The sequence below is a fragment of the Euphorbia lathyris genome, chromosome 8, assembly GCF_963576675.1.
Source record: "Euphorbia lathyris chromosome 8, ddEupLath1.1, whole genome shotgun sequence".
Classification (NCBI taxonomy): domain Eukaryota; kingdom Viridiplantae; phylum Streptophyta; class Magnoliopsida; order Malpighiales; family Euphorbiaceae; genus Euphorbia; species Euphorbia lathyris.
The window spans coordinates 87241680-87313768 of NC_088917.1; the positions used below are offsets into that span (position 1 = coordinate 87241680).

General features: G+C 35.9%; 2 protein-coding genes, 1 long non-coding RNA gene, 1 other non-coding gene and 1 pseudogene across 5 annotated transcripts; 1 reads left to right on the plus strand and 4 right to left on the minus strand.

Annotated features, from left to right (window-relative positions):
* The first annotated feature begins 8242 nt into the window (after positions 1-8242).
* Positions 8243-9731, plus strand: LOC136204054 (protein KINESIN LIGHT CHAIN-RELATED 2-like; annotated as a pseudogene).
* A 420-nt stretch (positions 9732-10151) lies between these two features.
* On the minus strand, positions 10152-12072 carry LOC136203718 (large ribosomal subunit protein uL13w-like). Its single transcript, XM_065994931.1, has 4 exons — positions 11701-12072; positions 10973-11089; positions 10810-10897; positions 10152-10431 (listed from the first exon to the last, which is right to left on the minus strand). Exons 1-4 carry the CDS (start codon positions 11970-11972, stop codon positions 10288-10290), a joined length of 621 nt encoding a protein of 206 aa, XP_065851003.1. The 5' UTR covers positions 11973-12072; the 3' UTR covers positions 10152-10287.
* A 28217-nt stretch (positions 12073-40289) lies between these two features.
* Positions 40290-40396, minus strand: LOC136204369 (small nucleolar RNA R71). The gene has a single exon (XR_010675212.1). It is a non-coding gene; the product is annotated as a small nucleolar RNA R71 (small nucleolar RNA).
* Positions 40397-50984: 10588 nt separating this feature from the next.
* LOC136203141 (uncharacterized) lies at positions 50985-53583 on the minus strand. 2 transcript variants are annotated; one of them, XR_010674716.1, is made up of 4 exons: positions 53315-53583; positions 53046-53217; positions 52290-52744; positions 50986-51350 (listed from the first exon to the last, which is right to left on the minus strand). It is a non-coding gene; the product is annotated as an uncharacterized lncRNA (long non-coding RNA). The 2 variants fall into 2 exon arrangements; XR_010674715.1 differs by having other exon boundaries at positions 50985-51350; positions 53046-53583.
* Positions 53584-70473: 16890 nt separating this feature from the next.
* Positions 70474-71921, minus strand: LOC136204186 (uncharacterized). Its single transcript, XM_065995384.1, has 2 exons — positions 71095-71921; positions 70474-71019 (listed from the first exon to the last, which is right to left on the minus strand). Exons 1-2 carry the CDS (start codon positions 71368-71370, stop codon positions 70567-70569), a joined length of 729 nt encoding a protein of 242 aa, XP_065851456.1. The 5' UTR covers positions 71371-71921; the 3' UTR covers positions 70474-70566.
* Between the last annotated feature and the right edge of the window lie 168 nt (positions 71922-72089).

Consider the following 72089-nt stretch of genomic DNA (forward strand, 5'->3'; position numbering starts at 1 on the left):
ATTTATATTATCGATTGCTACTATGATTGGTTCGTTTAGGTAAAACTCTAACTTTACCAATTTAGCCGTATGACAATCCAATTCAAAGAATGAACTGCAGTTATCATTCAAAGTATGAATAATCAATTGAGAATAAATCTCTAAAATGCAATGAACAAATAAGCGGTAAGATTTATAAGAAGAATTAAAGCACAACAATCTCACAATAATGAAGAAAACATGTCCTTGAATTAACCCTTAACCGAAATTGGAAGTTTAGCTATAAATAGCCATGGAGAACATGAACAAAATAAAAATAAAAGCTAAACCTAAAAACGGAATGAAAATTGAATGTAAAACCGAAAATGTTCATTAGAGATAGATCCTCTCCTATTTATAGGAGTTCTCCAACCCTAATTAGGAGATAAATCCTAAATAATTATAAAAAATAAATATTCTAACTTCCTTATACTACTTGACTTCTTCCTTCCTGATTTGTAGGCTCAAAACTCCTTAATAGACATCTGAAAACGTGATGGAATTGAACAGATTCGCACTTGATCTATTTGGAAAGATTTCTGCCCGCCCGCTTCTTAGTCTTGGGCAAGACTAACTCTCAGTTTCGACTTCAGGTCTTTAAAATAGTTCCAAATTTTATCTTTAGCCAAAGTAGTTTCAAATAGCCCCAATTCAACTCCTTTCTTCATAATTAGTCCCCGTAGAGGTATAATACACAAAACAAGCAATAAAACCTGTGATAATAATCAAACTAGCTAATAAATAGCATAACAAATGGGTATTTTATTGCTAAAATAGACACTTATCACTGCTGATAAAAGAAGAATGCAGGTACTTGATTTTGGATCGTTAAATTTGGAATTAGTAATATATGTTAATTAGAAGCTTTTAAACTCACGGAACATATCCAATTTTTTTGCAAAAGAGAAAAACTAGTAATCCACATGAAATAATTATTTTTATAGTGGTCTTCCATGTTTTCAATATTAAGTCCGCGTGAAATAATTATCATTTTTCTGTAAAAATATTTCTTGTAAGATTAACAAAAAACCATAAACTCATGCTGAGGAAGTCATTAACGGATTAGCGTTTTGGATTTTTTATTTTTAGCCGTCAACGGTTGTTTTGAGGCGTTGAGTGGCCACCAATGTTAAAAAGTGTAAAGTTCAGTGACCATATCGAGAAGAAATGAAGTTCAGTGACCATAATGAGAAAATAGATAAAGTTCAGTGGCCATAGGTGTAATTTACCCTCCTTGACCGTGTCCCCTTACTACATAATACTTTTAAGTTTTCTGTCAGTTTCTTTAACTATCCCCTACCTGTAAAAAGATGTAGAAAATTGCGGTAGGATCCATACAAAGTCGTTTGCTCATGTTTAATGTTTCAGTTTTTTAACACAATCAAAACTTTAGCTAAAATCAAAACTATAAAAGTCCTAGATCTTATATTAATCTCTGACACACCCCCGCACGCAAATGCCCCTTGGACTTGCAGCGTGTACAACACAAGCCCATCCCACCATGTGTTTTAATTCCACAAATTAATGAAGTTGTTAGGACTCGAACCTTCCACCATTTGGTCCTTGACAAAAACTACTGTAGCTAACACATCACATTCTCATTTTATTTTTTCTTTTTATAAGCTTCAAGCTCTATTTCCTTCCCACCCTTTTGCCTTTTCTTCATTTCCTCTTCTTTCAGTCTTTGCTCTATTTTACGCATGCATTTCTTCACATGAGTTTTCGATGCTCCCACGGATGTGTGTCTATCCTTGCACAACCGATATGTCTAAGGTCCACTGTCCACATTCCTTGGTAATTGCCTAACCGTTTCATTCGCCTTCCCATTCTCCTTCCTGACAATGTTTGTTTCTTTTCTTCCTCTTGCCATCTAAGTAACACGCCAAAAATTATTAGTTTAAACTAACACTTAAATCTTAAAGAATTGCCTCATTAGTAATACTACGGGGCGTTTGGTATTTTATTGGGATAGGGATAAGAATAAATGGTTAGGATAAGGATAAAAATATGATAGTCTAGAATTATTATTCAATGTTTGGTATGCGGGATAGAGATAGGGATAAAATAATACATTTTACTATTTTAACCTTATTATTTAAACTACATAATATTAATTTGAGGGATAAGATGGACTTTTACAACATATTAAAATCGCAGGAACTTATCCTGCCTCCTTATACCACCCCTTTTAGGTATAAGATTTGAGGGATAAGAAGCTTATCCCTCATCTGTCTCCCTCTTCTGTCTCGCAAACAAACACGGGATAACTTATCTCGTGTTTTTTATCCCTATCCCACATGCTATATCCCTCCTAACAAACACCCCGCTAATCTAATTCCTCCTCCTTCCACCTAAGTAACAGGCCAAAAATTATTAATTTACTGAAGAAAATCTAGCAACTAAAAATCAAATCTTAAAGAATTGCGTCATTAATGATAAAGAAATATAATTTCTCCTCATGTCAATTATGTAACAAGCCAAGAATTATTAATTTGCTAAATAAATATAGAAAATAACATTCAAATCTTAAATAATTACCTCATTAATAATAAAGAAAGCTAATCCCTCCTCCCGCCATCCGAGCAACAAGCCAAAAACTATTAATTAACAAGCAAATCTTAAAGAATGGTCTTATTAGTAATAAAGAAATCAAACAAAAATTTAGTTTACTAAGGAATAATTAAATCTTCAAAAATTATCCAACTGATAATAATGAAATCTAACAAAAAAAAAATAGTGTACTAAGGAATTATAGAAACTAACAATCAAATCTTACAGAATTAACCCAATAATAATAAAATCTGATAAAAGCTTAGTTTATTAAAAAAAATCTTCCAATTAATCAAATATTAAAGAACTTCATACCTCCTTCATGATTTGCTGATGCATCGCTTGAAAAATCTGATGAGAGAATACCCCCGAGCTATATTTTCATACACTCGAGGTACTCTACGTCAATTATGGGATAAGTATACCCCGTCGTTATCAAGAAATAAATATGGTTAAGTTTAGGTATCGAATACACGAAATTTATACCCACAAGTATTAAACTACTTGGTTTTATAAAATTATCTAGGCAATGAATATTAACTATCATAAGCTACTCCTAACTATATGCGAGATAGTTTCTAGCGTTCAAGCCCTTATGGGGTGATACAGATTGCGTTAAGTTACAGCACGAAAACGATATTTTAGATTATACACAAGTAACAATTTACTCTTGAAAGGACGATGCTATATAAATTGACCAACTCCATTAAGTATTTAGATCGCGATCCTTTTTAAGGCGATTCTAATCTAATAGATTCGAAAACTAAGATTTCAAAGTCCCGTGGCCTGTTAATCCTACAATTTCTGGTTTGTCAATTCTGGCAAGGCAACACCTATATGAATCCTAATGGATTTCGGAGTTTGTAATCAACCTACACAATAATCAATTATGAGAATCAAAGAAAAGAATAAATATCAACAAGTATATGGAAACTGAAAATCGTAAATTATATATTAGAATTATGAAAAGCGTTAAAGCGGAGTACAACCGAATCTAGCACATAGAAAGAGTACAAACTCGTTAACAAGATACAAAAGGAAGAAGAATCAACCCTTGGAACTAGCTAACCAGACTCAAAGTCTTCACTTTGGATTCAGAGGTGGAACTCTCGAGCTTGGGGAACGAGGATGGAACGTAGCTTCGTCGGGATTATGGAAGAATTTTTCTACAACAAGCTCTCAAGGGGTAAGGTGCTTTATTTGCTTAAAAACTGAATGTCTAATTGAGTGTGAAGCACCCTTATTTATACAAAAACCAAGCTCAGGGTATGATCATAAATTACACTTTTCTTACACTTGTTCACATGAAAATACTGAAATTGGGGTAACACGGCGTGTTGACCAGGTGACATATTGTGTTGACTAGTTTTTAGGTGCTGATCAGATGAATGATGAACTAGATAGCCTTGTGAGGAAATAATCCACATGAGGAGTATATGTCCATGATTCGTTTATTTACATGGGGTGTTGATCAGGTGACACATCGTGTTGACTTTGAGACTATGGAGATAGTTGACTATTAGTCCACCGTATTCGTCCATTTTTTACCCACACGCCATGTTGACTATGTGACACACTGTGTGGGGTGCTGCAATGCCATTTTTCTCCTTTTTTCACATGGCGAGTGGAGAGCTCTTTTTGTTTAGGGTTTAGAGTTTAGGGGTTTAAGTTTTAGGGTTTTGGGGTTTAGGGTTTAGAATTTAGGGTTTAGACAGTTAGAGACCTACTTAAAACTTATGACACAACTACCATATAGTTTTTTCAAGCGGATCGATCCCGTCATATATGTGCTACATGTGCATATAGTCACAACTAACTTAACAAGTGTTATGGCTAGTATTAGTTACTACCATATAGTCATCGAATATACAAGTCTGTAGTCCTAATCATTCTAATGACAGAATACACTTGGGATATGGTTTTACGATTGTCAATCAATGTATTCTCTATTAATATTATAGCACTAGATATGAATGAACTAGATTAATGTCTTTATTAATATGACACAAAAATATTTTACAAGAACCAATGCCTATGAACTAGGGCACACCAACAGTCTCCGACTTGAACTAGTTCCAAGTGGGTATTGCCTTAAACACTATAGATCTAGTACGACCAAATGCCTTGGTAAATAGATCAGTAACATTGTTCTTGGTGTCAACCCTCCGCAATGTAGTGTCACGTGGTAAGGTGATACTTTCTAAGTACGTGTTTGGATCTCTTGTGTGACTTGGGATCCAGTGCTTGTGCTATGGCCCCGTTATCATCACAGAAAACATCAAGTGATCTTAGGAGAGTTTGACCTACTCCTAGATCAGTTATGAACTTCTTGATCCAAACTTGCTTCCTCTACAGCATCGCATACAACAATCTACTCAGCTTCCTTTGTAGAATCGACAATCATTGGCTGCTTCGAGGACATCCAACTCATGGCACCACCATTTAGGAGAAAAACCATAACTAGATTATGATTGGTTATCATCCTCCTTAGTCCCTAAACCCACATCAGCGTAACCTGATATTGCCTTCTCCTCGTGACCACCAAATGCTAAGAAAACCATCCTTTGTACGATTTAAGGTACTTCAGGATAGCCTTGACTGTCTTCCGATGCTCCTCTCCGGGATTTGATTGGTATTGACAAGTCATGCTTAATGCAAATGCAACAACTGGCCCGGTACATAACATGGAGTACATGGCAGATCCTATACCTAATGCATAAGGAATCTTTAACATGTTCTCCATGTCCTGCTTGTTTAAGGACAATATTTCTAACCAAGCTTCAACCCATAGCGGATAGTCAAGAAACCTTCCTTACCCTGGTATGTGCTGAATCTTTTAAGAACATTGTCTATGTATGTTACCTGACTCAAGCCTAGGAGTTGGTTGGATCTATCTCTGTAGATCTTGATCCCTAAGATTGTTTCGGCTTCTCCTAAGCCTGCAATTGTTCTAGCCCAACCTCTCAAGAATTGAGTATCTTAATTTGGGCTTTTAGGCTTTCTATTCTGGTTTTAGCCATTGTTTATGGGCTTTTCATTCTGAACTAGTGACACCCTCATTGAGACTATAACTATTCTTTGGTAGGGACTATAACTATCCTCATTGAGATAATTCTAATCGGAATTTATCAACAGTTAAGATTTCTCATCCCTCTCCATGAATGAATTTAATGAAAATCGAATCTAAAATCTTTTCAACAAACTCGGCTCATGTTACCAACTAAACTACAACTCGTATATAGCAAAAGAAAAGATTATAAAAATAAGAGAATATGTGAAATATCTATTCGATGATATATGCACATATGAGATATCAATTAAATATTATATACTCAATTGATAAACCATATATCGATGGGTGCAATGCCTTTTACAAGGGGACAACTGTCATATGAGGATCACCGTTTGTCCATTCCGACTGGTGTCCGACAAGGTATATAGACTCATCGTAGGATAATTGAACTATGTTGTTGGTGTAGTAACGATCTACCCATTCGTATGAATTAGTCAATTGATGCTCACACGCAACTTTGCATACATGTTTACAAGGAAACTGAGAAAGTTGTCATTTCCTACATGTGAATGTTCTTTCATTTAAGTAGACAACTCTCCCTTTTTTACGATCTCCGATCTGAAATGTCTAGGCGTTTATTCGATAAAACGTACAAGTGACAATTTTATCAACATGACTTATTATCTTCTTTTCAGCCCAATGCGAAAAATGTGATTTTCGTGATCCTGAAAGTAAAAGTTATTATGTTAATATGTATTGCATTCAAGTTGCATAAATTACAATAAATGATTGTGTACCTACCAATTGTTGTCTCTCGTAAAACCGTCGTTGAAGAGTAGCTCTTATGTACTCTTCCAACATTGTGATAGGTAAATGTCTTCCTACCACCATAACTATGTTCCATGATTCTGCTATGTTTTTTGTTATCATGTTATACCGATAAGTATGAAAGTATGCCCGTGACCATTTCTCGACGCCGACTTGCTAAATATTCTACTGCGGGACCATGTAGGTGTCGAAGTGGAGAAAATGACTCGTTAAAATCGAAAACTCTATAAGCTTTAGTAGCCCGCTAATACATCTCATTTATCTTTCTAATTTTCTAGAATTTGGCTTTCACATTCATTCTTAAATATTAATAACAACATCCATGTATCGCATTTAGAAACACTAAATTCACTGCATAATCAATTCCCTTGTGCCTATCCGAAATTATGACAAAATTCTCTACATCCCCAATACATTCTTTAAGCTTGGCCATAAACCAAGTCCATGCCTCATTGCTTTCGTTTGGTCCAACCCCAAAAGCAAGAGGATAAATATGGTCATTACCATCTTTGCCAACTGTAATGTACAATTGGCCGGTCAAATAATGGATTCGAGCTAATATCATTTAAACCAGGATGGATGTGAGGTTGAAATCTATGATCTTTTCTTTGCTTGGCCGATGAGTGTCAACTTCAACGGTGGTGTCACAACTTGATTGAACAACATTATCTATCTTTATAACTCGCGGTAGTTGTGCATTATTGTTCACGAATCAAAATTAACATATAGTGGGATAACATCGCTTGGACTCTTTCGACAATACTCTATAAAGCACTCAACATCACTTGAATCAACAACCGGAACTACAATTTCAGGAACTTTGTTTAGACCTTATGTAGTTTGCATAGTCATACATACGTCAAAATGATGTTGAATCAATACATGCAGAAGTGTAAACTCTCTCTTATAAAATCTTGAAGTTGATTTTTGTTGAAAGTCGATTCACCACCTCGTATGTCATTGCTTTTCTCATGGTTTTCGATTGCCCGTTCCATATGATCACACACAAAATCCCAGGTACAGCTTCATGTTTCTCTCTCTCTCTCTAGCAGGAGGAGGAAGCTTGGCCTTCTTTTCTATCTCTATTTTGAATGTTAATTGGCGTTCAATTTGAGTATATTTTGTAAACTTGTTAGGAATTTATTTAGAGAATTAGATATATGGAAGAATGAGATGGAGAATGAGAATGAGAATGATGGGAATGGAGATGGAGACTACTCATCTTACAAAGAAAGCTACGTATAGTCAGCAATTGAATTCACACAGTGACTCCATTGGTCTAACTATAATTGACACTTCTATTGTACAATTGTATCACAATGTCTGTGAAATGCAGAGTTTCAAGGGCTAGTTTTTTGTCCTATGGCGCTGGATCCAGGATTGATTCCGAATTATGCCACCTTGTGGGATGTATTAAGCAAGTCGAGATAACCAAACAGATAATATAGTGCTCACACAAGAAGGAGATGCTGCTGGTGATGGAGACGATATTTCTGTTCAACAAAAGGATAGAGGCGGAGGAGCTGCAATCTGATTCAAGGGCAACTTCGAAGAAGAGCACCTCTCTCCATCAGAGTAAGGTGTTGTTTAATAAAACTGAAAATTAAGTGCTGAAAAAATAAATAGTAAATTTTAAGTGCTGAATATTATAAGTGTTTGAAAGTATCGAATGATATAATTTTTATAAAAATATTAGTTGATAATGTTTAACTTAAAACATTAAGTTAAATATTTTGACTTATCAAAATAAGTGATTTAATTAACTAATTTAAGTGGTAGAGAAGCAACCGTTATCAAACAATAAGTGCTTAATATTTTAATTTAAGTGATTATATGGGTTATCAAACAAGACTACCTAATGGGGTGAAGAGGAGGCATAGGAAATTTGTCAAGTTTCAGAAGGGAACAGAAACTCTTCTTGATAATCCTAACTTGCTCAAACAAACAAGCGATATGATTACTTCAGGCGAAAATCCACGCAAGGCTCTTGAATTGGCTGTTCGAGCAACAAAACCGTTTGAGCTTTGTGCAAATGGAAAAGCCAATTTGGAAATTGGTCATGTCCTTGCATGTTTTGGCTGCAATATATTGCAGTTTAGGCAAGTACAATGAGGCAATTCCTGTTCTTGAGCGCTCCAGTCATAGAGGACGGCCAAGATCATGCACTAGCTAAATTTGCAGGGTGTATGCAGTTGGGAGATACTTATGCGATGCTTGGCCAAATTGAAAATTCCATTCTGTGTTATACAGCAGGTCTTGAGATCCAAAAGCAAGTTTTAGGGGCAACCGAACCGATCATGCCGCTATGTTGCCGAGGCTCATGTACAAGCATTGCAATTTGATGAGGCACTTGATATCCACAAGGAGAAAGATGGTCCTGCATCCCTTGAAGAAGCAGCAGATAGACGGTTTATGGGACTTGTATGTGAAGCAAAAGGAGATAACGAAACAGCTCTCTCTCGAGCATTATATATGTTCTAGCAAGTATGGCAATGGCAGCAAATGGGCAGGACTTTGATGTTGCTTCAACTGATTGCAGCATTGGAGATGCATACCTGTCATGATGAAGCTATTTTTGCTTATCAGAAAGCACTTACTGTGTGCAAATCAAGGAAAGGGGAGAATCATCCAGCAGTTGCTTCTGCTTTCGTACGTTTGGCTGATCTATATGATAGAATAGGAAAATTCAGGGATTCCAAATCTTACTGTCAAAATGCACTTGGTATCTACAAAAAGTCCAATCATGGGATTCCTGCAGAAGAGATAGCCAGTGGATTTTTTAATATTTCTGCTATCTATCAATCAAGCAGTGAAATTATTGAAACTATATGGAAATTCTCCAGGCCAACAAAGCACAATTGCAGGGATTGAAGCCCAAATGGGAGTCATGTACTATATGACGGGGAAATATGCTGATCCTTCTGCATTATTTGGTATTGCTTTGAACCAAATGGGTCTAGCCTGTTGCAGCAGCAGCAATATGCCATAAATGAGGCTGCAGATTTTTTTGAAGAGGCAAGAAACATTTTAGAAAAAGAATATGGGCCATGTAGGAGTTTACAGCAATCTAGCAGGCAGGCACATATGATATGATGCAATGGGAAGGTACATTTTGAATTTTCATCCTCTAACATTCTTGATTTCTTTAGGTTAATATTGTTATAATTTCATTCACAGGTTGGATGATGCTATTGAAAGTCTGGATTATGTTGTTGGGATGAGGGAGGAGAAGCTGGGAACTGCAAATCCTGATGTCGATGATGCAGGCAAGGTCCGGAATAGGAAGTCAAGAGCACTTACATTTACAGGAGGATGCCACTGAGGCAGCTTCATAATCTACTGATATATGTATATGTACATATACAAACAAAAGCTACATCTGCAACAAGCTGCTCTTTGTTTGTCAGGAAAATTTTAAAGGAACAAAAAAAAAAGAAAAAAAAAGAATGCCCCTTGTTCTGGGAGAGTGGTATGGGGCAAAAAGAAATCATCTTTTTTATTATTTGTATGGTTTAATTTTCAATAAAGAATGTGATGTAATGTTGGAATATCATTTTCTTGTTCTGTTCTGGTACATCCAACTATTTCTACATTGATAAGCTAAGCTACTCAACTCTGAAGCTGATGTCTTAATTTGCTTTCAGCTGAACTTTGAAGTCAATATGGTTGTCTTGCTTTAGATTACGGTTACTAGTAAAATGTGCTGTTAACATACAGCTTATCATGAAGCAGGACAGACATCTAAATTGAAACTCATTACTTCATAAAAAAATTAGGGAACCAAAAGAGAGATTTTGAAAATTCAGAATTTTCAATAATACCAAAATTGTACTACAGAAAACAGAATTTCAGAGCAACAGCAGTCTCAAATTTCCAAATCAATATGTGATAGGAGCAAGAATTTCTAGCTGGGGACCAAGCTTCTCCTCTGCACTCTTCAAAGCTTTAACTCTCAGTTTCGTCAACTGCTTCTTTCTCTCATACACCACCTGAGATCTCTCCTTTCTCTTCTTCTCGAGTTCCTGCACACAAATACCATAAAACCCTTCAGCATACTTTGCATATCCGATTAAGTGAATATGGAAATAAAACCAAATCCCTAACATATCTTGGGATCTAGACCTATTGGGTAGTTAACAATTATATCAGACCACAACAGCGAAAAGAAAGTAAATGTTCAAAGTTGTTGATATCACAAACAATGACAAAAGGCAAACAATCCCAATAGAATAATAAGCATAATCTGATATGATATTAGCACAGTAAACCTTGAGAAGTTAAGATAATTTAGTGCATCGTGATTATTGATATATCAGCAATAAGAGAAAAGATCAGAAAACTGAACACAATCTAAGCAACAACTGAATGTTAAAATGTGCTCAAGGAACAAAATCATATACCTTGATGGTTTCATAGTGGTTCCATCCAACCTCAGATGAAAGTCTACCCAACAAACAGTACTTGTGTCCAGCCTGAAGCCTCAACACCCTAATTTCACAAGAAAGAAATTATATCAATAACCAAAAAATAAAAAACTAAGTATGCTGAATTCAAAAGACCTACTTGAGAGCATCAGGGATAACCATCCTCTTCATCTTGTCATATGGAGGTGGAACACCTTCGTAAACTTTCAATCGAGCAAGTGCAGCCTCTCCACGCTTAGTCTTGTGAGGAATCATCCTTCAAAACAAACACACAGACATTTAGAATACCAACAAGGACTTGTATTCATCTGAACCAGCATATAAATTGCATACTTTAGTTTTTATATGATTGGGCCTTAACTACTAGCTGGAGCTTTTAGTTCAATCGGTTCATTGACATACTATCAGAGTCTCTAGGACCAAACAATCAAAGGGTTCGAGTCCCGACAACATCATTAATTTGTGGAATTAAAAACATGGCGGGATGGGCATGTGTTGTACACGCTGCAAGCCCATGGAGCATTTGAGTGTAATATAATCGAGCTTTTAGGTTTCATGACCGTTTTTGCAATGACTCATCTTCTACTACTAAACGATGCACCAAACTAGGGTTAATCCTCTATATGTTTTCCAGCTGAAACACGCATCTACTTTATTTCCAAACTCAAAGGCACAAATCCAGAACAGTAAGACAAACTTTATCGGCTAAAAACTGAATCTCGAATGGTCGTCTTTGCTCTATTATTCAAACTTGCATAATATTATCTAAATCGAGTAATTGAATCTCCCGTACAATGCAATTTGTAATCGAATATAAATTAAGCAGTACTGAAAAATTAAAGTATAAGAGGGATGAAATAATCAAACCCGCGGATGGTTCTCCAAAGGATCTTGGAAGGGGCGCGGAAGTGGATGGGGCCATGAGAAGGCTTAGTGTTCATGCGCTTACGCAAGAACCTCAAGTACTTCATCTTCTGTCTCACCAATCCACCTGAGGCGCATATCTCCTCGCATCTTACGACCACAACCTTTTGTCCGTTCAATAGCTCCTTAGCTATGATCGATGCAAGCCTACCAAGCATGTGGTGCCTTGCATCCACCACAACTTTCTTAGCACAGATCCCTGAACCAGACACCATTTTCGTCCCTCTCTCTCTCTGTATCTCTCTCCCTCTTTCTCTCTCTCACAAGCTCAGCGACTGCAGTGCTTCTCAAAACGGAAGAAATTAGAAGAGGAGGAGAAAAGGGGTGGCTCTAGCCCAGGGTTTATATGGGTTTTCAGAATTAGATACTACAGGGTTTTGGACTTCAAGCCTGCAACTGTTCTAGCCCAGCCTCTCAAGAATTGAGTACCTTAATTTGGGCTTTTAGGCTTTCTATTCTGGTTTAGGCCATTCTAAAAAAATATTTTAAAAAAGGTTTAGGTGTAAAAATACTCCTAACGTTTTGGGTCAGGAGCAATTTTATCTCTAATATCTAAAATGGTGCAATTTTACCCCTAACATTGGTAGCCAAGAGCAATTTTACTCCTAACGTTGATAATTTGGATTAATTTTACCCCTATTATAAAGCATAAATATTTTTCTTACTTATTTTGCACCCAATTGTATATTAAATCGTTCTAAAAAAAATTCATGTTTTTATAATTTAATAATAGAATTGGAAATTAATATTTATGAATTGGGTTAATTTTTTGAATTTTTTGGTCCAATTTGAACAAAAGACCGTATGTTGTTTATTTTTCTTTTTTTCACATCCCAACATATGTTTTATGTTTGTGATTTGTTACTGATAAAATGACGCATGCATGAAGTATAGATGATAAGATTCATAACCGAGAAGACAATTTAAATGAATTATTTCTCAAATTGACCCAATTTATCAATGTTATGGGTAAAAATTGCTCTTGGCTTCTAAAGTTAGAAGTAAAATTGCACCATTTTCGACGTTAGGATAAAATTGATCCTGACTCAAAACGTTAGTAGGGTGTTTGTTAGAAGGGATATAGAAGGTGGGATAGGGATAAAAAAAACACGAGATAAGTTATCCCGTATTTGTTTAGGAGATAGAAGAGTGAGACATATGAGTGAGACATATGGTTGTACAGTTTGTTATTCTTTAGGTAGTATAGTCATTTCCTCATAAGGAGGAAAGTAATTGATGGATTGATTTTGTGGCTCTGCATTCTTCTCCCTTGGATTGATGACCTAGCATGGTATATTAATTTCTTTGGGATTCTTATGTGTAACACCCCCTCTCAAACTTGGGATGTATGGGTTCAACAATCCAAGTTTGGATTTGAACATCTGGAAGGCTGGAAGATGTTGTGCTTTCGTAAAGAGGTCGGCCAACTGATTTGCAGATCGAATGGGGAGAAGATGTACAGTTTTTTGCTGAAGCTGCTCGCGTACCAAGTGACAATCGATATCGATGTGCTTGGTGCGCTCATGGAAGACTGGGTTGTATGCGATGTGGATGGCTGATTGGTTGTCACAGTAGATGATTGCTGGTGAAGGATGATGGATATGGAAATCACGAAGCAAGTACAGGAGCCACTGAATCTCGCATACGGTGGTGGCTAGGGCTCGATACTCTGCTTCGGAGGAGCTACGAGAGACAGTGGTTTGCTTCTTAGTTCTCCAAGAGATGAGGGAGTTCCCTAAGAAGATGCAGTAGTCGGTGAGGGATTTTTTGGTGGTCTCACAAGATGCCCAATCTGCATCAGCGAACCCTTTGATTTCTGCAGTGTTTCTAGAGGGGAAGAAAAGCCCTTGACCGGGGGAACCTTTGAGATATCGAAGGACCCGATGAGCCCGTTGAAGATCATCAGTTGTCGGAGTATTGAGTTGTTGTGACAATTGTTGAAATATGTAACTAATTTCCGGACGAGTATGTGTGAGGTAAAGCAGTTTGCCCACTAGTTGTCTGTAACCAGGGATGTTGGTGAGGAAGGTTGCATTTTGTGATGGTTTGAAATTCGGTGTTGCAGGCGTGCCTACTGGTTTGGAGTCTAAGAAGTCTTGGTCTTGTAAAAGCTCGAGGCAGTACTTTCGTTGGCAAATATGAATTCCTTGTGGAGCCCTGGCGATCTCGAATCCCAGAAAATATTTGAGAGCACCCATGTCTTTGATTTTGAATAAGCCATGGAGGTAATTCTTAATTTCTGCTACAGCTTGTTTGGAATTGCTGGTAACGAGCATGTCGTCTACATACACAAGCACTGCCAGAAAGATGTCTCATGTGATCTTAATGAAGAGAGAGGGGTCAGATGCTGTTTGTTGAAATCCAAATTTGAGCAAAGCCGCGGTTAACCGGACATTCCACTGTCTCACTGCCTATCGTAGACCATATAGCGATTTGTGTATTTTGCAAACTAGTTTGCCCTGTATTTGAGGGATTGCACAACCCTAAGGTATGTTCATGCAAACTTCCTCGCTTATTTCCCCATGTAAATAAGCGTTATTGATGTCCAGTTGATCCAATATCCACCCATTCGTGCTTGCTAGAGCAATTAATAACCGAATTGTTGTTATTTTTGCAACAGGTGCAAATGTTTCTTTGAAGTCTACACCTGCCTTCTGAGCGAAGCCTTTGGCAACAAGCCTGGCCTTATATCGGTCAACGGTGCCATCAGACTTGCGCTTTATCTTGAATATCCAGTGGCATCCAATCGGAGTCATACCCCGTGGAATTGCAGTGATTGTCCAGGTATCGTTTTGATGCAATGCCTGTAATTCTGTCTGTATGGCATCTCTCCAGTGTTCGTGATGGTAATCTTGCAAATAGGTGGGTGGATGTCTGAGCCTGGTTGATCTTCTTAGAGGTTCTGGTGATGGCTATGGCACGGTATCTGTAGGTTGGTCTAAAAGTTCTGGCGAATTTGCAATTTGTTCTGGTTGTATATGAGTGCTTGGTGAATTTGATGAATTTGGTGTATCAGCATGGGTGTCCTCAGTGTCAATCTCCTCTAATGTATTTGAATCCAGTTGCTCAATTGATCTATGAGTTGGAGATGGGGTTGTAGTAGGAGAAACTGGTTCATAAGGGAAAATGCTCTCATAGAAATAAACATTTCTAGAGATTGATATGTTATGTGTCTCTAGGTTCATCACCTTGTATCCCTTAACCCCAGTTTTGTATCCCAGAAAAATGCACTTTGTAGCCCTTGGAGTGAGTTTATTTTTGTCTCTATCGAGTGTCGAAGTGAAACATAGACTTCCAAAAACCTTTAGGTCCTGCCAGTTTGGGTTAGTTTTGTGAAGGAGAGTGAAAGGTATGGAGTTTTTGGTGGCATTTGTGGGTAACCTGTTTATAAGGTAAACAACATGAGAGACTGCCTCAGGCCAGTAGGTGTTATGCAGTTTTCTCTGGTATATGAGTGCTCTTGTAACGTTTAGGATGTATTGATGCTTTCTTTCGACGATCCCATTTTGCTGCGGGGTTTCAACACAACTAGTTTGATGGATGATGCCATTTTGTGCATAAAAATGTGGCATGTTAAATTCTGGCCCATTGTCTGTTCTTATAGCTTTGATTTTGCTATTGAACTGTGTCTGCACATATGTATTAAATGTCTGTATTGCTTCTCTGGTTTCAGACTTATATTGCATGAGATATAACCAAATAAAACGACTATAATCATCAACCACAGTTAGAAAATAGTGCTTGCCATTAAAAGAATTAGAGATAGGTCCCCAAATATCCATATGGATTAAATCAAAAGGAGATACAGCCCTATTTAAGCTAATAGAATAACTTTTCTTTCTTTGTTTGGATAAATGACATACATCACGAACGGAATGTTGCCTGATAACTGGGGTATTTGGTTGAATTTGATGCAGGATATTGCTTCTAAGGTAGGATGGGTGACCTAGACGTCTGTGCCATAAGGTTATGTTGGTGTTGATGGAAGCTTGTTTTGATAGATGGTCTGTGTATGAGCTATCCAAGTGGTACAGTCCTCCAATCATCCTAGCAGATCCAATCTTCCGGTATGTCTCCAGGTCCTGGATTAGGCAAGTATGGGAGGTAAAGTATAAGCATGAATTTGACTGTGATGTCAGTTTGCTGCTAGATATGAGGTTGTAGCGAAATTTTGGAACGTATAAGGCATTATATAGGACTAGTTTATCACTTAATTTGACTGTTCCTATATGTGTAACAAGGACTACTTGATTATTTGGCAATTGCACTGAAACTGTGTTTGTTGTTTTATAATCATCAAAATGGTTTAAATTGCATATGATGTGGTCAGTGGCACCAATATCAATGATCCAACAATCATTAGCAATATTATCTCTAGAATAAGATGAGACTTTACCAATATATGATGTGTTCACCCTGCGATGACTATTGGCCGAGGCAATCTGCTTCCCTTTTGAGCTTTCCCCTTCTAGCTTTGGTGGAAGAAGCGTCATGAGTTCACTGTATTGTGTCGTGGTTAGTGTGACTGAATCCATGTTGCTCTGGTGATCCTCCCCTGAGTGTGAATCATTTTCTTCATTGTATGTGGCTTGTATGTTCACTTGATTGGCTCTTGTATATCTTTGCCTGTTGTTTTTGTTCCCATATCTTGGTGGGAAACCATGTTTGCGATAGCATATGTCCTCCGAATGACCTTCCTTTCCACAGTATGTGCAAGTTGGAAGTTTCCCAATCTTTTGGTGTTCTGGTTGTTGCTGTGATTGGTGTATGTGTTAGGTTTGGATGAATAATGTTGTGTATTTGGGGCTTTGTGTTGAGTGTTGCTGTATGCAGCAAAAGAGGTTGGTTCAGGGGTGTTTGATACTGAGTTGGCTTGGCGTTCATGTTGGGTGGTGAGGTTGAAAACCTTGTTTAGATTTGGCATTGGTTCCATCAATAGGATCTGGGAGCATACATGAGTGAAGGTAGTATTCAAGCCTCTCAAAAAGGTAATAACATCTGGGAATACATGTGCATTTTGGAAGAGGTCGAAAATGTTGTAGCTCATCCCATAGTATTTTCATTTGGGTATAGTAATCAGAAACGGATAAGTTACCTTGTTTGAATGATTGGATTTCTCTTTGCAATTCTGAAATTCTAATGTTATCTCCCTGGGAAAACCGCTCCTTCAGATCATCCCATACTGATTTTGCATTGTCAATCCAGGCGATGCTATTTCCAATCTGAGGTGAAACAGCATGCTGCATCCAGGACAGAACCATGGTGTTGCAACGTTGCCAGTTTGCAGAATGTGGGCTTCCTGGTTCGGGTTCCTCAAGCGATCCATCAACGAATATGTATTTGTGCTTGGACATCAAAGCTATCTGCATCATTCTAGCCCATTGATGATAGTTTGGCCCTGTTAGAATGGCAGTAATAAGGGTCAGAGAAGGGCTCTCATTTGAGGCAAGAAAGTAAGGGCTGGTGGAGTTTACCGCTGTTTGTGCCATTTTTGAAAGAAATGAAAAACAATGAAGCAAAAGAAAACTGGAAAGGAAAGGCTAGTTGATGATGATGATGAAACAGGGAAGAAAAAGACTGTCTTTTTCTTTATGCGGAATGAATGATACTCTCTGATGCCATGATAAAGTAGAGAACTTGGGAGAAAAATACATTCTATCTCCAGGAATATATATGCAAAGTCTAGTTTTGGTATTGCTTGGGCAAGCAGCAAAGGTAAGACGGCTGTACAAAATAATAGGACAAAATGGTTGTACAGTTTGTTATTCTTTAGGGCAGTATAGTCATTTCCTCATAAGGAGGAAAGTAATTGATGGATTGATTTTGTGGCTCTGCATTCTTCTCCCTTGGATTGATGACCTAGCATGGTATATTAATTTCTTTGGGATTCTTATGTATAACAATTAAAATTTCTTAGAATATCATTAACGCGTTGGATTTTTTATTTTTAGATCGTCAACAGTCGTTTTGAGGTGTTGAGTGGTCACTGGTGTTAAAAAGTGTAAAGTTCAGTGGACATACTATTAAGAATTGAAGTTCAATGGCCATAATGTTAAATCGGTAAAATTCAGTGGCCATGGGTGTAATTTACCCCATATTTTGATGCTATTGGTAATAAAAAAATTCTTCCCAACCCCTAAAATTACTCCTAATCCACAAATTGAGATTTTTCTTTAATTTTGAGAGCGTTTCTTCTCATATTTTCGTTTTTTCAATCTGGTTCGGTAATTCCTTCCTACCATTTGTTTTTTTATTTGTTGTTTCTATTTCAAAGTATTTGATAATCGATTCAGAGGTAGAGGTGTCAAAATGGCTAAAAAGATTGACCCAACCTATTTAATAAATGGGTTGACCTAATCCAACCCATTTAATAAATGGGTTGTAATAACCTATTTGTATAGAGGTCAAAATGACCAAACCCATTTATTAAATGGGTTATATGGGTTGACCCATTTAACCCATTTAACTAAATCTAATAAAAAATTAAACAAAAAAAAACGTAGAAACATAAAAACATGAAAATGTAAAAATTACACGGATCGACTCATTTAACCCAATTAACTAAAATATAATATAATATCTGGTTATTCATCCTGTTATATGATATAGTCTCTTAGTGTAATTAAAATTCAATTTAAATTCAACTAAGTACAAAAAGAACTAGCGTAAAAAACCTAGAAATTTGTTCATTTGAATTTCAATTAACATACACGTAAAAAACTATTAGTCCAAATAATGTAATGTTCTATAAAATCAAACAACAACGTAGTAATCATCCAAATCATCAAGAATTTTTGAAATTCCAGAATTTTTGAAATTTCGGAATTTTCAAAATTTCAGAATTTCCGGAATTTCAGAATATCTAGAATTTCTGAAATTTTTGAAATTTCAGAATTTTTGATATTCCAGATTCTGAAATTTCAGATTTTGGAATTTCAGAATTTTCTAAATTCTAGAATTTTAAATTTTAGAATTTTTGAAATTCCAGAATTTTCATATTCTGGAATTTCAGAATTTTTGAAATTCTAGAATTTCAATTCTTTAGATTCTGAAATTCTAGAATTCTAGAATTTTTCAAAATTCCAAAATTTCTGAAATTTCAGAATATCTAGAATTTCTGAAATTTCAGAATTTTTGATATTCCAGATTCTGCAATTTCAGATTTTGGAATTTCAGAATTTTCGAAATTCTAGAATTTTTAAAATTTTAGAATTTTTGAAATTCCAGAATTTTCATATTCTGGAATTTCAGAATTTTTGAAATTCTAGAATTTCAATTCTTCAGATTCTGAAATTCTAGAATTTTTCAAAATTCCAAAATTTCTAGAATTTTTCAAAATTCCAAAATTTCTGGAATTTCAGAATATCTGGAATTTCAGAATTTCAGAATTTCAAAAATTCAGAAATTCCAGATATTCTGAAATTCCAGAATTTTTGAAATTCTAGAATTTCAGAATTTTCATATTCTAGAATTTCAGAATTTTTGAAATTCTAGAATTTCCAGATTTTGGAATTCTTCAGATTCTAGAATTGCAGAATTCTTCAGATTCTGGAATTCTAGAATTCTTTAGATTATGGAATTCCAGAATTCTTCAGATTCTGAAATTCCAGAATTTTTGAAATTCTATAATTTTTGAAATTCCAGAATTTTTGAAATTTTTGAAATATGAAATTTCAAAAATTCCAGAGCTATGAAATTCTAAAAAATTCTAGAATTTCGGAATTTTAAATTCTAGAAACTTATTGAATTTTAGAATTTTTGATCTATGAAACCATGTGTTTTTTTAAATTAACCCTTAATTTTATAAGTTTTCTTTTGAGAATATATATAATTTAATATTTCGTGGAATTAGAGAATATTATTTTTTGTTTTAGACGTTTTGTATGAGAAATAAAAAAAATATATTTATTAATTATTAAATAAATGAATGTTTTGATGAAATTATTTATTGGGTTGTCGTCACAGCCTCACATCCTCACATTTTATAAATAAATAAATATATTATTTCAAAGGAAACTATATATAATCAATTGAAAAATCTACTAATATTAAAGAATAAGTATGAAAAGAATAATATGAAGAGAATAATTCAAATTTAGTGGAGGAATAATTCAAATTTCATTCAATAATTCAAATCTACTAATATTAAAGAATAAGTATTTGTGGTTGTTTTAAGATGAATAAGAAAGTAATGAGTGATTCAAAAAAAAAAAAAACTAATGGGTTATTGGGTTGACCCTGCCAAAAACCTATTCAACCCTTTTATTATATGGGTTAAATGGCTCAACCTCTTTATGACCCAGTCCATAAAAGGGTCAACCCTAATCTATTTAAATGATGGGTTAAATGGGTCAATAAATGGGTTATGACTCATTTTGACAGCTCTATTCAGAGGCAAGAGTAGCTCTAAAATGCTAAAAATTCGGACTTGCTGCACATGTCTGCAAAAAGGGAGAGCTTTTACTTTTTAAAAGTAGTAGTTTGGCTTGCTAGCCATGGGAGCCCTCAGCCATGTAAAAGCTTCTTTGCAAGGAGGAAGATGGGGCTTCTAAAAAACAACTGAAGAACAAGGCTTAGCCATTCATTAGCAATTTCTCGAAAATAGAAGAGAGGAATAGCGAAGACCATCACTAATAAATAGTGGATTTTTTTAAGAAATTGGTATTGGTTTTTTAAAAAAACGGGTGATATTGCTTTCTTAGGGTCGGGTTATCAAAAACCGACCCCAAAGATAATAATAATATTGGCATCAGTTATTCTATTAAGCCTATATTTACAAATACATATCAAAATGCATAAGTTTGTCACATATAAATTAACTAGTTTGTACCCGTATGATGCACAATGTGTATAATTATCTTGTACAATCAGGATCAACAATACAGGATGCACTGCTAGCTTAAGACTGGAAAAGAATGCAGAAAACAAATTGGACATATTCTGGAAATTTCACCTACTGTCACTCAAAATTAAAAGAAATGATCGTCTCCCAGAATACAATATAGATTAGTCAAGCGAACTCAAATCTTATATAGACTCGTTATCACCGGAGTATCAAAACAAGAACATTATGAATAGGGAAAGAGTTTTTTCAACCCATTCTATAGAACTATGTTGTTTCAACAAAGGCTTCATAGAGCAGCCGTGCACTTTCCTAGTGCTTCTATATTGACTCAAATTCCATGGAGAATCAGGTAACTGATTATTGTAGTTCATTAATCAGGTTACTTCATTTTACCCCAAACGTAAAAGCATAATCAAGCACAAAAAATTGCAAAAATAAGAGGAAAAATCAAGTTTTCAATAAGAAAAACTTATTCTAACTATAAGTGCCAAATGCAAAATAATGTGCAAAAAAAAAAAAAAAAAAGCAATTATTGGAGTATCAACATAAATCAGAAATTGAAATACAATATAAACATCACAAATTGAAATACAATGTTCAAGTTAGAACTGATCACCTTGAAGAACAGACAAGGCACATATTACCCTTTTTTTTAAATAACATATTGTTTAGTCCCTCTATTTTGAAAAACACATTTTAAGGTCTCTATCTTTTGCCAATATTAATCTTGTGGTCATTTTAGATTCTTAACCGAACATATTTTAGTTTTTAGGACAACCACATTACAATACAAGTTGACCATGTTACTCAGGGTTAATATTGGTAAAAACTAGGGACCTTATAATGTGTTTTTCAAAATAGATGGACTAAATAGTGTGTTAGGCAAAAACTGGGGGACAAATAAATTATTTAACCCTGAAAAAAACAATAAGCTCTACATTAGAAATAGTCATTAAACCATAATCATCATCCCATTTTGAATAATCCCTTTAAACAATGGGCAAAACTACAAAAACTTTTCTGTTTACTTACAATATAACACCTCAATAACTGCATTTTGAGAACATTTTGGCAAGCCTGACAATATTTCAGATACTTGTAACGGAAAAGTTGTTTCATTTTCTTTCAAAACGACCACCATCTTTTCCAGCACTCTTGAATTGTTGAGTAGAAATTGAGCAAAGTTTAACATATGCTCATGTGTACAATCTGTCCTCGGAAAGCCAGTGATCTTAATAGTCTTCAGGTGCGATTCCAAACAATTGAAAACCGTTGTATTTGAAATCCAATAATTGTTCTCAATGTTATCATGGGCCTAACAAGGGAAATTGTTATTAGGCCAAAGAAATTAACAAAACATGAAAAATAAACATATATAACATTAAGCTCTATACAACTAAAAATATTAAAAAACTTTTTAATGCATAAAATATTAAACTAAATTTGTTATTTAGAATGTTTCCAGAAATTACCATGGTAAGGTAGTTAGTCCGCATATTGATAACTAATTTCTCAAGCAGAGGTGAAATATCAAGTAGCAGTTCAATTCCAGAATGGTGCTTTTCTAAATGAGCAGATTCCAGAGTCAAACATTTGATATTTAACACAGGAGAAAACTGATCACTCAACTTCATAGCCGACATTGCCTATAAACATAATCGATTTTAAAATTAAAAATTGTCAAGTAATTAACTTATTACGAAGGATGAAATGCTTATTTTCTTTACCTCCATAAAGTAAGTATCGACTATTAGCTCCTTCACATGCTCAAGCTGGTTCAAAATGTCTTCAATCATTCTTTTATATATCTTCATACGAAAGTCGAAAATAATAGTAGCACAAAGTGAAGATGGCAAATTTAGTAATTTAACTGTTTTAACATTCAAACCAACCCGAATGGATAAATCCTCAAGCCATGGACAAGAAATTTCTAAATCAAGCTCATTGTGAACATCTCCTAAAACCAATATTTTCAAGGATTTGGAAGAAATAACCAGTTGTTGAATCCCACGACAGTACAATAACAACAACAACAAAGCCTTAGTCCCGAAATGATTCGGGGTCGGCTAACATGAACCATCATATAAAACCGTGAAAATCAAGTCGTGTCAGCGACACAGATTCGCTCCCTCCACTCCGTCCTATCCACTACCATATTTTCCTCAATTCCCAATAAACTCATATCACTCTCGATCACCCTCCTCCAAGTTTGCTTAGGTCTTCCCCTACCCCTCACCACTACATCCCTTTGCCACTCTTCGGTTCTCCTAACCGGCACGTCAAGCGCTCTACGTCTCACATGGCCAAACCACCTTAGTCGGTTTTCTCTCATTTTATTCTCAATAGATGTGACCCCTACTTTTGTCCTAATTATTTCATTACGCACCCGGTCCTTTCTCGTGTGACCACACATCCATCTCAACATACGCATCTCCGCCACCGACATCTTATGGATGTGGCAGTGTTTCACTGTCCAACACTCCGTACCATATAACAATGCTGGTCTAATTGCCGTCCGGTAGAATTTTCCCTTCAATCTATTAGGCATGCCGGGATCACAAAGGAAACCCGTAGCACTCTTCCACTTCGACCAACCAGCTTTAATCCTATGAGCAACATCTCCATCTACTTCTCCATCCGTTTGGATAATAGATCCTAAATACCGGAAGCAATCCGAGGCCTGAACAACTCTCCCATCCAGGGTGATTGTCCCTGCCTCCCTACTCCTACGGCCGCTAAACTTACACTCCAAATATTCTGTCTTACTTTGACTCAACTTAAAGCCTCTAGATTCTAGAGTTTGCCTCCATAGTTCCAACTTCATCTCCACTCCTTCTTTCGTCTCATCAACTTGAATCCCACGACAGTAGTTTAATTTAAATGATTCAAGTAACAAATTGCTAGATATAACATTTTCAATTGCTTGAGCAAATAACTCTGTATCATTCATACTCACACCCCTGAGAGATAATTCTTCAAGGTTCCCACATGAAATTTCAAGAACAGAAATGTTAGCCAGGGAATAAGATTTTATAACCAATATTTTCAAGGATTTGGAGGCAATAACAATCTTTTCAAAAGCACAGTCAATTAATTCTAAGGATTTGAGTAAGGGAGAGCCAGATAGAATATGTCCCATGGCATGATGAGTCAAGTTACAACGTCCTATATTCAATGCTGTGAGACGTGGCCAATTTACCTTTCCACTAGGCATAAACCAACAATTTTCTGTGCTTAATTTAACAAATGAAGCATTGTCGAAAAGGATTTCTGGCAATATATAACCATAGTCCAAAAGGAAATAAGGCTGATAATTTACCCTTCTATCCGTTGAACTGATACGTAAATCCTCCACATGTTTTCCAATTGGAAAACAGATTTTCAAAGCAAATTGTGGATCCTCCTTATCATCAACATAACCATATTGAATGTGGAATTTCTCTATCTTTAAGCAGTCGTGCAAATCTAAGGTCTTGTCTATGAATTCAAGGTAGTTATCATAAGACGTACATTTTGAATCGATGAAGATGAGAACCGGAACTTGAGTCCACTGAGTCTTCCACCTTTTTGACAAAACACTAGTCCTGATAGCTTCTTCAGTTGAAGGTAAAAAGGAGAGAATATCGTGAATGATGGGATCTGGCAAATCACTAATTCGGTCTTCTTTCTCTTCCAACTTCTTGACCCTTTTCGTTTCCATTTCTTCTTTCCAAGACTCCTGTGAAAGATTACTAATAATATGATGGAATTGGTCTATATCTCAAATGTAAGGAATGGGAAACAAGAATGGTGATAATTATATGCGAGTTAAAATAGTCATAGAACGATTGATTTAATCTATACATCAAAATTCAATGCCTAAAGACACCTCCCTTCATGAATAGTCCTTTCTGTTCGTGAACAGTGGTGTTCATTCCTGAACAGTCTTATGGGTTCATGAACGAACGTGTTCATTAATGAACAGATATGTCCATTCGAGTTCTATTTAAAGAAAATGGAAATGTCAAATTTCATAAGATTTTGACCTAAGATGAAAAAGGAAGTTTGTTAAGGAAAACCAGCAAAAGAGTGATGGAGGTTGCAATTTTAAATAGTTTTGTTAGGAACTTCATGGTGTCTCATTAGTCCTTTAAATTTGCTTAAAGTGTAAAAATTGCATCCATAAATCTATAAAAACGCTATAAATATGTAAAAAATAGAAAGTTAATTTATTTTAAAGATTTAAAATCACAAATTAGGTTTTATTTTTCAAGTTTTGATTTTTTTTTACGGGATTAGACTAATTAAATGTTATTTATATTTTTATAATGACTTTGTAGTTTAAATAGTTTGAAATTAAATGTTTTTTTATGAATTAATTACTTATTAGTTATTGTAAATGGTATTTATGCTTTTCTAATGACTTTGTAGTTTAAATAGTTTGAAGTAGTAAATGTTTTTTTATGAATTAATGACTTATTATAAGGATCTGTTCTTTATCACTTAATTTCAGTAACAATCAGTTCAGTTCAGTTCAGCATTCAGTTTCAACAGTTTCAGCATTCAGTAATTTATCATTATTTATTATACTATAATAATTATTATTATTTATACTTTATCATTATCTATAAATTAGATAAAAGTGAAGAAATGATAGTTTATTAAAATATATATCGTTTAATAAAAAAAATTAAAACTAAAGTATGCATCTATATTTAAAAATTAGGAATTGCATCCATATTATGAATTGTTTCTAAAATTTACCGAATTTATCAATGTTAGGGATAAAATTGCACCATTTTAGACGTTAGGGGTAAAATTACTCCAGACCCAAAACGTTATTTTTGCACTTTAACCCTTAATTAGAATAAAAAGTTAAGAGTTTATATTCATATAAAAATTTGTATTTAATTTCATAGGCTTTAAATTATATGTAAATTTGTGTTTGTATGTACTTTGTATTTTTAATTTAAATTAGACTCGTTTTTATTTAATTTCATAGGCTTTTATCAAGCCAAGATTTTATCAACCCGATCTTTTATTTGATATTCAATTTATTTTTATCTTTAATAATATATTTATTTATTATTGATATTATTAAATTTATTAGAACCATTCGGTAGCATTCAGTTAAGTTAAGTAGCATTCAGTTAAATTCAGTTCAGTTCAGTTCAGTTCAGTTCAGTATTCAGTAGCATTCAGTTCAGTTCAATTCAGTTCAGTTCAATTCACAGTTCAGTTTTTTTCAGCGATAAAGAACAGAGCCTAAGTGTTATTTATGGTCTTATAATGACTTACGAGTGTAATTTGTGATTATATATATCCCCGCCAAACCCGTGTCTAATCTTTTTCAAAAATGTTGGTTGTCATACCCATATACATACACGTACCCGTATCAGTGCTTCATAGATTTGTTGCTAATTTGTAGCTTTGTCAACAGACTTAAATTTGATTTGAGTCCATATGTAGTTTCTATTTTACTGTTATCACGAACTCAAATTTGATTTCAGAGCTATTGTATTTTGATGTTATGTATATTAAATTAATAAGGGGACTAATAAGGGGACTAATAAATTATTTAACCTATATATTATATAGGTTAAATAATTTATTAGTCCCCTTATTTTTTACCTAACACACTATTTAGTCCCCCTATTTTGAAAAACACATTATAAAGTCTCTAAATTTTGCTAATATTAACCCTTTGGTCATTTTGTCTAGTTTTTTTAGACTTGTAATCGTTATATTTTAGCATAAACAGATAGATATAAAATAACAGAGTAACATGGTCAACTTGTATTGTACTGTGGTTGTCCTAAAAGTTAAGATATGTTCAGTTAAAAATCTAAAAAATAGATAAAAGGATCACAAGGTTAATATTGGCAAAATAGAGACCTTAAAATATGTTTTTCAAAATAGGGGACTAAACAGTGTGTTAGATAAAAATTAGGGGACTAATAAATTATTTACCCTAATATCAACTCATGAATTTTAGAAACTTTTATAACTAAAACCCTAACATTTTCAAATAAGAACAATTTAAGCTTTACATATCATTTCTTCCTGAACTTGTCCAAAAAACTTATAACAAAACATGAGAAATATTTGAATTTTTTGTTCAGTTCACACATAATTAATTAAAGATTCATTTATTTGGCTTTCATGGCTTGAGTGTTAGCCATGCAAGCCAACTAAGATTAATGGAACAAATTATATCTATAATTCAAAGCTATTATGGAAATTATGAACAAATTAACGTATATAATTAATTAAAGATTCATTTATTATTATAAATATGGCCGCCAAAATAATATTTATGGACATGTGCAAATAATCATAGTAATTATAGTAAATTATATTTATGTTCTCTAAACATTGGTTTTACTTTCATTATGCTCTTTAACTTTAAAATCGATTTAATTGGTTTATCTTTTTCATAACGATGATTTAGAATAAACGAAACAATTCAATATAGCTTTTATCTCATGGTCGTTTGGGTGCCAATAGTTATAAAAAAAACTTTATTTTCTATTTGTTTTAATCGCTAATGTAATAAACTATTATTTTTATTCGTTGTTACCCCTAATCTAATAACTTTATCATTCCTCACTTTTATTTTTATTCATTTTAATCTCCAACATAATAATATTATTTTTGTTCACTTTGATCATTAATTAATAAGTTAGCTTTCCTTTTTATTCATTTTAACTTTTAATTTAATACTTTTAATTTTATTCATTTTAGTCCCCAATTTGGAACTTTCATTTTATTCATTTTAGTCCATATTTTCGAACTTTATATTTTATTCACTTTAGTCCTTAATGTGATGTTTTCCTCTTTCTTTCAATTTCCTTTCCAAATAAACTTTTCAATTTATTTGTTATAATCCTTTGTCCAAATTTAAACTAGTTCTTTTTTATACACTTATATTCGAATGTGATATTAATAATATTACAAATTACTATTATTGATTTAATTGATTTATTTTTTTTCATAGCAATGATTTGGAATAAACGAAACAATTCAAGATAACTTTCATCTCATGGTCGTTTGGGTACCAATAGTTATAAGAAAAAAAAACTTTATTTTCTATTCGTTTTAATCTCTAATGTAATAAACTTTATTTTTATTCGTTGGAACCCCTAATCTAATAACTTTATCCTTCTTCACTTTTAATCCAAATCTAATAATTTACTTTTCTAATTCATTTTAATCTCTAGCATAATAATATTATTTTTATTCACTTTGATCCTTAATTAATAAGTTAGGTTTCCTTTTTATTCATTTTAACTTTTAATTTAATATTTTTAATTTTATTCATTTTAATCCCTAATTTGGAACTTTCATTTTAGTCCCTATTTTTTCACTTTATATATTTTTTTATTTTAGTCCTTAATGTGATGTTTTCCTCTTTCTTTCAATTTCTTATCCAAATAAACTTGCAATTTATTCAATATAGTTCTTTGTCCAAATTTAAACTAGTTCTTTTTTATACACTTATATTCGAATGTGATATTAATAATATTACAAATTAATATTATTGATTTAATTGATTTTTTTTTCATAGCAATGATTTGGAATAAACGAAACAATTCAAGATAACTTTCATCTCATGGTCGTTTGGGTACCAATAGTTATAAGAAAAAAACTTTATTTTCTATTCGTTTCAATCTCTAATGCCACCAGAATTAGGTTCAGCAGTTTGATGAATATCCTTGATTAATGACTGCACCGAGTTGATGAGTTGTCTACCAGACTCGGTGGCATGCAGATAGCTGAGTGATCCTTCATCATGCTGCCTAGTTTCCTAAGTATGACCAGTTGGTGGAGGAGTCAGAGTGATGACATGGTCAGTGACTGGAAGGGTGTTTTCGAGCTGCACTTGGTTTTCTGGAAGAGATGATTGATCGGCAGTAGTGATGGTCGGTGAAGTAGTAATCCTAATGCTGTCAGTGCTGACAGGGGCAGGAATGTTCTGAGTCAGCACATTGCTTGGAGCAACAACATTAACGAGAACTTGCTCGGTTTGACTTGTAGAGTTGGCGGAAGCACTCAAGTCGGCTTGTTCCTTTTGTGAAGAAACAGAGGCTTGCTTTTCAAGAGAAGCTTGTTGAGAAAAAGGGGTTTGCTTACTGAAAAACTTTAACTTAAGTGAGGAAGGATCTTTGGTCGGCTTTTGAACAGGGAGGTCAATGACAGTTTTCTGACTTGCCTTTACTAATCTTCTTCTGCGAGGAGTAGGATCAGCTTGGATAGATTCTCTTGAGTGAGAAGGAGAAGTCTCTTCTTGATCAGCATTGGGCTGGTTAGTTTGTTCTTGTACTTCATCTGCAGCCAACTCAGTATTAGTTGGGTCAGCAGCTTCCTCTTCACTCGCTGTCTCCTCAGCGTCATCCTGATCGATTTTTTCTTCTTCTTCTTCTTCTTCTGCTTCCTCATCATCCTGATCTTCGTTATCTAATTCTTCTTCCACCTGAGTGATGAAGTGATCATCCAATTCCACATCATCTTCTTGATGCTCAGCTTCAGTTCCTTGACATTGTGTGAAGTGAGAATCACCAGGAACAATGATGTCAGTAGGGATAGAATCAATTGGGGTCAGCTCTGAAGACTTATTCTTCTTCAGAGGTTGCTCAGCAGCATCGACTCTTTCTTCTGTATCAGGCTCATCTTGCCTGCTTCTCTTCTCGGCTGACTTAGGTCTCTCCTGACCTTTTTGAGAAGCTGACTTTAGCTTCTTGGCCTGAGGCTCAATATTCTTTGAAGGAGTCCCAACAGCTTTCCTTTTGCGGGCAGCTGGAGCCTTTGTTCTTTTGCCCTTCTTTGGGACAGTCTCCTCAGCAGGCTGATCACCATATTTGGCTTTCTTAACCGGTTAGTTATACTTCAGGGCACGCAGCGTAGCAGCTGTTATCTCAGAGCCTTGGGCCTGAGTTTCCTCGAATAGGTCAATCTGATGGTCTATGAGGATTCTGGTTATGAGTGAGCCCAGCCTTAAAGTTCCAATGCTCCTTTGGAAGCCGGCAATTAAGAAAACTGGCATATTGATGGGCTTGAAGGTCATCATATGCCATATGAAGCATTGCTCGAAATTTGTCGCTGAGCTGGTGCAATTAATCTTGGGGTAGATGTAATTGGTCAGCAGGTAGTGTGCCATCTTTTGGTGCTGGCCCATTGATGAACTTGAGATTTCTCCAGAATGGACATGGGGTTTGCAGAAGGTGGCTTCGTACCCAGTTCCTTCATGATCACCAGTTCTCCTCAGCTTTGTTCCATCATTCTTCAATTTCAGCAAATTGGCAAGGTAGGTAGGGTTGATAAAGATTGTTTTCTCCTTTACCACGGTTACTAGGTAGTCCTGGTTAGCGTCAGCAACCCGTAGATTGTGGTAGAATTCCCTTACTAGGTCAGGATAAGTTGGATCTCTGATAGAGAACAGCTCCATCCATCCATTCTTCGATATCCATTCACAGAATGGTTGCTCGGTTGTTACGAAAGCCTCGGAGAACCATCTTGAGAAGTCTATCTTCCACTCTCTAACGTCTTCGAAGACTTTAGTGTAGGTTCTGACTTTGGTCGGCTTTCCTTTAGAGGAGGTAGCTTGGCCAGCTTTGCCTTTGCTCGGTGTAGTGGCCTTAGTCGTTTCAGGCAGAGTACTATGCTTAGAAGGTTCATCAGAACTGGTCTTAGGGTGACCGGCACCGGAGATGTTCACTGAAATCTTAGTCATAGTTTCAGAGAAGGGTTTGGAAGTCTTGAGAGTTTTTTTTAAGAGAGAGAATGCTTATGCCTAAGAATTCGGTAAGTGTAAAGTGATAAAAATGGGGATTTGCCCATTATTTATAGCGGTGAAAAGTGGATCTTATCGAATCCATGTGTCAGTTTTGCCTTAGGATTGTCAACCGACAATGATCCTGGCTTTTATGACACATTCGGCGCATAAGTCATCCTAGGTGGCTATTCGCGTGCTCTAGCATTAAATGCAACGGATCTTATACTCAGCGTTTAGAATACTAAGCGTTTTATATTCTGAGTGGTCAGTTTTATACAAACGGATGATTTCTCAGTTTGAGATAACTACTCGGTGCCAATGTTTGCTCAGTATGTGATATTCATTCATTTAGCATTAATCACTCAGCATACATCTATTCACTCAATAAATAATAGATCATTCAGCATGTTAATTCACTCAGCATGAATCTATATTAAGAGCTGGAATTTACTGAAGAGGATTAAACATACCAATGGCTTCTCTCAGTATACTGAACTGTTCACGAGCCAGTGGCTTTGTGAAGATATCCACAAGCTGCTCATCCGTTGGGACATAGGTCAGCTTTATCTCACCCTTGAGTACATGGTCTCTAATGAAGTGATGTCTTATGCTGACATGCTTCATCCTGCTGTGTTGAATTGGGTTCTTTGATAGATCAATTGCACTCTTGTTGTCGCATTTGACCTCAATTGTCTTTGTTTGAACACCATAGTCTTCAAGCTGTTGTTTAATCCATAGGACTTGAGCAACACAGTGTCCAGCAGCAATGTACTCAGCTTCAGTGGTAGATAAGGCTACTGACGCCTGCTTCTTGCTGAACCAGGATACAAGACAGCTTCCTAAGAAGTGACATCCTCCAGAGGTGATTTTTCGTTCAAGCTTGTCTCGTCCATAGTCATCGTCAGTGTATCCAATGAGTGTGAAACAATGAGTGTTGGGATACCATAAACCTGCGTTCACTGAGCTTTGCAAATATCTAAGGATTCTTTTTACAGCTATGTAATGAGATTCCTTAGGGTTAGATTGATATCTAGCATAGTAGCATACTGAGAACTGAATGTCCGGTCTACTTCCTGTTAAGTAAAGTAGAGAGCCTATCATACCTCGATACAATTTGCTGTCTACCGACTTACAATTCTCGTCAGCGCAGAGGACAGTGTCAGTGCCCATAGGAGTAGATATTGGCTTGCAATTTTCAAGATCATATTTCTTCAATATCTCCTTGGCATATTTGGCTTGACTGATGAAGATGCCATTTTTCCCTTGCTTGATTTGAAGTCCAAGGAAGAAGTTGAGTTCTCCCATCATTGACATTTCAAACTCAGTATGCATTTGCTTGCTAAATTCCTTGCACATTGACTCATTAGTAGCACCGAAAATAATATCATCCACATATATTTGAGCCAGCAGGGTATCTTTACCCTTTCTCTTAATGAATAAGGTTGTATCAGCTTTGCCTCTGACATAGTTTCTAGTCAGTAGGAAACTGGTCAGCCTCTCATACCAAGCATGTGGTGCTTGCTTGAGGCCGTACAGAGCCTTTTTGAGTTTATAAACGTGGTTTGGGAATTTAGGATCCTCAAACCCTGGAGGTTGATTAACATAAACTTCCTCGTTTATAACTCCATTAAGAAATGCACTCTTAACATCCATTTAAAACAGTTTAAAGTTCATATAACTTGCATAAGCGCACAAAATTATAATAGCCTATAGGCTTGCCACTGGGGCAAAGGTCTCACTGTAGTCAATACCTTCTTGCTGACTGTAGCCCTGAGCTACAAGCCTTGCTTTGTTCCTGACTACATTTCCTTGCTCATCCAGCTTGTTGCGGAAGACCCATCTTGTTTCAATGGTCTTCTGACTCCTTGGGTGTGGCATTAACTCCCATACATCGTTTCTTCTGAATTGGTCAAGTTCCTCTTGCATTGCGCTCATCCAGAATTCATCTTCCTCAGCATCAACGAAGTTCTTAGGTTCCTGAACTGAGACGAAGGCTACGTTGCTGAGGTATCTCCTGAGTTGGTTTCTTGTCATCAGGGTATTCTCAGCGGCATCAAGAATAGCACTCTCTGAGTTTCCTCTTGGTATCCTTATCTCCTTTGGTAGATTGATGTCTTGTGCTGTCTGTGTTTCAACGATCTCTGCAGGTGTAGACTGGTCAGTGAAAACAATTTGAGGTTCAATTTACCTTTGGTCAGCCCTTGAGGGAATGACTCAGCGGCTGTATCTTGATCAGCGGGTACTGAGTGTGGATCATCCTCGGTCAGCGGCAGATATCTTCCTGCAGGGTTAGTTTCGTCGAACTCAATATGTACTGACTCTTCTAAAACTTGAGTTCGTTTATTGAAAACTCTGTATGCTTTGCTGTTTGTTGAGTAGCCTAAAAAGATAGCTTCATCAGCTTTTGAGTCAAACTTAGCTAGGCTATCTTTGGTGTTTAAAATAAAACATTTACAGCCAAAGGCACGAAAGTATCCAATGTTGGGCTTTCGTCCTTTCCAAAGTTCGTAGGGGGTTTTCTTTAGTATAGGTCTAACAAGAGCCATATTAAGAATATAGCACGCTATGTTAACAACTTCTCCCTAAAAGTACTTTGGAAGCCTATGCTCACTCAGCATTGTCCTGGCTATTTCAACCAAGGTTCTGTTCTTCCTTTCAACAACCCCATTTTGTTGAGGCGTCCTAGGAGCAGAAAAATTATGGTCAATGCCGATGGCTTCACAGAATTCAACAAACTGTTGGTTTTTGAATTCTCCACCATTATCACTTCGGATGTGAGCCAATTTTAGGTCTTTATCATTTTCAAGTTTTCTAACCAAATTTGAAAATGTCTCAAAGGTCTCATCCTTGCTACTCAGCAAGATGACCCAAGTGTACCGAGAGAAGTCATCTACAATGACCAAGGAAAATCTTCTTCCACCCAGACTCAGCGGCTGGACTGGACCGAAGAGATCCAAGTGTAGTAACTCTAACGGACGCTTAGTTGAGACAATATTTTTACTATGAAAAGATTGTTTGGTTTGTTTTCCAGCTTGGCAAGCGTGGCATAGTTGATCTTTTTCAAATTTAAGTTCTGGCAGTCCCTCAACCAATTGCTTTCTTGCTAATTTGGCCAGGAGGTCCATGCTTACATGACCAAGTCTCTTGTGCCATAAGTTCATCATATTTGTAGGTGGTTAAGTCTTGAGCCAATGAGTTCATCATATTTGTAGGTGCTTACCCCTCGAAATTCTTCATTGAGATCTCATGGGTCAGCAGTGAGCCAATGAGTTCATCATATTTGTAGGTGGTTAAGTCTTGAGCTTCCTCAACAGCAGTCTTCTTTGCTTGCCAGTTTTTAGGAAGACTCCTAAGAATCTTCTTGACTTGTTCTTCCTCAGTGAAGATCTTCCCAAGTCTCTTGAGCTCGTTGATGATGTTTGTAAACCTTGCATTCATGTCAGAGATTCCCTCATCATCATTCATCTCGAACAGCTCGTAAAGTCTCATCTGCTGGTTCACCTTGGACTCCTTTACTTTGTTGGTTCCTTCGTAGGTGACCTCTAGCTTCTTCCAGATCTCTTGCGTTGACTCACAACCTGATATCTTATTATATTCTGCAGCATCAAGCGCACAATGAAGCATGTTTATAGCCGAAGCGTGATTTTGTAGCTTCTTGAGATCATCCTCTGTCCATTTGGCCTCAGCTTTGACAACTGTTTGGCCAGCCACAACCTCAACAGGAACAAATGGGCCTTGGACTATTGAAAGCCATGCACTCATATTTGTTGCCTGAATAAAGTTTTTCATCCTATTCTTCCAGAAGGTGTAGTTAGACCCGAAGAATAGGGGAGGCTGAGTAATGGACAACCCCTCAGGTAAGATCTGAGTTGTCTGGTTTCCTGGGAGAAACCGAGTGCTGTTTTCAGCCATAGTGGGGATCAGCTCAAGGTAGTTAAACCTTTCTCAGTGAGCTTTTAAGCTCTGATACCACTTGTTGGTCCCTTATAACGTAACAAGTTAGTTCCAAGGGGGGGGGGGGGGTAGGAACTATTTAAAATTTTATTACGTTAAGGCTGACTTCTTTTTCATTGAAAAAGGATAACATAGTGCGCTGAGTAAATTAAGACACTAGCTTAGTCAACTGGTGACTAAGTCAGCTTCTTTCTTTGAGTCAGGAGATAGCACTTGAGTCTATTCCTAAACTCAGATACTCAATGTACACAACTCAGCGTGACCTCTTTACTTGGTTAGTTTTGTTTAAGCAAGCAATATATATATTAAGGAGTTTAAGGTTAGAAAGATGTTACTCAGCAGATTTATCCAGGTTCGGCCTCTGAGCCTACGTCCTGTCCTCGGAACACGTTCCGAGCTTTCAAATTCTCTACTGAGCTCTTTAACGGTAGAGCATCAAAACTTTTACAACTTAGAAGCTGAGTATAACAAGAGTACCTTCCTCTATACCTCTACTCACTCCTAATCTCTCGCTGAGTACTATAACCGAGTACTCAGCCTCTCCTTTCTAATATCTAGAAATGATAAAGATTTGTCCTAAACAACAATTGCTAAGACACCTTAGATGATTGAATAATCACTCTAGACTTTTACACGAAAGATATAGAATTTGGTGTAAGTATTTGCTTTGCTTTTTCTCGCAGAACTTTGAGTAGAATTTTGGTCAGCATAATGGCTTGATAAAGTTCTGTGTTGAAATGAAGCAACTGAAGGGCTCTATTTATAGAGACGTCTGAGGCATCAGTCATTTCGAATTTCTAAATAACCGTTGGAGGGAAACGGCTTCCTGTCGTTGTCACTCAGTCTTGCTCAGAGCTCTCGGCCAATCAGATTTGAGTAGCTTCTGTCCTCGGTCAGCTTTTAGTCAGTTCGGAAAAATGTCTCTCCATTTATGGTAAGGTCAACTAGACATCGTCCTGTGTCTTCTAAACTTTACCCAAAGTGGAAACACTTTGTCTGGAAGTTGTTCTTGCTCAGCTGCTGTCTTGTACTCTTTGTCGATTCAACTCAGCAGCTTCATTCCGAAGTTGTTCAACGAAGGTCTTCTAGATCCTTCTCTCGCTGAGCTGTGTTTTGTTCATAACGACATCGTTTTGCACACGCGGGCCGAGTGGTCTTGATCTGTTTGACTTGGGCTTTGACTTTCGTATTGGGCTTTAAGTCATTTAGTTTTTATGTCTTATAAACAATTTAACTCAACATTGAACAAACACATTAGTGTAATAAATCAAAGCATTTAAACTTAGTGTGTTTAGAATATATTTAAATTTACTTAAATAATTTTGTCAAATCAAAATCATGTGGAAAGGTGTTTCAACAAAGATGATCGCCCTAGCATCCACCAAAGAAGCATAGTGAACTGCCACATTCTCGGAAGGCACCTCCACTTGGGGGTCGTCGAGGCCAGCATCTGGAAAGTCTCGCGAAAGAGCCGCCAGGATGCGCTCACCGAAAGAGCCGTCGGAGTCCACAAGCTCCCTCCAGGCGTTCCCAATCCTTCTCCCGCCTCTCTTGCTCCGCCTTCAGCTCCTCAGACAACCGGGCAGCTTCCGTAGTCTTCTCTTCTAGCTTCTTCTCCAGGTTAGCAAGTTTCTCCTTTAAACCATCTGCCAAAGCACTTGCTGCCTGGGCATTGGATCTGGCGAGAGAGGCCTCATCCTCTAGCTCTTTGAGGCGAGCTTCATTCACTGCATTCATGGAAAGGTCCGCCTCCACAGCGTTGCAGTGATCAATAGTCTGAGATAGATAAAAGAAAGAGTAAGTTAGAAAAGAAAATCACAAAAATGTGTCAAATTCAGAAATAGCATTTACCGCTAGAGCCCGACGCTTGATCATCTTAAGATGAGATAAGGTCTTGTATTTGGCCCTTGTCTCCAGAACAACAGGGAGTTTGCCAATGGCTTCTTCAATGTCGTGCATTATGTGCTCCGAAGCTAGGACCAATCCCAGACCATAAGTGGATAGCCAATAGCCCCCAAGAACATCAGGCTTCGAGGACTGAAAGTTGGAAGTATATAGAAAGAAAAGGTGTACCTGAGAAAAGGAAGAAGATAATAGGGAGACTTTGGGAGTCTTAGCCGGAACCATCTGCTGATCCGGCTCACCAGCTTGTGAAGCCTGCACATCAGGACTGGCCACCCGGGCGTTTTTCGAAGAAGGAGGGGATTGAGCTCCGGAGGTTGCAGGACGCTTCCTGTCCTTCTTGCTGAGCGCAGCGTTCGCCTTCTCCTGGGCAATCAGAGCTGCTTGAAGCTTATGCCTCTCTGTAATAGCATCCTTGGCGTTAATCCTCCCCCTGCAAGAAGGGGTGAAGAACAAAAACAAGTCAATAAGGTGAATCAAAAAGGAAGATACCTTCAAAAGCATAGAAATTATTGTAGCGAATCTCTCCGTCCCGCATTGTTGCCAAGGGTTCGCCAGATTTCATAATAGTCAAAGCCTGGTCATACGTCCAAAAATCATGCTTGAGGGACCGAAGGATCCGCAGGGTACTCTTCTCCTCCTTGGTAAGGTAAAAATTTTGATTCGCCCTTTCTTTTGGATTATAGTTCCATGCGGCAGGAAATCCAAGAGGTACGACCTCCACTATCTTCACAAAGAAAAATCTTTGCTCCCAACGGTGGACGTTTGCCATCTTGCTATGAAAAAGGGAGTGCCCTTTTAATTTGGAAAAAGTAAGGTGACTTTCCACCCCGCGCTTGGATATGGTGTGAAGAGTTCGGAAAAGGCGAGGGCTCAGAATTAATCCTAGATTCGCCGCCAAGTAAGTATCTAAAATTAAATCTAACCAACCATTTGGATGTAGTTGACAAATAGGGATGAGGAAAAATTCGAGAATGTCCCCAATCATTTTCGGGACTGGATAACTAAAGCCCCTCTCGATATGGCTTTGGTAAACTGTGAAATAACCCCTAGGAGGGGATGCAGGTCTTTGATAGGGCGTGGGAACCATACAAGAAGCTGCTTGGAGCCAAGGATATAGGGACTGAAGGGTTATCAAAAGGGAAAAGCTAAAACTGTAAGAAGTCACTTCCATTTTAGGAGCCTTTGCCCTTTTCTTTTTAGGAGCAGAAGAACTCGCTTCCTTTCCAGAAGTGGGATTCTGGGTTTTCATGGATGCGGTAGGAATACGAAACGAAGAAGGAGCTAGGGAATAGTTCTAATTCAAACTTGAAGTTCTCTCGAAAGAGGAGGTAGAGGAGGAAAGAAGCATTAAAGCAAACAGAAATTCAAAAGAAGAATGGAGAAACTATAGTAAAAGGATGAACTTACATGAAAGATCAGAGAGGAGAGGAAAAGCTTCTGAGGATGGCTGAAGAAAACCGTAGAAAGTAATGGTAAGTGTCGAGGACAGCCACGTGTAAGAACGTCATTGGCTTAGATAAAGGCGCCTGTCAGGAACAATAAATGCTTATAGCATGCGAGGAAGCTTAGAAGTCCTAAAGAACTTAAAGGACCATTTAGGGGGGGCTTCTGATAACATCCGCCATGAAATGTGAAGGACTAAGTGGGAGATATTCCCTAGCAAAAAGGGCTTAAAGAGAGAAAAGACCCTCCTTTAAGATATATATGGCGAACAGATAAGGATACGACGTCGTCTTAAGCATTCCTTCCGGTGATCCGCCACATAGCACATAACAGGAATACGATGTCGTGCCAGGGCTACTTACAAGGATCCGCCCAAGAGGGGGTCAAAGGGGATTCACCTCATACGGCAATACCCTTTGTTAAGCCCAAAATATACCTAAAATATCATATATAAATACGTTAAATTTACATTAAAATCATGCTAATTATATTCATTTGGAATACTTTTACGTCTTTATTTACTTCTTTGATGCAAGGTACCTAAATATTTGGTAAAATCCAAATAGGAGCAAAACGGAGCTAAAACGGAGCTAAAATGGAGGAAAAACCTTAAAAACGTACCGAGAATGCATATCAGCCAGAAGAACGCTCGAGGAGGATGAAAAACAGTCGAACACCAGGGAGGAAAACTCTCTGTCGCGACTGAGATTCTCAAAATCTCAGTCGCGACTTACGGAGGCCAGACCGGGGGAAAACAACGTATTCAAGCTCGCCCCTATACCCCCTGTCGCGACTGAGATTTTCAGAATCTCAGTCGCGACAGCAAGTCTCCCTGCACACTAAACACATGTTTAATTCAGAAAAACGCGTCTGTTCGTTCGGATAAAAGCAACCCTTCACCAGCAGACACGACCCGTCATTTACAACCCTTCACCAACTATAAATAAGTGATCCATTTCAGAAATCAAGGTTGGTTAAGTTGGAAAAGTTAGAGAAATTAGAGAAGAAAGTTGTTATGTTGAGTTTCTGATTCAGGAAAGAATCAGAAAGTTAGATTTCATTCCTGTAAGCAATCGTGTTGTACACGAATTGTATTTAGATTAGTTATAAACACAGTATTAGTTTAGTTTTCATTCTGATAGTGGACGGGACCAGTCTCTATTCCAAAGATCCAGCGAGAAGAATTGACGGCTGAAGCGCATATGGTTTGACGAGCCTACCAAGTTTGAGAGAAAGATTGACGACCCGGATCTCAAAGTCTTCGTTACAATGCTATCCAAGTTTCTACTTCTCTGTTAACTTGTGAAAATTCACATTTCAATTAATGATATACTTATTTATTCAATATATTCTTACTGTTGTTATTTTGATATTGTTCTGACAAAATGATTTTTAAAATGATATATTGGTGTTTTTATTAAAACGTTCTATTCCATCTTATTCTTATAAGAACTTTGTTGAACACTTAACAAATTTAGTTTTTATGGATGACATGATCGCTGATCGCGGCTTATCAGAAGTAAAACACTAGTTTGATTAAGGTAGGAATCGTCTCTACGCTAGAGGGATTTCTATGGTTCGAAGCCATTTAATTGAGTAAATTATTATATTGTTACATGTCCATAATCTCACAAAGTTAAAGTTGTTTACTTTGCTTTATGAAAATAAGATCTATTTCATTCCGATTACGGAAGTATCTGTTTTGTAATCAAAATTCCAAACGGAATTGTTCTCTAAACTCGATATAATCTTTCTATCTAATCCTAATTTACCAAAACCTATTCCATCAACTAAACGTATTTCTTTTATTAAACCTAAACACGTGATTAAACCGAATTAAATAAAGTTTTAGTTAAAAAGCGTTCCCTGTGGGTTCGATATCTTTTATTACTACAAGCGTATACCGTGCACTTGCGGAAATCGCTCAACAAGTTTTTGGCGCCGTTGCCGGGGAATGCCAAAATTTTTGACAAAATTTTAAATTTTTCGTGTTTTATTTCGAATCTAGGTTTAAACATATTTATTCTAACTTTTATAATTTAAAAGTTTTCCTATACTAATTTATTTATTTATCAAATTCTGTTTTGTAGGTAGTTTCGGTTCGTGCAAGATTTCAGGTTCATGCGCAGTTCTCGAAGTTCAGGCATTGCACCAGACCCTATAGACCTAAAAATTGAGAAAACCATTAGGAAGAACAAGAAAAATAAGAAAAACAAAAATAAGACCCCAGTAAAAACACATACCGAGCCAGGAAAAATGGCAGACCCACCAACACTTATGGAATACGCTAGGCCAGGTGTGGCCGGTGTAACCAATAGTATCGTTAGACCCAGAATCACCACAAATCAATTTGAAATTAAGCCAGCTTTGCTTAATATGTTGCAAAATAATGTAACATTTTACGGGTTACCTAACGAAAATCCTAACACCCATTTAACAAATTTCCTAGAAATTTGTGACACATTTAAAATTCCAGATGTGACTGCAGAAGCAATCAAACTTCGCCTCTTTCCTTTCACTTTGAAGGATAGAGCCAAAGAATGGTTAACTTCTATGCCAGCCGCAACGTTTGCCACTTAGGAATAATTAGCCCAAGCGTTTTTATCTAAATATTTTTCTTTAGCAAAAACTGCAAGAGTCATAAAGGAGTTAACATCTTTTTCTCAAAATGATAATGAGACCCTTTATGAAACTTGGGAATGTTTTAAAAAACTTCAACGTTTATGCCCACACCACCAATTACCCGCTGAAATTTTAATGCAAACATTTTACAATGGACTGAATCCTACAACTAGGGGTTCATTAGATGCTATGTCGGGAGGGCTATTTATGAAGAAAACATCAGCCCAAGTGAGAGAACTTTTGGAGGAAATGGCAATCAACAGCAGTATGTGGCCCGCGGAACGTGGACATATGCCGGTGGCAAAACCATCATCCTCAACCTCATCGTCAGTTAAAGGTATAGTTGAACTTGATCCAGTCGCGATGCTACAAGCCCAATTTTCTGCTTTATCGCATAAAATTGACAAATTTATGGCACCGCGCGATACCAATGGTAATCCAATCCAAACGGATGTGGATTACGAAAATATGAGTGAGATTGAATAGGTAAATTTTGTCCAAGGGCAAAACCAAACTAATAATCCTTACTCTAATACTTATAATTCTGGATGGAGGAATCATCCTAACTTTAATTGGAAAGATAACAGTAACAATAATATTAGTGCTAATCAAAATCGTACCACTAATTATCAAAATCAGTCAAGAGATACGATTAGCACTTTATCTTCTAAAATCGACAAGTTTATAGATGCTATCAGTGGAAAAATAAGTAATCACGACGATGGTTTTAAACGGATCGAAAATAAATTCGATCAGCTTATTAAAAACCACTCATCTAGCATCCATAATTTGGAGGTTCAAATTGGTCAACTTGCTAAATCAATTCCATCCCGAAAAGAGGGAAGTCTTCCCAGCCATACGGAAGAAAACCCGAAAGAGCAGGTGAAGGCTATTACTCTTCGTTCAGGAAAAAATTATCAAGGGCCTGAAATGCCCAAAGATGCAACATTACAAGGAACTGATTTACCGAAGTCCAAAGAAGATATCTTAAACACAAATATTTCACCATTTAACACAGGTACTAAAACTTTTGTACCCAAACCACCTTTTCCACACAAAGTCCGAAATAAGGACTATTATAAACAACTTCTAACGTTTTTAGATAAACTTAAAAATTTGCATATTAATTTGACGTTTATGGATGCAATAACACAAATTCCTAACTATGGTAAGTTTTTAAAGGATTTGATTTCAAAGAAAATCAGTTGGGAAGGAATTTCATCCATTTCGTTAACTGAAGACTGTAGTTCAATAGTATCAAGTAATTTGCCCACTAAACTCAAGGATCCCGGATGTTTTACTATTCCGTGTAAGTTGGGAGATATTGAATTCCCAAGTTGTCTTTGTGATTTAGGAGCAAGTATAAACTTAATGTCATTGTCTATTTTTAACAAGTTAGGTTTAGAAGAAGATATCAAACGTACCAATATGGTTTTGCAATTAGCGGATCAAACCACTAAAAGGCCGTATGGTAATTGAAGATGTTTTAGTCAAAGTCGATAAATTTATTTTTCCTACCGATTTTGTTATCTTAGACTTTGCATATGATGTAAATTGCCCTTTAATTTTTGGCAGACCGTTTATGAACACGGGACGCGCTCTAGTAGATGTGTCGGAAGGGAAGGTAGTTTTAAGGATAGGAGAAGATAAGGTCGAGTTTAACATGAACAAAGCGATGAAATACCCTATGGAGGAATTCGCTTGTATGAAACTTGATTTAGTCGAGGAATGTGTCAATGATGTAATTCAAAGTGAAGAAATAATTGAACCTATAGTAGACGAGGAATTAGATGATAAGGACCCAGAGCCTTTGATTAGAGAAGATGGACCAGTTCCGCCTTCGATTGTAACACCCCCTAAATTAGAACTTAAAGAGTTACCCAGTCATTTGAGGTACGCTTTCTTAGGCGAAGGCGATTCTCTACCTATAATTATTTCTAACAAATTAACAAACGATCAAGAAGAAAAATTGAAAGAAGTTGTTAGAAATAGGATAGTAAGTATGGGATGGCAAATTTCAGATTTAAAAGGAATTAATCCTAGTATAGTAATGCATAGAATTCATTTAGAAGAAGATAAGCCACCTAAAGCGGATAGGCAAAGACGCTTAAATCCGAACATGAAGGAAGTAGTCAAAAATGAGATTACTAAACTTTTAGATAATGGAATCATTTATCCGATCTCGGATAGTGAATGGGTTAGTCCAATCCATTGTGTACCTAAAAAGGGAGGCATAACTGTTGTAAGAAATGATGAAGGTGAACTTATACCTACACGAACCACCACCGGTTGGAGGGTTTGTATAGACTATAGGAACCTAAACAAAGCAACCAGGAAAGATCATTTTCCTCTACCTTTCATTGATCAAATGATCGAAAGGATAGCCGGTCATGCATTTTACTGTTTTCTAGACGGTTATTCCGGATTCTTTCAAATTTACATTTGCCCGGATGACCAAGATAAAACAACCTTCACATGTCCTTACGGAACATTTGCATATAGGAGAATGCCTTTTGGTCTATGTAATGCACCAGCAAATTTTCAACGATGTATGACAACAATATTTAATGACTTCATTGAAGACATAATGGAAGTTTTCATGGATGATTTTTCAGTTTATGGAAATTCTTTCAATGCATGTTTACAGAACTTAGATAAAGTATTGTCTAGATGTGAGGAAACGAATTTAGTTTTAAATTGGGAAAAAATGTCATTTCATGGTAATTGCTTATGAAGGATTCAACTTTTGATTTTAATAAAGATTGTTTACAAGCTTTCAATACTTTGAAAACGGCTTTAGTCAGTACGCCTATAATATCAAAACCCGATTGGAATCTACCTTTCGAAATTATGTGTGATGCAAGTGACTTAGCTGTAGGATGTGTATTAGGTCAAAGGAAGGATAAGAAACTTCATGTTATATATTATGTGAGTCACACATTGTCCGGTGCACAACTAAATTACACCACAACTGAAAAAGAAATGTTAGCAGTAGTTTTTGCATGTGATAAGTTCCGATCTTATTTGTTAGGATCTAAAGTTATTATTTATACTGATCATGCAGCTTTACGATATTTATTTGCTAAGAAAGATGCAAAAACACGTCTTATTAGATGGGTTTTACTATTGCAAGAATTTGACATTGAGATTAAAGACAAAAAGGGAGTTGAAAACCTGGTCGCCGATCATCTATCAAGACTTGAGGATGAAAACGGTCCCATCGGTGAAACATCAGGCATTCGAGATGATTTCCCCGATGAACATCTCATGCAATTACAAAGTGTCATAGCTCCATGGTATGCGGATATAGCCAATTACTTAGCTGCACATGTTGTGCCAGATGGATTGACTTACCATCAAAAGAAGAAATTCTTTTCAGAAGTTAAAAAATATTTTTGGGAAGATCCATTCTCGTTCAAAACATGCGGCGATGGAATATTTAGGAGATGCGTTAGTGAGTTTGAACATGAATCTATAATGATAGAATGTCATGCTAGCGCTTACGGAGGTCATAATAGCGTAAGCAAAACAGCAGCTAGAATACTTGAATGCGGATTCTTTTGGCCTAATCTGTTTAAAGATGTCCGTTCATTTATTCTCCACTGTGATAAATGTCAAAGAACGGGGAATATAGGAAGGAGAGATGAGATGCCTCTTAAGAACATATTGGAAGTTGAAATCTTCGACGTATGGGGAATTGATTTCATGGGTCCTTTTCCTCTTTCTTTTGGCAAAAATTATATATTAGTAGCCGTAGATTATGTTTCAAAGTGGGTTGAAGCAATTGCAACCCCGACAAATGATTCTAAAGTAGTTGTTAAGTTTTTAAATTCAATATTCTGTCGATTTGGAGTTCCTAGAGTTATGGTAAGCGACGGTGGTACTCACTTCGTAAATAGAGCTTTTGAGTCACTTATGAAAAAATATAGAGTACACCATCGTATCTCTACACCGTACCATCCTCAAACGAATGGTCAAGCAGAAATTTCAAATAGAGAACTCAAATGGATACTTGAGAAAATAGTTTCATCTTCTAGAAGAGACTGGGCACATAAACTTGACGATGCACTATGGGCATACCGTACTGCATTTAAAACACCTATCGGGATGACACCTTATAGATTAGTCTATGGTAAAGCTTGTCATTTGCCGGTTGAATTAGAACATAAAGCATATTGGGCTATAAAAACCCTTAATTATGATTTGCAGAGCGCAGGGAAAAAGCGTTTGTTTGACTTAAATGAGTTGGATGAATTACGCTATTTGTCCTACGAAAATGCGAGCATTTATAAGGAGAAAATTAAAAAGTGGCATGATGCCAAAATCAAAATTAAAAACTTTAATGTTGGGGATAAGGTCTTACTTTTTAATTCTAGATTAAAATTATTTCCAGGTAAGCTAAAATCTAGATGGGCTGGACCATTTTTGGTTGTTCAAACATTTGATTACGGAACATTGGAGCTAGAAAAGTCTAATGGCGACCGATTTAAGGTCAATGGTAATCATTGCAAAATTTATTTCGACGGAGCTCCTATTCAAGCAATTGAATCCGTGGATAAATTTTATAAAATTTAATTTCTTTGATTTTTATGTTTTTAATTTATAGCTTTTCTTATTTTCATTCTTTTTCTTTTTAATTTATTGTTTTCTTTTTAATTTATTTACTTTAATTTTTTTTTTATCATTAAGTACAAATGAGTTTTATTCACATTAAAATTTTAATTTAGTTATGTTTTGAAAATTTTCATTAAGTGTTAAGTGTTATTTAGAAATTATATATGCAGAAATCTCAGTTGAGATTTTCTATGTTCCAGGATTTGGAAATCTCAGTTGAGATTCCGAAAATCTCAGTTGAGAAATTTTCTGTCTTTTTACATTTGAAATAACTGTAAGTGATTACAGTCTTCTTTCTTTAAAATTTTCTGTCAGTTGAATTGAAGAGGTATCATTCTGACACCTATTTCTTTCTAACAGACATAACCTTTCACTTATAGTTCTTATATATTCCTGTAGGATCAGACTTCTTCCATTTTACTTCATCTTTCTAAATTTCTTTCTCAAATTCTCAAATTCTCAAATCCTACAGACTTCATTTTTCTTTTCTATCACAAACATGACTAAGTCTTTGAAGAACATTTAAAAACAAAATCCTTCTCGAAAGGAGAAAGTTGATATCTCCGATAGATATGGAGCATGGTTTCCCATTTATAACCATGACGAGGGGAAACGCTTTATGCAATTCAGATATGCTCAGTTCTTTGGCATGATGTATCTGGACGAGTTTCTGAACGAGGAACTCGGGATAAGCGAAGCAATTGATCGCTATCTGACTAATTTGGGTTGGTCCAAATTTGTTCATATGAAATTTCCTATTATTGGAAATTGGGTTCTGGAATTTTTCTCCACAGTTAGATTCGTCAACAAGAGACGTGTTCGTCTCAGTTTTCGTTGTGAGGGGAAGGTATTTACTTTTGGCTATCCAGAACTTCACAATTGGTTTGGATTTCCACCCCGAGACACAACTCAACACCATCCTGGAAGGGATATGACTTCTAGAGACATATGGAGGATGCTAACAGGATTTAGGCGATTCAATCCACGTCTTGCCTTCAACAAATCCATTAATTCTAATTCCATGTTGTATCTGCATAAGTTCCTCTGTCACAGCCTTTTTGGTCGAGTCAGTAGCAATGTTGTGAAAGATACTGATCTTTATGTGTTGGGCGACATTTTCCAAGACAACTCAGTTAACTCCTCAAAGATTTTAATGGAGGGGTTAGTTGTTGCTTCCCGTTCGAAGAAACGGAAGATTGGGTTCGCCAACATCATATGTGGAATAATTTTAGGAGCCAAGGGAACCATTTCTGTTCCTTGGACTGATACAGAACCATACCCGATTTTAGACTACGAGTTCTTGGAGAACGAGGGACTTGTTAAACGAGTTTTCCGTTCTGGTCCAACATTCCTTTCTGCACCAGAGAGGCAAGTCTTCGTTCGAACGAAGATTAAAAGGGCCAATGCACGTCGTCTGTCATCTAGTTAGGGATATATATATTTTATGTGTTTCTGTTTGTTGTTTTTAATATATATATGAGTGATTGTTTGTAAATTATGTTTTTATAATGTTTTTATATAGATGTATATTATGGTATTGTTTACAAAAGATAAATAAAAGTGCATTAATTCTTTAGTTTATTTTTTTTTCTTAAGGAACAACCTTTGGGTTTCCTTTAATTTAATGTTTTAGTTTTGTTTATCTCAGTTTCAGGGATTAATGTTCACATTTTGGTACTTAATTTTAAGAGGAATTGGTTTAGAAGTATTAAAATCATAAAAAAACAGTCCCCATTTTACCCAGATTTTTCAGAATCTCAGTTGAGATTTCGAATTCTCAGTTGAGACAGCAGAAGGAAAATTTTTAGGCAAAATTTCGCCCCTTCCCTTCTCTCTGTCGCGACTGAGATTTTGAAAATCTCAGTCGCGACTTGCGACTTCCAGTCACGGGATTGGGCGAAATTTTCACCATCTTTTCCTATTCCTACTCTATTTACTACCTATTCAACTATCCTAATCAATACCTATTACTTACACCTATATATATCACCTATTTTTCCACCAATCAATCATCTTTTCTCTTCCCAATAACAAGATTCACTCATCTTCCCCATAAATTTTTACCCTATTCATCTTCTTCTTCCCCAATTTACCACCATTATCTTTCATATTTTCACCTATTTCATATTTTCATCTATTTTCACCCAAATTTCACAAACCAAAACAATATGCCTAGACAAAAGACCGTTGCAAACAAAGCCAAGGCCACCGAGATCAATAGATTACGGGTTCAATATGACGCACCGTTCGATATCACGTCGGAAGCCGAAGGACGCAAATATCGCCGGTTTTCTAATGTCCTCGTAGAGTTCGTGGATATGCCTTTTCTTGACACCGATACGGTAAATACACTTTCTTTTACCGAGCGTATTGATGAATTTCTTACCGTTCTTGGTTGGAAACGATTTGCTAGTATGCGTTTTCCTAGTCTTAAAACGCATATTATTGAATTTTTGGTTACTCTAACCTATGACAAGAAGAAAAGAGTTATCTATTTTCGGAGTGATGGAGTCCGTTATGATGTTAATTATGCGGCCATGAACCGTTGGTTTGGTTTTCCTACTCGAAATTTTTATTCAAAGCCAAAGCCTTTTGATTCACACACGGTTTGGAATTCTTTAACCGGTTTAGATGTTTTTAGTCCTAAGAATACATCTAGTAAGCTAATTAAGGATGATTGTGTATTCTTCTTTCATAAGTTTTTATCATTCTCCTTATTTGGTCGGGTTGAAAGTTCAAAAGTGCAAGTTCGTGATTTGGTTGTGTTTGATGCTATTTTTAAGGGTTTGACAATTGATAGTATTAAAATGATATTTACTAATTTAGTTCGAGCTTCCAAGTCCCGCAATAAGCAAGTGCCTATGGGTAATTTGATTACCGGCATTGTTTTGGGCGCTCGAGGTGAATTAGCGGATTATCAAAATATGTCTCATATTGGTTTACCATCATTGGATCTCACGGCACTTCAAAGGGCCAATTTATTGAAGAAGTTGGGACCACCCGCTTTTATATCTTATGCGGATCGCACAAGACGTGTTTTTGCTACCATAGGTAGTGAAGCCTCGGGTTCTCAAGGTTTAGGTGCCCAAGATGATAATGAGGAGGATGAAGAGGAATTTGATGATGAAGAAGAGGAGGAGGAGAATGTTGATGTTAATGCCACCGAGCAAGCAAATATGGAACCAAATGACGAAGACAAAGTTGGATGGCAACGTGTTTTGACACAAATAAACGAGCATAACCGTCACATGAATTTACGGTTAGATGAAGTCGTTGCCAATCATGCCGAAATGAGTTCAAGGATCACTACATTAAGTCGTGAGCACAAGTCTACTCGTCGCCGGATGCTCTCTTTCTTTCGACGCCAAGGAGTTGAGACTACGCCTTCTCCACCACCATCACCTTGATAGGTTTTATCGTTTCTCTCTTTAACTCATTTTCGTTATTATTATTATGTTTTATTCGGTTTGGTACAATATTTTTAATTATGTTTGGTACAATTCTCTTTATTATTAATGTCTGAATGTTATGGTACTATATTTTTCATTTCTAATTCGTATGCTTTATTTCGTACTATTTTTCGTGTTTTATCGCTTTTTGCACCAATGAGGACATGGTCCAAATTAAGTGTGGGAGGATGTATTTCATATCCATTTTATTTTTAAGTACGAATGAATGCAACGAATGAGAATGAATGCTATTTATTTTTAAATGCATGTTGTTATTCAATTTTAGGTAAAGTATAATATGCAACAATTTTTCAAAAACAAATGCAACATTTTTTGCAACACTTTTTCACAACTAATAGCAATTTTTCATAAAGGATAAATTTTTGTTAAAGAAAATATTTCATATGTTTTCAAACACTTTAACTTTCAAAATAATGTTAAGCATATTTTAAGGTTATCATTATTGATAGAAATAAATATTTCTATACGGGCTATATTTTTACAAATATTTTTACAAATCTCCGATGCGATTTTATCAAAAACGTCTCGAGTAAATGTATATAAGTAAAATTTCTTTAGTTTCAAATCTCTACTTTATATCATGAATTCATGATAAATATAAATCTTATTTTCAATTTTCAATTAGGTTTATAGGCATAAATCAAACTAACAACTTTAGCTTTTTAGCTCGATATTATTTTTCGTCTTACATTAAAAACCAATTGAAGTTTTTAAGGAAACTTTAGCCATAATACATGTTGAATTTCAAGTCAATATAGGATGAATGTGCTATTTTTCTTTCCCAATTTTATTTTCATATTAAATCAAGTAGTCGTATTCTTAACTTTTGGCCACGATTGAGACCAACCTTATCACAATCGAGATATGAAAGGGAAGAAAATTAAGTATCGTTTACTTTTGGCCACGATTGCGACCACCCTTATCACGGTCGAGGTATGAAAGGAACGTTAAAAAAATTAAAGCAAAATTAAACGTGTTTAAAGTTTTAAGTAACGATTCCACCCATGGCATGGTCGGTACCTCTTAAACGAACACGAAAGTAAATAAAATGCGTATAAAGTTACGATCGAGACCACCCTTATCTTGGGCGTAACTAAGCAAATATATTAAACCTAAGTCCTTAAATCCATATTTGTAATAGTTTAGGTTTGGGAAAGGAAATTTTGTGCTTAGAAATGCCTTGAGACGAAAGATTCGGAAACATGCGTGCTTACACCGTCCCGAATACTTCAATATAAAAATTGAAATACAAGACGGATGATATATCTCTTTTATTAGCTAGTTTGATACTTTGCGTATAAATTTACCATGAAAAGTTTATCTTTCGGTTTAACTAATTCAAAGAGGAATATATGGGTATATATTCTATTTATAAAGAGATTGATTAAAGAATAAATTCAGTGAAATTTTGCTCGGGACTAGCAAAAGCTTAAGTGTGGGAGTTTGTTAAGCCCAAAATATACCTAAAATATCATATATAAATACGTTAAATTTACATTAAAATCATGCTAATTATATTCATTTGGAATACTTTTACGTCTTTATTTACTTCTTTGATGCAAGGTACCTAAATATTTGGTAAAATCCAAATAGGAGCGAAAACGGAGCTAAAATGGAGGAAAAACCTTAAAAACGTACCGAGAATGCATATCAGCCAGAAGAACGCTCGAGGAGGACGAAAAACAGTCGAACGCCAGGGAGGAAAACTCTCTGTCGCGACTGAGATTCTCAAAATCTCAGTCGCGACTTACGGAGGCCAGACCGGGGGAAAACAACGTATTCAAGCTCGCCCCTATACCCCCTGTCGCGACTGAGATTTTCAGAATCTCAGTCGCGACAACAAGTCTCCCTGCACACAAAACACATGTTTAATTCAGAAAAACGCGTCTGTTCGTTCGGATAAAAGCAACCCTTCACCAGCAGACACGACCCGTCATTTACAACCCTTCACCAACTATAAATAAGTGATCCATTTCAGAAATCAAGGTTGGTTAAGTTGGAAAAGTTAGAGAAATTAGAGAAGAAAGTTGTTATGTTGAGTTTCTGATTCAGGAAAGAATCAGAAAGTTAGATTTCATTCCTGTAAGCAATCGTGTTGTACACGAATTGTATTTAGATTAGTTATAAACACAGTATTAGTTTATCAGAAGTAAAACACTAGTTTGATTAAGGTAAGAATCGTCTCTACGCTAGAGGGATTTCTATGGTTCGAAGCCATTTAATTGAGTAAATTATTATATTGTTACATGTCCATAATCTCACAAAGTTAAAGTTGTTTACTTTGCTTTATGAAAATAAGATCTATTTCATTCCGATTATGGAAGTATCTGTTTTGTAATCAAAATTCCAAACGGAATTGTTCTCTAAACTCGATATAATCTTTCTATCTAATCCTAATTTACCAAAACCTATTCCATCAACTAAACGTATTTCTTTTATTAAACCTAAACACGTGATTAAACCGAATTAAATAAAGTTTTAGTTAAAAAGCGTTCCCTGTGGGTTCGATATCTTTTATTACTACAAGCGTGTATACCGTGCACTTGCGGAAATCGCTCAACACCCTTCTAGAAGAAACAGAGGATTAGACGGCGTAACTCGTTATCATTTAACGAGCATTGATGATAGCTGAACATAATTGATACAGTTTCTTTAGACCATAAGCTTATAACAAATTTATTAAACAAATAATGATCAAATTCTATAAAAAAATTAAACGTACAAAAGATGGACCTATATAAGAATACCACAATGGAAAATGAAGTTTTTCTTATATTAAAGGACCTAAACTTATTCCGCTTTTCTTCTATGGGTTGTATGAAGACTAATTATAAAGGGAAAGTCAAGTAGAAGACCGAAACATTGTCAAATGCCATTGGATGTTGTTGCAAAAGACATAGGAAATGACACATACTTCTCTTGCATGCTTTATAAGCTCTGTTTGCTTCTTTGGTTCATATTCTAATTTCCCACAATAAAAGCAGCGAAACTGAGAAAAGAACATATAAAGATTAGAAAAAATAATAATAAAAAGTTAAGGTAAAGAGGTGAAGGTATAGTGAAATGAAAGAATGAGTGAAAGATAAACCAAAGAGGTTATGTAGATTTCATTTGGTAATAAATAGGCATGTTCTTTTATTCCACATCTGAATTCCATTAGTAATAACCTAAAATGCAGCAAACCATTGAGTTAAGTTGATTTTTTTACCAAATATTAAATAAATGCACATCTGCCACTCAGGAAAATCTATAGGGAATGAACATTTACTAAATGGCAAACGTGGTAGGATATTTGCATGACCTCTAGGTAAACAATAGAGAGTTAGCTGTCTTTTCATACATTATTTTCTTTCACATTCTTTCTTTGCTAATTCTGTTGCCCTTATTAGCGAGTCTTCTATATTAATAGAGAGTTAACGGTCTTTCCTATATTATTTTCATTAAAATTTAGCAGCAAAGAAAAAGTAATCAATCAACAACTCTAATTTAACATCAAAGAAAAAATATATATCCATTTTCAAACTCTCTATTTCCATTCATTTAACAACTCTAATGGAAAAATAAATGAAATTGACATATTATAGCGAGAATATATTAGATTGGAAAATGGAGCCTCAAAACAAAAGAATGTACATAGATCATAAAGAATTTAATTGAAAACTGCTCATCAACACTAAACTCGTTATGAATTTATTGTTGTTCTTCCCACATGTTCTCGTAGAAGAGTATATGAAAAGATTATAAACCAAAAAAACAATAAAAAGGAATAGGAATACAATGAGAAATACACCTCCATGTAAACACAATGTGTACCTCAATCAACAATGAAGATAACAAAAAGAAAAAATTGGAAATAAAACCAAATCTTTTATTAAGAATCTAGAAAAAGTATTTAAAATGAAATGAAATAGAGATCGAGTCTTAGTACCTTCATTTAATAAATCCCAATAAAGATAAAGGTTGTGGAAGATTAGAGAGAACAGCTTTATATCACATTCCTGCATTTATGGCAAACGATGTAGAGGTAAGTGTAACATATGGTAAATAATGTAAACATAGTTTAAGTTCAAGGAAATTGGAACCCCTATAAGAAAATTTCTGCAATCGAGAAAATTTAAACATTAGGCACATAAAAAGTTACTTGTAACTTGTTAATTGTCGATAGTTGCAAGTGTAGATATAAGAGGGAAAAAACAACCGGTGAAGAAACAACATTAAGTTTGGATAGAAATGACGCCTCAGCAGCCATGGTGTCAAAAAGAACCTCTTGTAATTACAGGAACTGCTCAGAAATGCCTTTATTTTGGAGCAAACTTACCATTGAAGCAAACTTACCATTAAGAAATTACAACTCCATAAAGGTAATGTTTACAAACCTTGAACCTGTAAATTAGATCAGATATTGAAAGGTTGAGCCATTTGCCAAGAGATACAACGGAAAAATGAAAAGTGAAATAGAGAGCAACTTTTGAAGAGATTATAGATAGAATACATATCTGAAATTCATATGAATGAGTATAACTCCAATTATATGCATTGAAATCAAGTAGAATATCGAGTATTTTAAGTAATCAAACAATTAAGAAAAATACAAAGGCCAACAATCCCAAGTACATAAATGTAAAAGGAAATTTAATTGAAAGGGAAACTCGAACCAAAAATTAAAAGAAAAAGGAAAGTTTACCCTTATTGGATAAGATCAAGGTTATGAAACCTATGAATGTAAATAGCAACTTCATGGAGAGTTACAGAGAGAGGCAAAACAGCCGTGGAGAAGCTGTGGTGGTGGTGGTTAGAAGACTTAGTAAGAGTCTTGGATGGCCAGCTTCTCTGGTTGGCCCAATTCTTCCATGGACCTGAGGAATTCCAATCATTTTCTTTGAATTTTGCACAGATTCAAGTAAATTTTATAAGAGATTTGAATTTCGCAATTGAACATTTAAAATCAATTACATGCAAGTGCGTTTTACAATCCAGAGGGAATTTGTCTTTGGCGTTGATTCTCAGGGCTTTGGAGTCTCTAGAGATTACAACTCCAAAAACAGATATGGAACCAGTGAGAGAATCTAGAAATGAAAATCACAAACCGATTGATTCTCAGGGCTTTGGAGTCTCTAGAGATTGAACCCAGAAATGAAAATCACAAACCGATTATTAACTATTAATTTAAAACAATTAAATAAAAAAGGAATTATTGTGAAGTCCTAATTGATGAAGGACTATTTTTATAATTTGTATTATTGAGGGATTGGTTTTTATAATTTATTATTAAAAAATAAATAAATAAATAAAAAGTCAAATATATTAAATGGGTAGGCACAGAATCGGTGTCAACCCATTCAATGTTGAGCATTAAATCTGCCAACATTATTGTTGGCAGATGAAGCTTCTCATGTATAACCATTTGCATAGAATGGGAAAAAGGAAAAATGTGAGAAGTTGAGAGTACGGAGAGATTAGGGAGCAAGACAAAATGAATTAAGAAAGTTTTGTGAGAATTAAGTCTCCGATTATGAGATCTTAATTTGGAGAGGGTAGACTAATTATTTTGGGGAGAGATAAAAATAGTAAAGTGCTACTATTTTTGTTTTATCTCATTGTAACTCTAGAAAGTTTCTAGAGAGCACCCTCTTGTAAACCTCATAAATTCAATAAAATTGTTTTATCGCTTCCGCTAAATTATCGCAATCCAGAAAAATTTCCAACAGTGGTATCAGAGCCATGGTTCAATATTGGCGCTTACGCTGATATTAGTATCACGCACCAAAGAATTGGGCGTGAGGAAATGGAGAAAATGAGCAAGCAGTTGATAGAGTTTTCCTTGCTCAAGGTTAAAAAAAATGAAATTCTTCAATATGGTCATTGCAAAAAGTATGGTCATGATGAGAAAAACTGTGATGATGGGAAAGTACATCATAAATATATTAAAATAATGAAAGTTTTAAATTAATAGTTAAGGGGAAGAATTGTTGTGAAGTCCTAATTGATGAATGACTATTTTTATAATTTGTATTATTGAGGGATTGGTTTTTGTAATTTATAATTAAAAAAATAAAAAGTCAAATATATTGAATGGGTAGGCACAGAATCGGTGTCAACCCATTCAATGTTGAACATTAAATCTGCCAACATTATTGTTGGCAGATGAAGCTTCTCATGTATAAATATATTGGTGGGTTGCCATTTGCACAGAATGGAAAAAAGGAAAAATGTGAGAAGTTGAGAGTATGGAGAGATTAGGGAGCAAGACAAAATGAATTAAGAAAGTTTTGTGAGAATTAAGTCTCCCGTTAGAAGATCTTAATTTGGAGAGGGTAGACTAATTATTTTAGGGAGAGATAAAAATAGTAAAGATAATTATTTTATCTCATTGTAACTCTAAAAAGTTTCTAGAGAGCACCCTCTTGTAAACCTCATAAATTCAATAAAATTGTTTTATCAATTCCGCGCAATCCAGAAAAATTCACAACAAAAAGAACGCTAAATGAGAGAAACTGAAGCTTTAGAAAAATGAACGTGAAACGTGAAATGAGAGAAGGTGAAGCTTTAGAAAAATGACACGTCAACAATGAAGGTCTTAAAATACGACACATCAGTAATATTTTTTACAGATTTAGACAATTTTAATAAATTACGGAATTACCCTTTTTATTTTAACTCTACATCATCAATAATTTTTAGAATTAAAAAAAAATCAATTGAGGACGGTACAGTTCATCCCTCTTTAGAATTTTGTTTTCCATCAAAATTCAATTCAAATAAAAGACTATATGTTAAACTAAGTATCTGAAATATTGTTAGGCTTGCTAAGATGTTATCAAAATGCAGTTATTGAGGTGTTATGTTGTAAGTAAACAGAAAAGTTTTTGTAGTTTTGCTCATTGTCTAAATGCATTATTTAAAATGGGAATGATGATTTTGGTTTAATGACTATCTCTAATGTAAGTTTTTGGTCTGGATTTAGAGCTCTACTGTTTTTATCAATTTATGTTTCTTATCTGTTCTTCAAGGTGATCAGCAAGTCGATTTTTTTAGGAAAACAGATTTCAGACCAAAACATAATTGGAGTCCATTTCTTTGAAAAACAGACCCTAATGATAATAGAATTGGCAATGGTTGTTTAAAAAAACCCGGTGATAATAGTGCTTTCTTAGGGTCGGGTTATCAAAAACCGACACCAAAGATAATATATCACATCAAACATTTCAAACATTAATTACGTTTAAAATATTTATTTTATTACTAAGGGAAATACAAATAGCATGTCAAAATGCATAAGCTTGTCACATATAAATTAAATACTTTTATAGTTAAAGATAATAATCAGAGGTTAAAAAAAAGGGAGGATGACATACAAATAAAGCCCTAGTTTTTCAAATGGGGGAGGCAGCCGACTTATGTGCTTAAGTATATTTATTTGTATGTTCTTTGCACTTGATCGTTAAATTAGTATTGATGTGGTTCATTGATTGATGTATTAAGTTTGTGAATATGAACTGATTGATGACGTTTGTGCCCTTTTTTATTTTCAATGATAATATTGATGATAGTTGAAACTATGTGACTGTTGTGATTTGCTTAATGAATGTGGTCAGCGTGATATATATTAATGCGATATTAAATGTTATGAAATAATTATTACTGAGGAAAGCGAATGTTGGATGTGTTTGGTAAAGAAAGAAATTGAGAATGAGTAATAGCTTGTCTTAACGAAGTTATATTCAATGGTTCATTCGTGTACGTATTGATGATATATATGGTTGAGTTGAGATATGAATTGCTAGGCACTTGTCCATGAGGCTAGTGTCGGAGTATCTCGGGATGCAGGAGATACTCTGTGCTGTTTTTGCTACGCACCGGGATGGTGCGGGGATACATGGCCGAGAGCGGTATCCTGTGCTGTTGATTATGATGAGATTGAGATTGTGATATTTTGAATTGACCGGTGAACCATTGGGTATATCTTTTCTTGACAAGCAGGGCCCTTAGACAGATGTTAATAAATAAATAATAAAAGTTGTGTTTTGATGTTTGGATTGCCTATTAATTATTGAATGCATCTAGACTGAATTGTATGCGCGTGTCGTTGTGCTATGTATATAATTAACTATCTTACTGAGTCTCTCAAACTCACCATACTCCCTATCAGTTTTCTTTTCAGGTTAAAGGTATTGATTGACTAGCGGTTCAACTGTGAGGATGGTCAATATGTTAAACTACTTTGCAGTCTATAGTAAAAATATAGACTCATTAAGTTTTAAGGTGTAAAGTTTTGATAAATTAATAAATTGGTGTATTTAAAACATCTACTATATAGACTCATTATCACCGGAGTATGAAAACAAGAACGTTATGAACAGAGAAAGAGTTTTTTCAACCCATTCTATAGAAATAGAACTCGTAAAGATATGTCTTTTGATGAACGAACACAACTGTACACGCACAGACACGATTGTTCACGTACGAACACGACATGGTCTAACGGCAGACATAGTTCAACTAACATCTAGCTGGCCCGTTCCAATTGAGAGATTAACTATGTTGTTTCAACAAAGGCTTCATAGAGCAGCGATAACCTCTCAACACCGTCCACTCTCCTAGTGCTTCTATATTGACATGACTTTGACTCAAATTCCATGGAGAATCAGGTAACTGATTATTGTAGTTCATGAATCAGGTAACTTCATTTTGCCCCAAACGTAAAAGCATAATCAAGCATAAAAAATTGCAAAAACTTTTCTATTTATTATTTTGCTTGCAAAAATAAGAGGAAAAATCAAGTTTTCAATAAGAAAAACACATATTACCCTTTTTTCCAATAACATATTGTTTAGTCCCTCTATTTTGAAAAACACATTTTAAGGTCTCTATCTTTTGCCAATATTAATCTTGTGGTCATTTTAGATTCTTAACCGAACATATTTTAGTTTTTAGGACAACCACAGTACAATACAAGTTGACCATGTTACTCTGTTATTTTATATATATCTATTTATGCTAAAATATTACGATTACAAGTCTAAATTATTTAACCTTGAAAAAAACAGTAAGCTCTACATTAGAAATAGTCATTAAACCATAATCATCATCCCATTTTGAATAATCCCTTTAAACAATGAGCAAAACTACAAAAACTTTTCTGTTTACTTACAATATAACACCTCAATAACTGCATTTTGAGAACATTTTGGCAAGCGTGACAATATTTCAGATACTTGTAACGGGAAAGTTGTTTCATTTTCTTTCAAAACGACCACCATCTTTTCCAGCACTCTTGAATTGTTGAGTAGAAATTGAGCAAAGTTTAGCATATGCTCATGTGTACAATCTGTCCTCGGAAAGCGAGTGATCTTAATAGTCTTCAGGTGCGATTCCAAACAATTGAAAACCGTTGTATTTGAAATCCAATAATTGTTCTCAATGTTATCATGGGCCTAACAAGGGAAATTGTTATTAGGCCAAAGAAATTAACAAAACATGAAAAATAAACATATATATCATTAAGCTCTATACAACTAAAAGTGTTAAAAACTTTTTAATGCATAAAATATTAAACTAAATTTGTTATTTAGAATGTTTCTAGAAATTACCATGGTAATGTAGTTAGTCCGCATATTGATAACTAATTTCTCAATCAGAGGGGAAATACCAAGTAGCAGTGCAATTCCAGAATGGTGCTTTTCTAAATGAGCAGATTCCAGAGTCAAACATTTGATATTTAACACAGGAGAAAACTGATCACTCAACTTCATAGCCGACATTGCCTATAAACATAATCGATTTTAAAATTAAAAAATGTAAAGTAATTAACTTATTACGAAGGATGAAATGCTTATTTTCTTTACCTCCATAAAGTAAGTATCGACTATTAGCTCCTTCACATGCTCAAGCTGGTTCAAAATGTCTTCAATCATTCTTTTATATATCTTCATACCAAAGTCGAAAATAATAGTAGCACAAAGTGAAGATGGCAAATTTAGTAATTTAACTGTTTTAACATTCAAACCAACCCGAATGGATAAATCCTCAAGCCGTGGACAAGAAATTTCTAAATCAAGCTCATTGTAAACATCTCCTAAAACCAATATTTTCAAGGATTTGGAAGAAATAACCAGTTGTTGAATCCCACGACAGTAGTTTAATTTAAATGATTCAAGTAACAAATTGCTAGATATAACATTTTCAATTGCTTGAGCAAATAACTCTGTATCATTCATACTCACACTGCTGAGAGATAATTCTTCAAGGTTCCCACATGAAATTTCAAGAACAGAAATGTTAGCCAAGGAATGAGATTGTATAACCAATATTTTCAAGGATTTGGAGGCAATAACAATCTTTTCAAAAGCACAGTCCATTAATTCTAAGGATTTGAGTAAAGGAGAGCCAGATAGAATATGTCCCATGGCATGATGAGTCAAGTTACAACGTCCTATATTCAATGTTGTGAGACGCGGCCAATTTACCTTTCCACTAGGCATAAACCAACAATTTTCGGTGCTTAATTTAACCAATGAAGCATTGTCGAAAAAGATTTCTGGCAATATATAACCATAGTCCAAAAGGAAATAAGGCTGACAAATTACCCTGCTATCCGTTGAACTGATACGTAAATCCTCCACATGTTTTCCAATTGCAAAACAGATTTTCGAAGCAAATTGTGGATCCTCCTTATCATCAACATAACCATATTGAATGTGGAATTTCTCTATCTTTAAGCAGTCGTGCAAATCTAAGGTCTTGTCTATGAATTCAAGGTAGTTATCATAAGACGTACATTTTGAATCGATGAAGATGAGAACCGGAACTTGAGTCCACTGAGTCTTCCAGCTTTTTGACAAAACACTAGTCCTGATAGCTTCTTCAGTTGAAGGTAAAAAGGAGAGAATATCGTGAATGATGGGATCTGGCAAATCACTAATTCGGTCTTCTTTCTCTTCCAACTTCTTGACCCTTTTCGTTTCCATTTCTTCTTTCCAAGACTCCTGTGAAAGATTACTAATAATATGATGGAATTGGTCTATATCTCAAATGTAAGGAATGGGAAACAAGAATGGTGATAATTATATGCGAGTTAAAATAGTCATAGAACGATTGATTTAATCTATACATCAAAATTCAATGCCTAAAGACACCTCCCTTCATGAATAGTCCTTTCTGTTCGTGAACAGTGGTGTTCATTCCTGAACAGTCTTATGGGTTCGTGAAAGAACGTGTTCATTAATGAACAGATATGTCCATTCGAGTTCTATTTAAAGAAAATGGAAATGTCAAATTTCATAAGATTTTGACCTAAGATGAAAAAGGAAGTTTGTTAAGGAAAACCAGCAAAAGAGTGATGGAGGTTGCAATTTTAAATAGTTTTGTTAGGAACTTCATGGTGTCTGATTAGTCCTTTAAATTTGCTTAAAGTGTAAAAATTGCATCCGTAAATCTATAAAAACGCCATAAATATGTAAAAAATAGAAAGTTAATTTATTTTAAAGATTTAAAATCACAAATTAGGTTTTATTTTTCAAGTTTTGATTTTTTTTACGGGATTAGACTAATTAAATGTTATTTATATTTTTATAATGACTTTGTAGTTTAAATAGTTTGAAATTAAATGTTTTTTATGAATTAATTACTTATTAGTTATTGTAAATGGTATTTATGCTTTTCTAATGACTTTGTAGTTTAAATAGTTTGAAGTAGTAAATGTTTTTTTATGAATTAATGACTTATTATAAGGATCTGTTCTTTATCACTTAATTTCAGTAACAATCAGTTCAATTCAGTTCAGTTCAGTTCAGCATTCAGTTTCAACAGTTTCAACAGTTTCAGCATTCAGTAATTTACCATTATTTATTATACTATAATAATTATTATTATTTATACTTTATCATTATCTATAAATTAGATAAAAGTGAAGAAATGATAGTTTATTAAAATATATATCGTTTAATAAAAAAATTAAAACTAAAGTATGCATCCATATTTAAAAATTAGGAATTGCATCCATATTATGAATTGTTTCTAAAATTTACCGAATATATCAATGTTAGGGATAAAATTGCACCATTTTAGACGTTAGGGGTAAAATTACTCCTGACCCAAAACGTTATTTTTGCACTTTAACCCTTAATTAGAATAAAAAGTTAAGAGTTTATATTCATATGAAAATTTGTATTTAATTTCATAGGCTTTAAATTATATGTAAATTTGTGTTTGTATGTAATTTGTATTTTTAATTTAAATTAGACTCGTTTTTATTTAATTTCATAGGCTTTTATCGAGCCAAGATTTTATCAACCCGAGCTTTTATTTGATATTCAATTTATTTTTATCTTTAATAATATATTTATTTATTATTGATATTATTAAATTATTAGAACCATTCGGTAGCATTCAGTTAAGTTAAGTTAAGTAGCATTCAGTTAAATTCAGTTCAGTTCAGTATTCAGTAGCATTCAGTTCAGTTCAATTCAGTTCAGTTCAGTTCAATTCGCAGTTCAGTTTTTTTCAGTGATAAAGAACAGAGCCTAAGTGTTATTTATGGTCTTATAATGACTTACGAGTGTAATTTGTGATTATATATATCCCCGCCAAACCCGTGTCTAATCTTTTTCAAAAATGTTGGTTGTCATACCCATATACATACACGTACCCGTATCAGTGCTTCATAGATTTGTTGCTAATTTGTAGCTTTGTCAACAGACTTAAATTTGATTTGAGTCCATATGTAGTTTCTATTTTACTCTTATCACGAACTCAAATTTGATTTCATAGCTATTGTATTTTGATGTTATGTATATTAATTTATTAGTCCCCTTACTTTTTACCTAACACACTATTTAGTCCCCCTATTTTGAAAAACACATTATAAAGTCCCTAAATTTTGCTAATATTAACCCTTTGGTCCTTTTGTCTAGTTTTTTTAGAGTTGTAATCGTTATATTTTAGCATAAACAGATAGATATAAAATAACAGAGTAACATGGTCAACTTGTATTGTACTGTGGTTGTCCTAAAAGCTAAGATATGTTCAGTTAAAAATCTAAAAAATAGATAAAAGGACCACAAGGTTAATATTGGCAAAATAGGGACCTTAAAATATGTTTTTCAAAATAGGGGACTAAACAGTGTGTTAGGTAAAAATTAGGGGACTAATAAATTATTTACCCTAATATCAACTCATGAATTTTAGAAACTTTTATAACTAAAACCCTAACATTTTCAAATAAGAACAATTTAAGCTTTACATATCATTTCTTTCTGAACTTGTCCAAAAAACTTATAACAAAACATGAGAAATATTTGAATGTTTTTGTTCAGTTCACACATAATTAATTAAAGATTCATTTATTTGGCTTTCATGGCTTGAGTGTTAGCCATGCAAGCCAACTAAAATTAATGGAACAAATTATATCTATAATTCAAAGCTATATTATGGAAAATATGAACAAATTAACATATATAATTAATTAAAGATTCATTTATTATTATAAATATGGCCGCCAAAATAATATTTATGGACATGTGCAATAGTAATTATAGTAAATAATATTTATGTTCTCTAAACATTGGTTTTACTTTCATTATGCTCTTTAACTTTAAAATCGATTTAATTGGTTTATCTTTTTCATTATGCTCTTTAACTTTAAAATCGATTTAATTGGTTTATCGTTTTAATCGCTAATGTAATAAACTTTTATTTTTATTCGTTGTTACCCCTAATCTAATAACTTTATCATTCCTCACTTTTATTTCAAATCTAATAATTTACTTTCCTAATTCATTTTAATCTCCAACATAATAATATTATTTTTGTTCACTTTGATCATTAATTAATAAGTTAGCTTTCCTTTTTATTTATTTTAATTTTTAATTTAATACTTTTAATTTTATTCATTTTAGTCCCCAATTTGGAACTTTCATTTTATTCATTTTAGTCCATATTTTTGAACTTTATATTTTATTCACTTTAGTCCTTAATGTGATGTTTTCCTCTTTCTTTCAATTTCCTTTCCAAATAAACTTTTCAATTTATTCGTTATAATCCTTTGTCCAAATTTAAACTAGTTCTTTTTTATACACTTATATTCGAATGTGATATTAATAATATTACAAATTACTATTATTGATTTAATTGATTTATTTTTTTTCATAGCAATGATTTGGAATAAACGAAACAATTCAAGCTAACTTTCATCTCATGGTCGTTTGGGTACCAATAGTTATAAGAAAAAAAAACTTTATTTTCTATTCGTTTTAATCTCTAATGTAATAAACTTTATTTTTATTCGTTGGAACCCCTAATCTAATAACTTTATCCTTCTTCACTTTTAATCCAAATCTAATAATTTACTTTTCTAATTCATTTTAATCTCTAACATAATAATATTATTTTTATTCACTTTGATCCTTAATTAATAAGTTAGGTTTCCTTTTTATTCATTTTAACTTTTAATTTAATATTTTCAATTTTATTCATTTTAATCCCTAATTTGGAACTTTCATTTTAGTCCCTATTTTTTCACTTTATATATATTTTTTTATTTTAGTCCTTAATGTGATGTTTTCCTATTTCTTTCAATTTCTTATCCAAATAAACTTGCAATTTATTCAATATAGTTCTTTGTCCAAATTTAAACTAGTTCTTTTTTATACACTTATATTCGAATGTGATATTAATAATATTACAAATTAATATTATTGATTTAATTGATTTTTTTTTCATAGCAATGATTTGGAATAAACGAAACAATTCAAGATAACTTTCATCTCATGGTCGTTTGGGTACCAATAGTTATAAGAAAAAAACTTTATTTTCTATTCGTTTCAATCTCTAATGCCACCAGCAGTAGGTTCAGCAGTTTGATGAATATCCTTGATTAATGACTGCACCAAGTTGATGAGTTGTCTACCAGACTCGGTGGCATGCAGATAGCTGAGTGATCCTTCATCATGTTGTCTAGTTTCCTCAGTATGACCAGTTGGTGGAGGAGTCAGAGTGATGATATGGTCAGTGACTGGAAGGGTGTTTTCGAGCTGCACTTGGTTTTCTGGAAGAGATGATTGATCGGCAGTAGTGATGGTCGGTGAAGTAGTAATCCTAATGCTGTCAATGCTGACAGGGGCAGGAATGTTCTGAGTCAGCACACTGCTTGGAGCAACAACATTAACGAGAACTTGATCGGTTTGACTTGTAGAGTTGGCGGAAGCACTCAAGTCGGCTTGTTCCTTTTGTGAAGAAACAGAGGCTTGCTTTTCAAGAGAAGCTTGTTGAGAAAAAGGGGTTTGCTTACTGAAAAACTTTAACTTAAGTGAGGAAGGATCTTTGGTCGGCTTTTGAACAGGGAGGTCAATGACAGTTTTCTGACTTGCCTTTACTAATCTTCTTCTGCGAGGAGGAGTAGGATCAGCTTGGATAGATTCTCTTGAGTGAGAAGGAGAAGTCTCTTCTTGATCAGCATTGGGCTGGTTAGTTTGTTCTTGTACTTCATCTGCAGCCAACTCAGTATTAGTTGGGTCAGTAGCTTCCTCTTCACTCGCTGTCTCCTCAGCGTCATCTTGATCGCTTTCTTCTTCTTCTTCTTCTTCTGCTTCCTCATCATCCTGATCTTCGTTATCTAATTCTTCTTCCACCTGAGTGATGAAGTGATCATCCAATTCCACATCATCTTCTTGATGCTCAGCTTCAGTTCCTTGACATTGTGTGAAGTGAGAATCACCAGGAACAATGATGTCAGTGGGGATAGCATCAATTGGGGTCAGCTCTGAAGACTTATTCTTCTTCAGAGGTTGCTCAGCAGCATCCACTCTTTCTTCTGTATTAGGCTCATCTTGCCTGCTTCTCTTCTCGACTGACTTAGGTCTCTCCTGACCTTTTTGAGAAGTTGACTTTAGCTTCTTGGCCTGAGGCTCAACATTCTTTGAAGGAGTCCCAACAGCTTTCCTTTTGCGGGCAGCTGGAGCCTTTGTTCTTTAGCCCTTCTTTAGGACAGTCTCCTCAGCAGGCTGATCACCACCTTTGGCTTTCTTAACCGGTTGGTTATACTTCAGGGCACGCAGCGCAGCAGCTGTTATCTCAGAGCCTTGGGCCTGAGTTTCCTCGAATAGGTCAATCTGATGGTCTATGAGGATTCTGGTTATGAGTGAGCCCAGCCTTAAAGTTCCAGTGCTCCTTTGGAAGCCGCCAATTAAGAAAACTGGCATATTGATGGGCTTGAAGGTCAGTATATGCCATATGAAGCATTGCTCGAAATTTGTCGCTGAGCTGGTGCAATTAATCTTGGGGTAGATGTAATTGGTCAGCAGGTAGTGTGCCATCTTTTGGTGCTGGCCCATTGGTGAACTTGAGATTTCTCCAGAATGGCCAGGGGGTTTGCAGAAGGTGGCTTCGTACCCAGTTCCTTCATGATCACCAGTTCTCCTCAGCTTTGTTCCCTCATTCTTCAATTTCAGCAAATTGGCAAGGTAGGTAGGGTTGATAAAGATTGTTTTCTCCTTTACCACGGTTACTAGGTAGTCCTGGTTATCGTCAGCAACCCGTAGATTGTGGTAGAATTCCCTTACTAGGTCAGGGTAAGTTGGATCTCTGATAGAGAACAGCTCCATCCATCCATTCTTCGATATCCATTCACAGAATGGTTGCTCGGTTGTTACGAAAGCCTCAGAGAACCATCTTGAGAAGTCTATCTTCCACTCTCTAACGTCTTCGAAGACTTTAGTGTAGGTTCTGACTTTGGTCGGCTTTCCTTTAGAGGAGGTAGCTTGGCCAACTTTGCCTTTGCTCGGTGTAGTGGCCTTAGTCGTTTTAGGCAGAGTAGTATGCTTAGAAGGTTCATCAGAACTGGTCCTAGGTTGATCGGCACCGGAGATGTTCACTGAAATCTTAGTCATAGTTTCAGAGAAGGGTTTGGAAGTCTTGAGAGTTTTTTTTAAGAGAGAGAATGCTTATGCCTGAGAATTCAGTAAGTGTAAAGTGATAAAAATGGGGATTTGCCCATTATTTATAGCGGTGAAAAGTGGATCTTATCGAATCCATGTGTCAGTTTTGCCTTGGGATTGTCAACCGATAATGATCCTGGCTTTTATGACACATTCGGCGCGTACGTCATCCTAGGTGGCTATTCGCGTGCTCTAGCATTAAATGCAACGGATCTTATACTCAGCGTTTAGAATACTAAGCGTTTTATATTCTGAGTGGTCAGTTTTATACAAACGGATGATTTCTCAGTTTGAGATAACTACTCGGTGCCAATGTTTGCTCAGTATGTGATATTCATTCATTTAGCATTAATCACTCAGCATACATCTATTCACTCAACAAATAATAGATCATTCAGCATGTTAATTCACTCAGCATGAATCTATATTAAGAGTTGGAATTTACTGAAGAGGATTAAACATAACAATGGCTTCTCTCAGTATGCTGAACTGTTCACGAGCCAGTGGCTTTGTGAAGATATCCGCAAGCTGCTCATCCGTTGGGACATAGGTCAGCTTTATCTCACCCTTGAGTACATGGTCTCTAATGAAGTGATGTCTTATGCTGACATGCTTCATCCTGCTGTGTTGAATTGGGTTCTTTGATAGATCAATTGCACTCTTATTGTCGCATTTGACCTCAATTGTCTTTGTTTGAACACCATAGTCTTCAAGCTGTTGTTTAATCCATAGGACTTGAGCAACACAGTGTCCAGCAGCAATGTACTCAGCTTCAGTGGTAGATAAGGCTACTGACACCTGCTTCTTGCTGAACCAGGATACAAGACAGCTTCCTAAGAAGTGACATCCTCTAGAGGTGCTTTTTTGTTCAAGCTTGTCTCGTCCATAGTCATCGTCAGTGTATCCAACGAGTGTGAAACAACGAGTGTTGGGATACCATAAACTTGCGTTCACTGAGCTTTGCAAATATCTAAGGATTCTTTTTACAGCTATGTAATGAGATTCCTTAGGGTTAGATTGATATCTAGCACAGTAGCATACTGAGAACTGAATGTCCGGTCTACTTGCTGTTAAGTAAAGTAGAGAGCCTATCATACCTCGATACAATTTGCTGTCTACCGACTTACCATTCTCGTCAGCGCAGAGGACAGTGTCAGTGCCCATAGGAGTAGATATTGGCTTGCAATTTTCAAGATCATATTTCTTCAATATCTCCTTGGCATATTTGGCTTGACTGATGAAGATGCCATTTTTCACTTGCTTGATTTGAAGTCCAAGGAAGAAGTTGAGTTCTCCCATCATTGACATTTCAAACTCAGTCTGCATTTGCTTGCTAAATTCCTTGCACATTGACTCATTAGTAGCACCGAAAATAATATCATCCACATATATTTGAGCAAGCAGGGTATCTTTACCTTTTCTCTTAATGAATAAGGTTGTATCAGCTTTGCCTCTGACATAGTTTCTAGTCAGCAGGAAACTGGTCAGCCTCTCATACCAAGCACGTGGTGCTTGCTTGAGGCCGTACAGAGCCTTTTTTAGTTTATAAACGTGGTTTGGGAATTTAGGATCCTCAAACCCTGGAGGTTGATTAACATAAACTTCCTCGTTTTTAACTCCATTATGAAATGCACTCTTAACATCCATTTGAAATAGTTTAAAGTTCATATAACTTGCATAAGCGCACAAAATTATAATAGCCTATAGCCTTGCCACTGGGGCAAAGGTGTCACCGTAGTCAATACCTTCTTGCTGACTGTAGCCCTGAGCTATAAGCCTTGCTTTGTTCCTGACTACATTTCCTTGCTCATCCAGCTTGTTGCGGAAGACCCATCTTGTTCCAATGGTCTTCTGACTCCTTGGGTGTGGCACTAACTCCCATACATCGTTTCTTCTGAATTGGTCAAGTTCCTCTTGCATTGCGCTCATCTAGAATTCATCTTCCTCAGCATCAGCGAAGTTCTTAGGTTCCTGAACTGACACGAAGGCTACGTTGCTGAGGTATCTCCTGAGTTGGTTTCTTGTCATCAGGGTATTCTCAGCGGCATCAAGAATAGCACTCTCTGAGTTTCCTCTTGGTATCCTTATCTCCTTTGGTAGATTGATGTCTTGTGCTGTCTGTGTTTCAACGATCTCTGCAGGTGTAGACTGGTCAGTGAAAACAATTTGAGGTTCACTTTTACCTTTGGTCAGCCCTTGAGGGAATGACTCAGCGGCTGTATCTTGATCAGCGGGTACTAAGTGTGGATCATCCTCGGTCAGCGGCAGATATCTTCCTGCAGGGTTAGTTTCATCGAACTCAACATGTACTGACTCTTCTAAAACTTGAGTTCGTTTATTGAAAACTCTATATGCTTTGCTGTTTGTTGAGTAGCCTAAAAAGATAGCTTCATCAGCTTTTGAGTCAAACTTAGCTAGGCTAGCTTTGGTGTTTAAAATAAAACATTTATAGCCAAAGGCACGAAAGTATCCAATGTTGGGCTTTCGTCCTTTCCAAAGTTCGTAGGGGGTTTTCTTTAGTATAGGTCTAACAAGAGCCCTATTAAGAATATAGCATGCTGTGTTAACAGCTTCTCCCCAAAAGTACTTTGGAAGCCTATGCTCACTCAGCATTGTCCTGGCTATTTCAACCAAGGTTCTATTCTTCCTTTCAACAACCCCATTTTGTTGAGGCGTCCTAGGAGCAGAAAAATTATGGTCAATGCCGATGGCTTCACAGAATTCAACAAACTGTTGGTTTTTGAATTCTCCACCATTATCACTTCGGATGTGAGCCAATTTTAGGTCTTTATCATTTTCAAGTTTTCTAACCAAATTTGAAAATGTCTCAAAGGTCTCATCCTTGCTACTCAGTAAGATGACCCAAGTGTACCGAGAGAAATCATCTACAATGACCAAGGAAAATCTTCTTCCACCCAGACTCAGTGGCTGGACTGGACCGAAGAGATCCAAGTGTAGTAACTCTAACGGACGCTTAGTTGAGACAATATTTTTACTATGAAAAGATTGTTTGGTTTGTTTTCCAGCTTGGCAAGCGTGGCATAGTTGATCTTTTTCAAATTTAAGTTCTGGCAGTCCCTCAACCAATTGATTTCTTGCTAATTTGGCCAGGAGGTCCATGCTTACATGACCAAGTCTCCTGTGACATGAGTTCATCATATTTGTAGGTGGTTAAGTCTTGAGCCAATGAGTTCATCATATTTGTAGGTGCTTACCCCTCGAAATTCTTCATTGAGATCTCATGGGTCAGCAGTGAGCCAATGAGTTCATCATATTTGTAGGTGGTTAAGTCTTGAGCTTCCTCAACAGCAGTCTTCTTTGCTTGCCAGTTTTTAGGAAGACTCCTAAGAATCTTCTTGACTTGTTCTTCCTCAGTGAAGATCTTCCCAAGTCTCTTGAGCTCGTTGATGATGTTTGTAAACCATGCATTCATGTCAGAGATTCCCTCATCATCATTCATCTCGAACAGCTCGTAAAGTCTCATCTGCTGGTTCACCTTGGACTCCTTTACTTTGTTGGTTCCTTCGTAGGTGACCTCCAGCTTCTTCCAGATCTCTTGCGCTGACTCACAACCCGATATCTTACTATATTCTGCAGCATCAAGCGCACAATGAAGCATGCTTATAGCCGAAGCGTGATTTTGTAGCTTCTTGAGATCATCCTCTGTCCATTTGGCCTCAGCTTTGACAACTGTTTGGCCAGCCACAACCTCAACAGGAACAAATGGGCCTTGGACTATTGAAAGCCATGCACTCATATTTGTTGCCTGAATAAAGTTTTTCATCCTATTCTTCCAGAAGGTGTAGTTAGACCCGAAGAATATGGGAGGCCGAGTAATGGACAACCCCTCAGGTAAGATCTGAGTTGTCTGGTTTCCTGGGAGAAACCGAGTGCTGTTTTCAGCCATAGTGGGGATCAGCTCAAGGTAGTTAAACCTTTCTCAGTGAGCTTTTAAGCTCTGATACCACTTGTTGGTCCCTTATAACGTAACAAGTTAGTTCCAAGAGGGGGGGGGGGGTAGGAACTATTTAAAATTTTATTACGTTAAGGCTGACTTCTTTTTCTTTGAAAAAGGATAACACAGCGCGCTGAGTAAATTAAGACACTAGCTTAGTCAACTGGTGACTAAGTCAACTTCTTTCTTTGAGTCAGGAGATAGCACTTGAGTCTATTCCTGAACTCAGATACTCAATGTATACAACTCAGCTTGACCTCTTTACTTGGTCAGTTTTGTTTAAGCAAGCAATATATATATTAAGGAGTTTAAGGTTAGAAAGATGTTACTCAGTAGATTTATCCAGGTTCGGCCTCTGAGCCTACGTCCTGTCCCCGGAACACGTTCCGAGCTTTCGAATTCTCTACTGAGCTCTTTAACGGTAGAGCATCAAACCTTTTACAACTTAGAAGCTGAGTATAACAAGAGTACCTTCCTCTATACCTCTACTCACTCCTAATCTCTCGCTGAGTACTATAACCGAGTACTCAGCCTCTCCTTTCTAATATCTAGAAATGATAAAGGTTTGTCCTAAACAACAATTGCTAAGACACCTTAGATGATTGAATAATCACTCTAGACTTTTACACGAAAGATATAGAATTTGGTGTAAGTATTTGCTTTGCTTTTTCTCGCAGAACTTTGAGTAGAATTTTGGTCAGCGTAATGGCTTGATAAAGTTCTGTGTTGAAATGAAGCAACTGAAGGGCTCTATTTATAGAGACGTCTGAGGCATCAGTCATTTCGAATTTCGAAATAACCGTTAGAGGGAAACGGCTTCCTATCGTTGTCACTCAGTCTTGCTCAGAGCTCTCGGCCAATCAGATTTGAGTAGCTTCTGTCCTCGGTCAGCTTTTAGTCAGTTCGGAAGAATGTCTCTCCATTTATGGTAAGGTCAACTAGACAGCGTCCTGTGTCTTCTGAACTTTACCCAAAGTGGAAACACTTTGTCTGGAAGTTGTTCTTGCTCAGCTGCTGTCTTGTACTCTTTGTCGATTCAACTCAACAGCTTCATTCCGAAGTTGTTCAACGAAGGTCTTCTAGATCCTTCTCTCGCTGAGCTGCGTTTTGTTCCTAACGACAGCGTTTTGCACACGCGGGCCGAGTGGTCTTGATCTGTTTGACTTGGGCTTTGACTTTCGTATTGGGCTTTAAGTCATTTAGTCTTTATGTCTTATAAACAATTTAACTCAACATTGAACAAACACATTAGTGTAATAAATCAAAGCATTTAAACTTAGTGTGTTTAGAATATATTTAAATTTACTTAAATAATTTTGTCAAATCAAAATCATGTGGAAAGGTGTTTCAACAAAGATGATCGCCCTAGCATCCACCAAGGAAGCATAGTGAACTGCCTCATTCTCGGAAGGCACCTCCACTTGGGGGTCGTCGAGGCCAGCATCTGGAAAGTCTCGCGAAAGAGCCGCCAGGATGCGCTCACCGTAATAGTAGGCACGGAGTCCACAAGCTCCCTCCAGGCGTTCCCAATAATTCTCCCGCCTCTCTTGCTCCGCCTTCAGCTCCTCAGACAACCGGGCAGCTTCCGTAGTCTTCTCTTCTAGCTTCTTCTCGAGGTTAGCAAGTTTCTCCTTTAAACCATCCGCCAAAGCACTTGCTGCCTGGGCATTGGATCTGGCGAGAGAGGCCTCATCCTCTAGCTCCTTGAGGCGAGCTTCATTCACTGCATTCATGGAAAGGTCCGCCTCCACAGCGTTGCAGTGATCAATAGTCTGAGATAGATAAAAGAAAGAGTATGTTAGAAAAGAAAATCACAAAAATGTGTCAAATTCAGAAATAGCACTTACCGCTAGAGCCCGACGCTTGATCATCTTAAGATGAGATAAGGTCTTGTATTTGGCCCTTGTCTCCAGAACAACAGGGAGTTTGCCAATGGCTTCTTCAATGTCGTGCATTATGTGCTCCGAAGCCAGGACCAATCCCGGACCATAAGTGGATAGCCAATAGCCCCCAAGAATATCAGGCTTCGAGGACTGAAAGTTGGAAGTATATAGAAAGAAAAGGCGTACCTGAGAAAAGGAAGAAGATAATAGGGAGACTTTGGGAGTCTTAGCCGGAACCATCTGCTGATCCAGCTCACCAGCTTGTGAAGCCTGCACATCAGGACTGGCCACCCGGGCCTTTTTCGAAGAAGGAGGGGATTGCGCTCCGGAGGTTGCAGGACGCTTCCTGTCCTTCTTGCTGAGCGCAGCGTTCGCCTTCTCCTGGGCAATCAGAGCTGCTTGAAGCTTATGCCTCTCTGCAATAGCATCCTTGGCGTTAATCCTCCCCCTGCAAGAAGGGGCGAAGAACAAAAACAAGTCAATAAGGTGAATCAAAAAGGAAGATACCTTCAAAAGCGTAGAAATTATTGTAGCGAATCTCTCCGTCCCGCATTGTTGCCAAGGGTTCGCCAGATTTCATAATAGTCAAAGCCTGGTCATACGTCCAAAAATCATGCTTGAGGGACCGAAGGATCCGCAGGGTACTCTTCTCCTCCTTGGTAAGGTAAAACTTTTGATTCGCCCTTTCTTTTGGATTATAGTTCCATGCGGCAGGAAATCCAAGAGGTACGACCTCCACTATCTTCACAAAGAAAAATCTTTACTCCCAACGGTGGACGTTTGACATCTTGCTATGAAAAAGGGAGTACCCTTTTAATTTGGAAAAAGTAAGGTGACTTTCCATCCCGCGCTTGGATATGGTGTGAAGAGTTCGGAAAAGGCGAGGGCTCAGAATTAAGCCTAAATTCGCCGCCAAGTAAGTATCTAAAATTAAATCTAACCAACCATTTGGATGTAGT

Bases quoted from the DNA above. Each gene is read 5' to 3' on its own strand.
- LOC136203718 (XM_065994931.1), bottom strand. From the start codon at position 11,972: ATGGTGTCTGGTTCAGGGATCTGTGCTAAGAAAGTTGTGGTGGATGCA. The intron at 11,090-11,700 runs GTTTGATTATTT...TTTGTTTTGAAG, and splicing joins CTTTGGAGAACCATCCGCGG to GATGATTCCTCACAAGACTA. The intron at 10,432-10,809 runs GTATATGATTTT...ATTTGTGTGCAG, and splicing joins ACCACTATGAAACCATCAAG to GAACTCGAGAAGAAGAGAAA.
- LOC136204186 (XM_065995384.1), bottom strand. From the start codon at position 71,370: ATGGTTCCGGCTAAGACTCCCAAAGTCTCCCTATTATCTTCTTCCTTT. The intron at 71,020-71,094 runs GTAAGTGCTATT...TATCTATCTCAG, and splicing joins TCAAGCGTCGGGCTCTAGCG to ACTATTGATCACTGCAACGC.